This window comes from Anomaloglossus baeobatrachus, chromosome 1, assembly GCF_048569485.1.
Source record: "Anomaloglossus baeobatrachus isolate aAnoBae1 chromosome 1, aAnoBae1.hap1, whole genome shotgun sequence".
Taxonomy (NCBI): Eukaryota; Metazoa; Chordata; class Amphibia; order Anura; family Aromobatidae; genus Anomaloglossus; species Anomaloglossus baeobatrachus.
The window spans coordinates 455,020,352-455,089,455 of record NC_134353.1 but is presented as its reverse complement, the minus strand read 5'-3'; positions in this window follow the sequence as shown (position 1 = coordinate 455,089,455).

The window sequence follows — 69,104 nt, the reverse complement described above, 5'->3', positions numbered from 1 at the left end:
ATAGACTTAAAACAGAAGTTAGGGTCAGACCAGGAATTAGAAATAGGGTTAGTCCAGCAGTTAAAGTTAGGTTATCCCAGAATTTAAAGTTTAGGTTTGGGTTAGGCCAGAGATGAAGATTAGGGATAAGTCCTGTGTTAAGGCTAGGGTTAGGGTTAGACCATGGGTTAGGAATAGAGGAGAAACAGGAGTTAGTTTAAAACTAGAGACTAGAAATAGGGTTAATGCAGCAGTTTAACCTATGTTAAGTCAGAATTGAAGGTTTGGGTAAGCCAGAGGTGAGGATTAAGGTTGGGTCCTGGGTTAAGGCTAGGGTTAGGGTTAGACCATGGGTTATTAATAGAGTTAAAACTGGAGTTACAGTCAGACCACTAGCTAGAAATAGGGTTAGCCCAGCAGTTAAAGTTAGGTTATCCCAGAATTTAAGGTTAAGGTTTGGGTTAGGCCAGAGGTGAGGATTAGGGTTGAGCCCTGGGTTAAGGTAAGGGTTAGACCATGGGTTAGGAATAGAGCAAAAACAGGAGTTAGTTTAAAACTAGGGGCTAGAAATAGGGTTAATGCAGCAGTTTAACCTACGTTAAGCCAGAATATAAGGTTAAGATTAACCCAGAGGTGAAGATTAGGGTTGGGTCCTGGGTTAAGGCTACGGCTAGGATTACACCATGGGTTAGGAATAGAGTTAAAGCAGGAGTTAGGGTCAGACCAGGAGTTAGAAATAGGGTTAGTCCAGCAGTTAAAGTTAGGTTATCCCAGTATTTAGGGTTTAGGTTAAGTCAGAGGTATGGATTAGGGTTGGGTTCTAAGTTAAGCCTAAGGTTAGGGTTAGACTATGGGTTAGGAATAGAGTAAAAACAGGAGTTAGTTTAAAACTAGGGGCTATAATTAGGGTTAGTCCAGCAGTTTAACCTAGGTTAAGCCAGAATTGAAGGTTTAGGATAAGCCAGAGGTGAGGATTAGGTTTGGGACCTGGGTTAAGGCTAGGGTTAGGGTTACACTATGGGTTAGGAATAGAGTTAAAGCAGGAGTTAGGGTCAGACCAGGAGCTAGAAATAGGGTTAGTCCAGCAGTTAAAGTTAGGTTATCCCAGAATTTAAGGTTTAGGTTTGGGTTAGGCCAGAGGTGAGGATTGGGGTTGAGTCCTGGGTTAAGGTTAGAGTTAGGGTTAGACCATGGGTTCGGAATAGACTTAAAACAGAAGTTAGGGTCAGACCAGGAATTAGAAATAGGGTTAGTCCAGCAGTTAAAGTTAGGTTATCCCAGAATTTAAAGTTTAGGTTTGGGTTAGGCCAGAGATGAAGATTAGGGATAAGTCCTGTGTTAAGGCTAGGGTTAGGGTTAGACCATGGGTTAGGAATAGAGGAGAAACAGGAGTTAGTTTAAAACTAGAGACTAGAAATAGGGTTAATGCAGCAGTTTAACCTATGTTAAGTCAGAATTGAAGGTTTGGGTAAGCCAGAGGTGAGGATTAAGGTTGGGTCCTGGGTTAAGGCTAGGGTTAGGGTTAGACCATGGGTTATTAATAGAGTTAAAACTGGAGTTACAGTCAGACCACTAGCTAGAAATAGGGTTAGCCCAGCAGTTAAAGTTAGGTTATCCCAGAATTTAAGGTTAAGGTTTGGGTTAGGCCAGAGGTGAGGATTAGGGTTGAGCCCTGGGTTAAGGTAAGGGTTAGACCATGGGTTAGGAATAGAGCAAAAACAGGAGTTAGTTTAAAACTAGGGGCTAGAAATAGGGTTAATGCAGCAGTTTAACCTACGTTAAGCCAGAATATAAGGTTAAGATTAACCCAGAGGTGAAGATTAGGGTTGGGTCCTGGGTTAAGGCTACGGCTAGGATTACACCATGGGTTAGGAATAGAGTTAAAGCAGGAGTTAGGGTCAGACCAGGAGTTAGAAATAGGGTTAGTCCAGCAGTTAAAGTTAGGTTATCCCAGTATTTAGGGTTTAGGTTAAGTCAGAGGTATGGATTAGGGTTGGGTTCTAAGTTAAGCCTAAGGTTAGGGTTAGACTATGGGTTAGGAATAGAGTTAAAACAGGAGTTAGGGTCAGACCAGGAGCTAGAAATAGGGTTAGCCCAACAGTTAAAGTTAGGTTATCCCAGTATTTAAGGTTTAGGGTAGGTCAGAGGTGAGCATTAGGGTTGGGTCCTGGGTTAAGACTAGAGTTAGCGTTAGACCATGGGTTAGGAATAGAGTTAAAACAGGAGTTAGGTTCAGACCAGATGCTAGAAATAGGGTTAGTCCAGCAGTTAAAGTTAAGTTATCCAGACTTTAAGGTTTAGGTTTGGGTTTGGCCAGAGGTGAGGATTAGGGTTGAGTCCTGGGTTAAGGTTAGGGTTAAGGTTAGACCATGGGTTAGGAATAGAGTTAAAACAGGAGTTAGGGTCAGACCAGGAGCTAGAAATACGGTTAGTTCAGCAGTTAAAGTTAGGCTATCTAAGTATTTAAGGTTTAGGTTAAGTCAGAGGTGAGGATAAGGGTTGGGTCGTGGGTTAAGGCTAGGGTTAGGGTTAGACCGCTGGTTAGGAATAGAGGTAAAATAGCAGTTGGGGTCAGACCGGGAGCTAGAAATAGGGTTAGTCCAGTCGTTAAACTTAAGTTAAGCCAGAATTTAAGGTTTAGTTTAAGGCAGTGGGGAGGATTAGGGTTGGGTCTTGGGTTAAGGCTAGGGTTATCGTTAGAACATGAGTTAGTAATAGAGTTAAAACAGAAGTTAGGGTCAGACCACGAGCTAGAAATAAGGTTAGTCCAGCAGTTAAAGTTAGGTTATCCCAGAATTTAAGGTTTAAGTTTGGGTTAGGCCAGAGGTGAGGATTAGGGTTGAGTGCTGGGTTAAGGTTAGGGATAGGGTTAGACCATGGGTTAGGAATTGAGTAAAAACAGGAGTTAGTTTAAAACTAGGGGCTATAATTAGGGTTAGTCCAGCAGTTTACCTAGGTTAAGCCAGAATTAAAGGTTTAGGATAAGCCAGAGGTGAGGATTAGGTTTGGGTCCTGGGTTAAGGCTAGGGTTAGGGTTAGACCATGGGTTAGTAATAGAGTTAAAACAGGAAATAGGGTCAGACTAGGAGCTAGAAATAGGCTTTGTCCAGCAGTTAAAGTTAGGTTATCCCAGAATTTAAGGTTAAGGTTTGGGTTAGGCCAGAGGTGAGGATTAGGGATGAGTCCTGGTTTAAGGCTAGTTTTAGGGTTAGACCATGGGTTAGGAATAGAGTAAAAACAGGAGTTAGTTTAAAACTAGGGGCTAGAAATAGGGTTATTCCAGCAGTTTAACATAGTTTAAGCCAGAATTTAAGGTTTAGTTTAAGACAGAGGTGAGGATTAAGGTTGGGTCCCTGGTTAAGGCTAGGGTTAGGATTACACCATGGGTTAGGAATAGAGTTAAAGCAGGAGTTAGGGTCAGACCAGGAGCTAGAAATTCGGTTAATCCAGCAGTTAAAGTTAGGTTAAGCCAGAATTTAAGGTTTAGTTTAAGCCGTAGGTGAGGATTAGGGTTGGGTCATGGGTTAAGGCTAGGGTTAGGGTTAGACCATGGGTTAGTAATAGAGTTAAAACAGGAGTTAGGGTCAGACCACGAGTTTGAAATAGGGTTAGTCAAGCAGTTAAAGTTAGGTTATCCCAGAATTTAAGGTTTAGGTTTGGGTTAGGCCAGAGGTGAGGATTAGGGTTGAGTCCTGGGTTAAGGTTAGGGTTAGACCATGGGTTAGGAATAGAGTTAAAAAAGGAGTTAGGGTCAGACCAGGAGCTAAAAATAGGGTAAGTCCAGCAGTTAAAGTCAGGTTATCCCAGAATTTAAGGTTTAGGTTTGGGTTAGGCCAGAGGTGAGGATTAGGGATGAGTCTGGGTTTAAGGCTAGGGTTAAGGTTAGACCATTAGTTAGGAATAGAGTAAAAACAGGAGTTAGTTTAAAACTAGAGGCTAGAAATAAGGTTTTTCTAGCAGTTTAACATAGTTTAAGCCAGAATTTAAGGTTTAGATTAAGCAAGAGGTGAGGATTAGAGTTGGGTTTTGGGTTAAGGCTAGGGTTAGGGTTAGACCATGGGTTAGGATTAGAGTTAAAACAGGAGTTACGGTCAGACCAGGAGCTAGAAATAGGGTTAGTCCAGCAGTTAAAGTTAGGTTATCCCAGAGTTTAAGGTTTAGGTTTAGGTTAGGCCAGAGGTGAGGATTTGGGATGAGTCCTGTGTTAAGGCTAGGGTTAGGGTTAGATCATGGGTTAGGAATAGAGGAAAAACAGGAGTTAGTTTAAAACTAGGGGATAGAAATAGGGTTAGTCCAACAGTTTAACCTATGTTAAGCCAGAATTGAAGGTTTAGGTTAAGCCAGAGGTGAGGATTAGGGTTGGGTCCTGGGTTAAGGCTAGGGTTAGGGTTACACTATTGGTTAGGAATAGTGTTAAAGCAGGAGTTAGGGTCAGACCAGGAGCTAGAAATAGGATTAGTCCAGCAGTTAAAGTTAGGTTATCCCAGAATTTAAAGTATAAGTTTGGGTTAGGCCAGAGGTGAAGATTAGTGATAAGTCCTGTGTTAAGGCTAGACCATGGGTTAGGAATAGAGGAGAAACAGGAGTTAGTTTAAAACTAGGGGCTAGAAATAGGGTTAGTCTAGCAGTTTAACCAATGTTAAGCCAGAATTGAAGGTTTGGGTTAAGCCAGAGGTAAGGATTAGGGTTGGGTCCTGGGTTAAGGCTAGGGTTAGGGTTAGATTATGGGTTAATAATAGAGTTAAAACAGGAGTTAGGGTCAGACCACAAGCTGGAAATAGGGTTAGTCCAGCAGTTAAAGTTAGGTTATCCCAGAATTTAAGGTTTAGGTTTGGGATAGGCAAAAGTGAGGATTAGGGTTGAGTCCTGGGTTAAGGTTAGGGTTAGACCATGGGTTAGGAATAGAGTTAAAACAGGAGTTAGGGTCAGACCAGGAGCTAAAAATAGGGTAAGTCCAGCAGTTAAAGTCAGGTTATCCCAGAATTTAAGGTTTAGGTTTGGGTTCGGCCAGAGGTGAGGATTAGGGATGAGTCTGGGTTTAAGGCTAGGGTTAAGGTTAGACCATTAGTTAGGAATAGAGTAAAAACAGGAGTTAGTTTAAAACTAGAGGCTAGAAATAGGGTTTTTCTACCAGTTTAACATAGTTTAAGCCAGAATTTAAGGTTTAGATTAAGCAAGAGGTGAGGATTAGAGTTGGGTCCTGGGTTAAGGCTAGGGTTAGGTTTAGACCACGGGTTAGGATTAGAGTTAAAACAGGAGTTAGGGTCAGACCAGGAGCTAGAAATAGGGTTAGTCAAGCAGTAAAAGTTAGGTTATCCCAGTATTTAAGGTTTAAGTTAAGTCAGAGGTGAGGATTAGGGTTGGGTCCTGGGTTAAGGCTAGGGTTAGGGTTAGACCATGGGTTAGGAATAGAGTAAAAAAAGGAGTTAGTTTAAAACTAGGGGCTAGAATTAGGGTTAGTCCAGCAGTTTAACCTAGGTTAAGCCAGAATTTAATGTTTAGGTTAAGCCAGAGGTGAGGATTAGGGTTGGGACCTGGGTTACGGCTAGGGTTAGGGTTACACTATGGGTTAGGAATAGAGTTAAAGCAGGAGTTAGGGTCAGACCAGGAGCTAGAAATAGGGTTAGTCCAGCAGTTAAAGTTAGGTTATCCCAGAATTTAAATTATAGGTTTGGTTTAGGCCAGAGGTGAAGATTAGGGATAAGTCCTGTGTTAAGGCTAGGGTTAGGGTTAGACCAAGGGTTAGGAATAGAGGAGAAACAGGAGTTAGTTTAAAACTAGGGGCTAGAAATAGGGTTAGTCCAGCAGTTTAACCTAGGTTAAGCCAGAATTTAATGTTTAGGTTAAGACTGAGGTGAGGATTAGGGTTGGGTCCTGGGTTAAGGCTAGGGTTAGGGTTACACTATGGGTTAGGAATAGAGTTAAAGCCGGAGTTAGGGTCAGACCAGGAGCTAGAAATAGGGTTAGTCTAGTAGTTAAAGATAGGTTATCCCAGAGTTTAAGGTTTAGGTTTAGGTTAGGCAAGAGGTGAGGATTTGGGATGAGTCCTGTGTTAAGGCTAGGGTTAGGGTTAGACCATGGGTTAGGAATAGAGGAAAAACAGGGGTTAGTTTAAAACTAGGGGCTAGAAATAGGGTTAGTCCAACAGTTTAACCTATGTTAAGCCAGAATTGAAGGTTTAGGTTAAGCCAGAGATGAGGATTAGGTTTGGGTCCTGGGTTAAGGCTAGGGTTAGGGTTACACTATGGGTTAGGAATAGTGTTAAAGCAGGAGTTAGGGTCAGACCAGGAGCTAGAAATAGGGTTAGTCCAGCAGTTAAAGTTAGGTTATCCCAGAATTTAAATTATAGGTTTGGTTTAGGCCAGAGGTGAAGATTAGGAATAAGTCCTGTGTTAAGGCTAGGGTTAGGGTTAGACCAAGGGTTAGGAATAGAGGAGAAACAGGAGTTAGTTTAAAACTAGGGGCTAGAAATAGGGTTAGTCCAGCAGTTTAACCTAGGTTAAGCCAGAATTTAATGTTTAGGTTAAGACTGAGGTGAGGATTAGGGTTGGGTCCTGGGTTAAGGTTAGGGTTAGACCATGGGTTAGGAATAGAATTAAAACAGGAGTTAGGGTCAGACCAGGAGCTAAAAATAGGGTAAGTCCAGCAGTTAAAGTCAGGTTATCCCAGAATTTAAGGTTTAGGTTTGGGTTCGGCCAGAGGTGAGGATTAGGGATGAGGCTGGGTTTAAGGCTAGGGTTAAGGTTAGACCATTAGTTAGGAATAGAGTAAAAACAGGAGTTAGTTTAAAACTAGAGGCTAAAAATAGGGTTTTTCTAGCAGTTTAACATTGTTTAAGCCAGAATTTAAGGTTTAGATTAAGCAAGAGGTGAGGATTAGAGTTGGGTCCTGGGTTAAGGCTAGGGTTAGGGTTAGACCATGGGTTAGAATTAGAGTTAAAACAGGAGTTAGGGTCAGACCAGGAGCTAGAAATAGGGTTAGTCAAGCAGTAAAAGTTAGGTTATCCCAGTATTTAAGGTTTAGGTTAAGTCAGAGGTGAGGATTAGGGTTGGGTCCTGGGTTAAGGCTAGGGTTAGGGTTAGACCATGGGTTAGGAATAGAGTAAAAAAAGGAGTTAGTTTAAAACTAGGGGCTAGAATTAGGGTTAGTCCAGCAGTTTAACCTAGGTTAAGCCAGAATTTAATGTTTAGGTTAAGCCAGAGGTGAGGATTAGGGTTGGGTCCTGGGTTAAGGCTAGGGTTAGGGTTACACTATGGGTTAGGAATAGAGTTAAAGCAGGAGTTACGGTCAGACCAGGAGCTAGAAATAGGGTTAGTCCAGCAGTTAAAGTTAGGTTATCCCAGAATTTAAGGTTTAGGTTTGGGTTAGGCCAGAGGTGAGGATTTGGGATGAGTCCTGTGTTAAGGCTAGGGCTAGGGTTAGACCATGGGTTAAGAATAGAGGAAAAACAGGAGTTAGTTTAAAACTAGGGGCTAGAAATAGGGTTAGTCCAACAGTTTAACCTATGTTAAGCCAGAATTGAAGGTTTGGGTAAGCCAGAGGTGAGGATTAGGGTTGGGTCCTGGGTTAAGGCTAGGGTTAGGGTTAGACCATGGGTTAGGAATAGAGTAAAAACAGGAGTTAGTTTAAAACTAGGGGCTAGAAATAGGGTTAGTCCAGCAGTTAAAGTTAGGTTATCCCAGAATTTAAGGTTTAGGTTTGGGTTAGGCCAGAGGTGAGGATTTGGGATGAGTCCTGTGTTAAGGCTAGGGTTAGGGTTAGACCATGGGTTAGGAATAGAGGAAAAACAGGAGTTAGTTTAAAACTAGGGGCTAGAAAGAGGGTTAGTCCAACAGTTAACCTATGTTAAGCCAGAATTGAAGGTTTAGGTTAAGCCAGAGGTGAGGATTAGGGTTGGGTCCTGGGTTAAGGCTATGGTTAGGGTTAGATTATGGGTTAATAATAGAGTTAAAACAGGAGTTAGGGTCAGACCACAAGCTGGAGATAGGGTTAGTCCAGCAGTTAAAGTTAGGTTATCCCAGAATTTAAGGTTTAGGTTTGGGATAGGCAAAAGTGAGGATTAGGGTTGAGTCCTGAGTTAAGGTTAGGGTTAGACCATGGGTTTGGATTAGAGTTAAAACAGGAGTTAAGGTCAGACCAGGAGCTAGAAATAGGGTTAGTCAAGCAGTAAAAGTTAGGTTATCCCAGTATTTAAGGTTTAGGTTCAGTCAGAGGTGAGGATTAGGGTTGGGTCCTGGGTTAAGGCTAGGGTTAGGGTTAGACCATGAGTTAGGAATAGAGTAAAAAAAGGAGTTAGTTTAAAACTAGTTGCTAGAAATAGGGTTAGTACAGCAGTTTAACCTAGGTTAAGCCAGAAGTTAATGTTTAGGTTAAGCCAGAGGTGAGGATTAGGGTTGAGTCCTGGGTTAAGGTTACGGGTAGACCATGGGTTAGGAATAGAGTTAAAACAGGAGTTAGGGTCAGACCAGGACCTAAAATAGGGTACGTCCAGCAGTTAAAGTCAGGTTATCCCAGAATTTATGGTTTAGGTTTGGGTTCGGCCAGAGGTGAGGATTAGGGATAAGTCTGGGTTTAAGGCTAGGGTTAAGGTTAGACCATTAGTTAGGAATAGAGTAAAAACAGGAGTTAGTTTAAAACTAGAGGCTAGAAATAGGGTTTTTCTAGCAGTTTAACATAGTTTAAGCCAGAATTTAAGGTTTAGATTAAGCAAGAGGTGAGGATTAGAGTTGGGTCCTGGGTTAAGGCTAGGGTTAGGGTTAGACCATGGGTTAGTATTAGAGTTAAAACTGGAGGTAGGGTCAGACCAGGAACTAGAAAAAGGGTTAGTCAAGCAGTAAAAGTTAGGTTATCCCAGTATATAAGGTTTAGGTTAAGTCAGAGGTGAGGATTAGGCTTGGGTCCTGGGTTAAGGCTAGGTATAGGGTTAGACCATGGGTTAGGAATATAGTAAAAAAAGGAGTTAGTTTAAAACTAGGGGCTAGAAATAGGGTTAGTCCAGCAGTTTAACCTAGGTTAAGCCAGAATTTAATGTTTAGGTTAAGCCAGAGGTGAGGATTAGGGTTGGGTCCTGGGTTAAGGCTAGGGTTAGGGTTACACTATGGGTTAGGAATAGAGTTAAAGCAGGAGTTAGAGTCAGACCAGGAGCTAGAAATAGGGTTAGTCCAGCAGTTAAAGTTAGGTTATCCCTGAATTTAAGGTTTAGGTTTGGGTTAGGCCAGAGGTGAGGATTTGGGATGAGTCCTGTGTTAAGGCTAGGGTTAGGGTTAGACCATGGGTTAGGAATAGAGGAAAAACAGGAGTTAGTTTAAAACTAGGGGCTAGAAATAGGGTTAGTTCAACAGTTTAACCTATGTTAAGCCAGAATTGAAGGTTTAGGTTAAGCCAGAGGTGAGGATTAGGGTTGGGTCCTGGGTTAAGGCTAGGGTTAGGGTTACACTATGGGTTAGGAATAGTGTTAAAGCAGGAGTTAGGGTGGTCAGACCAGGAGGCTAGAAATAGGGTTAGTCCAGCAGTTAAAGTTAGGTTATCCCAGAATTTAAAGTATAGGTTTGGGTTAGGCCAGAGGTGAAGATTAGGGAAAAGTCCTGTGTTAAGGCTAGGGTTAGGGTTAGACCATGGGTTAGGAATAGAGGAGAAACAGGAGTTAGTTTAAAACTAGGGGCCAGAAATAGGGTTAGTCCAGCAGTTTAACCTATGTTAAGCCAGAATTGAAGGTTTGGGTTAAGCCAGAGGTGAGGATTAGGGTTGGGTCCTGGGTTAAGGCTAGGGTTAGGGTTAGATTATGGGTTAATAATAGAGTTAAAACAGGAGTTAGGGTCACACCACAAGCTGGAAATAGGGTTAGTCCAGCAGTTAAAGTTAGGTTATCCCAGAATTTAAGGTTTAGGTTTGGGATAGACAAAAGTGAGGATTAGGGTTGAGTCCTGGGTTAAGGTTAGGGTTAGACGATGGGTTAGGAATAGAGTTAAAACAGAAGTTAGGGTCAGACCAGGAGCTAAAAATAGGGTTAGTCCAGCAGTTAAAGTTAAGTTATCCCTGAATTTAAGGTTTAGGTTTGGGTTAGGCCAGAGGTGAGGATTTGGGATGAGTCCTGTGTTAAGGCTAGGGTTAGGGTTAGACCATGGGTTAGGAATAGAGGAAAAACAGGAGTTAGTTTAAAACTAGGGGCTAGAAATAGGGTTAGTTCAACAGTTTAACCTATGTTAAGCCAGAATTGAAGGTTTAGGTTAAGCCAGAGGTGAGGATTAGGGTTGGGTCCTGGGTTAAGGCTAGGGTTAGGGTTACACTATGGGTTAGGAATAGTGTTAAAGCAGGAGTTAGGGTCAGACCAGGAGGCTAGAAATAGGGTTAGTCCAGCAGTTAAAGTTAGGTTATCCCAGAATTTAAAGTATAGGTTTGGGTTAGGCCAGAGGTGAAGATTAGGGAAAAGTCCTGTGTTAAGGCTAGGGTTTGGGTTAGACCATGGGTTAGGAATAGAGGAGAAACAGGAGTTAGTTTAAAACTAGGGGCCAGAAATAGGGTTAGTCCAGCAGTTTAACCTATGTTAAGCCAGAATTGAAGGTTTGGGTTAAGCCAGAGGTGAGGATTAGGGTTGGGTCCTGGGTTAAGGCTAGGGTTAGGGTTAGATTATGGGTTAATAATAGAGTTAAAACAGGAGTTAGGGTCAGACCACAAGCTGGAAATAGGGTTAGTCCAGCAGTTAAAGTTAGGTTATCCCAGAATTTAAGGTTTAGGTTTGGGATAGACAAAAGTGAGGATTAGGGTTGAGTCCTGGGTTAAGGTTAGGGTTAGACGATGGGTTAGGAATAGAGTTAAAACAGAAGTTAGGGTCAGACCAGGAGCTAAAAATAGCGTACGTCCAGCAGTTAAAGTCAGGTTATCCCAGAATTTAAGGTTTAGGTTTGGATTGGGCCAGAGGTGAGGATTAGGGATGAGTCTGGGTTTAAGGCTAGGGTTAAGGTTAGACCATTAGTTAGGAATAGAGTAAAAACAGGAGTTAGTTTAAAACTAAAGGCTAGAAACAGGGTTTTTCTAGCAGTTTAACATAGTTTAAGGCAGAATTTAAGGTTTAGATTAAGCAAGAGGTGAGGATTAGAGTTGGGTATTAAGTTAAGGCTAGGGTTAGGGTTAGACCATGGGTTAGGATTAGAGTTAAACCAGGAGTTAGGGTCATACCAGGAGCTAGAAATAGGGTTAGTCAAGCAGTAAAAGTTAGGTTATCCCAGTATTTAAGGTTTAGGTTAAGTCAGAGGTGAGGATTAGGGTTGGGTCCTGGGTTAAGGCTAGGGTTAGGGTTAGACCATGGGTTTGGTTAGAGTAAAAACAGGAGTCAGTTTAAAACTAGGGGCTAGAAATAGGGTTAGTCCAACAGTTTAACCTATGTTAAGCCAGATTTGAAGGTTTAGGTTAAGCCAGAGGTGAGGATTAGGGTTGGGTCCTGGGTTAAGGCTAGGGTTAGGGATACACAATGGGTTAAAAATAGTGTTAAAGCAGGAGTTAGGGTCAGACCAGGAGCTAGAAATAGGGTTAGTCCAGCAGTTAAAGTTAGGTTATCCCAGAATTTAAAGTATAGGTTTGGGTTAGGCCAGAGGTGAAGATTAGGGATAAGTCCTGTGTTAAGGCTAGGGTTAGGGTTAGACCATGGGTTAGGAATAGAGGATAAACAGGAGTTAGTTTAAAACTAGGGGCTAGAAATAGGGTTAGTCCAGCAGTTTAACCTATGTTAAGCCAGAATTGAAGGTTTGGGTTAAGCCAGAGGTGAGGATTAGGGTTGGGTCCTGGGTTAAGGCTGGGGTTAGGGTTAGATTATGGGTTAGTAATAGAGTTAAAACAGGAGTTAGGGTCAGACCACAAGCTGGAAATAGGGTTAGTCCAGCAGTTAAAGTTAGGTTATCCCAGAATTTAAGGTTTAGGTTTGGGATAGGCAAACGTGAGGATTAGGGTTGAGTCCTGGGTTAAGGTTAGGGTTAGACCATGGGTTAGGAATAGAATTAAAACAGGAGTTAGGGTCAGACCAGGAGCTAAAAATAGGGTAAGTCCAGCAGTTAAAGTCAGGTTATCCCAGAATTTAAGGTTTAGGTTTGGGTTCGGCCAGAGGTGAGGATTAGGGATGAGGCTGGGTTTAAGGCTAGGGTTAAGGTTAGACCATTAGTTAGGAATAGAGTAAAAACAGGAGTTAGTTTAAAACTAGAGGCTATAAATAGGGTTTTTCTAGCAGTTTAACATTGTTTAAGCCAGAATTTAAGGTTTAGATTAAGCAAGAGGTGAGGATTAGAGTTGGGTCCTGGGTTAAGGCTAGGGTTAGGGTTATACCATGGGTTAGAATTAGAGTTAAAACAGGAGATAGGGTCAGACCAGGAGCTAGAAATAGGGTTAGTCCAGCAGTTAAAGTTAGGTTATCCCTGAATTTAAGGTTTAGGTTTGGGTTAGGCCAGAGGTGAGGATTTGGGATGAGTCCTGTGTTAAGGCTAGGGCTAGGGTTAGACCATGGGTTAGGAATAGAGGAAAAACAGGAGTTAGTTTAAAACTAGGGGCTAGAAATAGGGTTAGTCCAACAGTTTAACCTATGTTAAGCCAGAATTGAAGGTTTGGGTAAGCCAGAGGTGAGGATTAGGGTTGGGTCCTGGGTTAAGGCTAGGGTTAGGGTTAGACCATGGGTTAGGAATAGAGTAAAAACAGGAGTTAGTTTAAAACTAGGGGCTAGAAATAGGGTTAGTCCAGCAGTTAAAGTTAGGTTATCCCAGAATTTAAGGTTTAGGTTTGGGTTAGGCCAGAGGTGAGGATTTGGGATGAGTCCTGTGTTAAGGCTAGGGTTAGGGTTAGACCATGGGTTAGGAATAGAGGAAAAACAGGAGTTAGTTTAAAACTAGGGGCTAGAAAGAGGGTTAGTCCAACAGTTAACCTATGTTAAGCCAGAATTGAAGGTTTAGGTTAAGCCAGAGGTGAGGATTAGGGTTGGGTCCTGGGTTAAGGCTATGGTTAGGGTTAGATTATGGGTTAATAATAGAGTTAAAACAGGAGTTAGGGTCAGACCACAAGCTGGAAATAGGGTTAGTCCAGCAGTTAAAGTTAGGTTATCAAAGAATTTAAGGTTTAGGTTTGGGATAGGCAAAAGTGAGGATTAGGGTTGAGTCCTGGGTTAAGGTTAGGGTTAGATCATGGGTTAGGATTAGAGTTAAAACAGGAGTTAGGGTCAGACCAGGAGCTAGAAATAGGGTTAGTCAAGCAGTAAAAGTTAGGTTATCCCAGTATTTAAGGTTTAGGTTCAGTCAGAGGTGAGGATTAGGGTTGGGTCCTGGGTTAAGGCTAGGGTTAGGGTTAGACCATGGGTTAGGAATAGAGTAAAAAAAGGAGTTAGTTTAAAACTAGTTGCTAGAAATAGGGTTAGTACAGCAGTTTAACCTAGGTTAAGCCAGAAGTTAATGTTTAGGTTAAGCCAGAGGTGAGGATTAGGGTTGAGTCCTGGGTTAAGGTTAGGGGTAGACCATGGGTTAGGAATAGAGTTAAAACAGGAGTTAGGGTCAGACCAGGACCTAAACTAGAGTACGTCCAGCAGTTAAATTCAGATTATCCCAGAATTTAAGGTTTAGGTTTGGGTTCGGCCAGAGGTGAGGATTAGGGATGAGTCTGGGTTTAAGGCTAGGGTTAAGGTTAGACCATTAGTTAGGAATAGAGTAAAAACAGGAGTTAGTTTAAAACTAGAGGCTAGAAATAGGGTTTTTCTAGCAGTTTAACATAGTTTAAGCCAGAATTTAAGGTTTAGATTAAGCAAGAGGTGAGGATTAGAGTTGGGTCCTGGGTTAAGGCTAGGGTTAGGGTTAGACCATGGGTTAGGATTAGAGTTAAAACTGGAGGTAGGGTCAGACCAGGAACTAGAAAAAGGGTTAGTCAAGCAGTAAAATTTAGGTTATCCCAGTATATAAGGTTTAGGTTAAGTCAGAGGTGAGGATTAGGCTTGGGTCCTGGGTTAAGGCTAAGTATAGGGTTAGACCATGGGTTAGGAATAGAGTAAAAAAAGGAGTTAGTTTAAAATTAGGGGCTAGAATTAGGGTTAGTCCAGCAGTTTAACCTAGGTTAAGCCAGAATTTAATGTTTAGGTTAAGCCAGAGGTGAGGATTAGGGTTGGGTCCTGGGTTAAGGCTAGGGTTAGGGTTAGACCATGAGTTAGGAATAGAGTAAAAAAAAGGAGTTAGTTTAAAACTAGTTGCTAGAAATAGGGTTAGTACAGCAGTTTAACCTAGGTTAAGCCAGAAGTTAATGTTTAGGTTAAGCCAGAGGTGAGGATTAGGGTTGAGTCCTGGGTTAAGGTTAGGGGTAGACCATGGGTTAGGAATAGAGTTAAAACAGGAGTTAGGGTCAGACCAGGACCTAAAATAGGGTACGTCCAGCAGTTAAAGTCAGGTTATCCCAGAATTTAAGGTTTAGGTTTGGGTTCGGCCAGAGGTGAGGATTAGGGATGAGTCTGGGTTTAAGGCTAGGGTTAAGGTTAGACCATTAGTTAGGAATATAGTAAAAAAAGGAGTTAGTTTAAAACTAGGGGCTAGAAATAGGGTTAGTCCAGCAGTTTAACCTAGGTTAAGCCAGAATTTAATGTTTAGGTTAAGCCAGAGGTGAGGATTAGGGTTGGGTCCTGGGTTAAGGCTAGGGTTAGGGTTACACTATGGGTTAGGAATAGAGTTAAAGCAGGAGTTAGAGTCAGACCAGGAGCTAGAAATAGGGTTAGTCCAGCAGTTAAAGTTAGGTTATCCCTGAATTTAAGGTTTAGGTTTGGGTTAGGCCAGAGGTGAGGATTTGGGATGAGTCCTGTGTTAAGGCTAGGGTTAGGGTTAGACCATGGGTTAGGAATAGAGGAAAAACAGGAGTTAGTTTAAAACTAGGGGCTAGAAATAGGGTTAGTTCAACAGTTTAACCTATGTTAAGCCAGAATTGAAGGTTTAGGTTAAGCCAGAGGTGAGGATTAGGGTTGGGTCCTGGGTTAAGGCTAGGGTTAGGGTTACACTATGGGTTAGGAATAGTGTTAAAGCAGGAGTTAGGGTCAGACCAGGAGGCTAGAAATAGGGTTAGTCCAGCAGTTAAAGTTAGGTTATCCCAGAATTTAAAGTATAGGTTTGGGTTAGGCCAGAGGTGAAGATTAGGGAAAAGTCCTGTGTTAAGGCTAGGGTTATGGTTAGACCATGGGTTAGGAATAGAGGAGAAACAGGAGTTAGTTTAAAACTAGGGGCCAGAAATAGGGTTAGTCCAGCAGTTTAACCTATGTTAAGCCAGAATTGAAGGTTTGGGTTAAGCCAGAGGTGAGGATTAGAGTTGGGTCCTGGGTTAAGGCTAGGGTTAGGGTTAGATTATGGGTTAATAATAGAGTTAAAACAGGAGTTAGGGTCAGACCACAAGCTGGAAATAGGGTTAGTCCAGCAGTTAAAGTTAGGTTATCCCAGAATTTAAGGTTTAGGTTTGGGATAGACAAAAGTGAGGATTAGGGTTGAGTCCTGGGTTAAGGTTAGGGTTAGACGATGGGTTAGGAATAGAGTTAAAACAGAAGTTAGGGTCAGACCAGGAGCTAAAAATAGGGTTAGTCCAGCAGTTAAAGTTAGGTTTTTCCTGAATTTAAGGTTTAGGTTTGGGTTAGGCCAGAGGTGAGGATTTGGGATGAGTCCTGTGTTAAGGCTAGGGTTAGGGTTAGACCATGGGTTAGGAATAGAGGAAAAACAGGAGTTAGTTTAAAACTAGGGGCTAGAAATAGGGTTAGTTCAACAGTTTAACCTATGTTAAGCCAGAATTGAAGGTTTAGGTTAAGCCAGAGGTGAGGATTAGGGTTGGGTCCTGGGTTAAGGCTAGGGTTAGGGTTACACTATGGGTTAGGAATAGTGTTAAAGCAGGAGTTAGGGTCAGACCAGGAGGCTAGAAATAGGGTTAGTCCAGCAGTTAAAGTTAGGTTATCCCAGAATTTAAAGTATAGGTTTGGGTTAGGCCAGAGGTGAAGATTAGGGAAAAGTCCTGTGTTAAGGCTAGGGTTAGGGTTAGACCATGGGTTAGGAATAGAGGAGAAACAGGAGTTAGTTTAAAACTAGGTGCCAGAAATAGGGTTAGTCCAGCAGTTTAACCTATGTTAAGCCAGAATTGAAGGTTTGGGTTAAGCCAGAGGTGAGGATTAGGGTTGGGTCCTGGGTTAAGGCTAGGGTTAGGGTTAGATTATGGGTTAATAATAGAGTTAAAACAGGAGTTAGGGTCAGACCACAAGCTGGAAATAGGGTTAGTCCAGCAGTTAAAGTTAGGTTATCCCAGAATTTAAGGTTTAGGTTTGGGATAGACAAAAGTGAGGATTAGGGTTGAGTCCTGGGTTAAGGTTAGGGTTAGACGATGGGTTAGGAATAGAGTTAAAACAGAAGTTAGGGTCAGACCAGGAGCTAGAAATAGGGTTAGTCCAGCAGTTAAAGTTAGGTTATCCCTGAATTTAAGGTTTAGGTTTGGGTTAGGCCAGAGGTGAGGATTTGGGATGAGTCCTGTGTTAAGGCTAGGGCTAGGGTTAGACCATGGGTTAGGAATAGAGGAAAAACAGGAGTTAGTTTAAAACTAGGGGCTAGAAATAGGGTTAGTCCAACAGTTTAACCTATGTTAAGCCAGAATTGAAGGTTTGGGTAAGCCAGAGGTGAGGATTAGGGTTGGGTCCTGGGTTAAGGCTAGGGTTAGGGTTAGACCATGGGTTAGGAATAGAGTAAAAACAGGAGTTAGTTTAAAACTAGGGGCTAGAAATAGGGTTAGTCCAGCAGTTAAAGTTAGGTTATCCCAGAATTTAAGGTTTAGGTTTGGGTTAGGCCAGAGGTGAGGATTTGGGATGAGTCGTGTGTTAAGGCTAGGGTTAGGGTTAGACCATGGGTTAGAAATAGAGGAAAAACAGGAGTTAGTTTAAAACTAGGGGCTAGAAAGAGGGTTAGTCAAACAGTTAACCTATGTTAAGCCAGAATTGAAGGTTTAGGTTAAGCCAGAGGTGAGGATTAGGGTTGGGTCCTGGGTTAAGGCTATGGTTAGGGTTAGATTATGGGTTAATAATAGAGTTAAAACAGGAGTTAGGGTCAGACCACAAGCTGGAAATAGGGTTAGTCCAGCAGTTAAAGTTAGGTTATCAAAGAATTTAAGGTTTAGGTTTGGGATAGGCAAAAGTGAGGATTAGGGTTGAGTCCTGGGTTAAGGTTAGGGTTAGATCATGGGTTAGGATTAGAGTTAAAACAGGAGTTAGGGTCAGACCAGGAGCTAGAAATAGGGTTAGTCAAGCAGTAAAAGTTAGGTTATCCCAGTATTTAAGGTTTAGGTTCAGTCAGAGGTGAGGTTTAGGGTTGGGTCCTGGGTTAATGCTAGGGTTAGGGTTAGACCATGGGTTAGGAATAGAGTAAAAAAAGGAGTTAGTTTAAAACTAGTTGCTAGAAATAGGGTTAGTACAGCAGTTTAACCTAGGTTAAGCCAGAAGTTAATGTTTAGGTTAAGCCAGAGGTGAGGATTAGGGTTGAGTCCTGGGTTAAGGTTAGGGGTAGACCATGGGTTAGGAATAGAGTTAAAACAGGAGTTAGGGTCAGACCAGGACCTAAAATAGAGTACGTCCAGCAGTTAAATTCAGGTTATCCCAGAATTTAAGGTTTAGGTTTGGGTTCGGCCAGAGGTGAGGATTAGGGATGAGTCTGGGTTTAAGGCTAGGGTTAAGGTTAGACCATTAGTTAGGAATAGAGTAAAAACAGGAGTTAGTTTAAAACTAGAGGCTAGAAATAGGGTTTTTCTAGCAGTTTAACATAGTTTAAGCCAGAATTTAAGGTTTAGATTAAGCAAGAGGTGAGGATTAGAGTTGGGTCCTGGGTTAAGGCTAGGGTTAGGGTTAGACCATGGGTTAGGATTAGAGTTAAAACTGGAGGTAGGGTCAGACCAGGAACTAGAAAAAGGGTTAGTCAAGCAGTAAAAGTTAGGTTATCCCAGTATATAAGGTTTAGGTTAAGTCAGAGGTGAGGATTAGGCTTGGGTCCTGGGTTAAGGCTAAGTATAGAGTTAGACCATGGGTTAGGAATAGAGTAAAAAAAGGAGTTAGTTTAAAACTAGGGGCTAGAAATAGGGTTAGTCCAGCAGTTTAACCTAGGTTAAGCCAGAATTTAATGTTTAGGTTAAGCCAGAGGTGAGGATTAGGGTTGGGTCCTGGGTTAAGGCTAGGGTTAGGGTTACACTATGGGTTAGGAATAGAGTTAAAGCAGGAGTTAGAGTCAGACCAGGAGCTAGAAATAGGGTTAGTCCAGCAGTTAAAGTTAGGTTATCCATGAATTTAAGGTTTAGGTTTGGGTTAGGCCAGAGGTGAGGATTTGGGATGAGTCCTGTGTTAAGGCTAGGATTAGGGTTAGACCATGGGTTAGGAATAGAGGAAAAACAGGAGTTAGTTTAAGACTAGGGGCTAGAAATAGGGTTAGTTCAACAGTTTAACCTTAGTTAAGCCAGAATTGAAGGTTTAGGTTAAGCCAGAGGTGAGGATTAGGGTTGGGTCCTGGGTTAAGGCTAGGGTTACGGTTACACTATGGGTTAGGAATAGTGTTAAATCAGGAGTTAGGGTCAGACCAGGAGGCTAGAAATAGGGTTAGTCCAGCAGTTAAAGTTAGGTTATCCCAGAATTTAAAGTATAGGTTTGGGTTAGGCCAGAGGTGAAGATTAGGGAAAAGTCCTGTGTTAAGGCTAGGGTTAGGGTTAGACCATGGGTTAGGAAAAGAGGAGAAACAGGAGTTAGTTTAAAACTAGGGGCCAGAAATAGGGTTAGTCCAGCAGTTTAACCTATGTTAAGCCAGAATTGAAGGTTTGGGTTAAGCCAGAGGTGAGGATTAGGGTTGGGTCCTGGGTTAAGGCTAGGGTTAGGGTTAGATTATGGGTTAATAATAGAGTTAAAACAGGAGTTAGGGTCAGACCACAAGCTGGAAATAGGGTTAGTCCAGCAGTTAAAGTTAGGTTATCCCAGAATTTAAGGTTTAGGTTTGGGATAGGCAAAAGTGAGGATTAGGGTTGAGTCCTGGGTTAAGGTTAGGGTTAGACGATGGGTTAGGAATAGAGTTAAAACAGAAGTTAGGGTCAGACCAGGAGCTAAAAATAGCATACGTCCAGCAGTTAAAGTCAGGTTATCCCAGAATTTAAGGTTTAGGTTTGGGTTGGGCCAGAGGTGAGGATTAGGGATGAGTCTGGGTTTAAGGCTAGGGTTAAGGTTAGACCATTAGTTAGGAATAGAGTAAAAACAGGAGTTAGTTTAAAACTAAAGGCTAGAAATAGGGTTTTTCTAGCAGTTTAACATAGTTTAAGGCAGAATTTAAGGTTTAGATTAAGCAAGAGGTGAGGATTAGAGTTGGGTCCTAAGTTAAGGCTAGGGTTAGGGTTAGACCATGGGTTAGGATTAGAGTTAAACCAGGAGTTAGGGTCATACCAGGAGCTAGAAATAGGGTTAGTCAAGCAGTAAAAGTTAGGTTATCCCAGTATTTAAGGTTTAGGTTAAGTTAGAGGTGAGGATTAGGGTTGGGTCCTGGGTTAAGGCTAGGGTTAGGGTTAGACCATGGGTTTGGTTAGTGTAAAAACAGGAGTCAGTTTAAAACTAGGGGCTAGAAATAGGGTTAGTCCAACAGTTTAACCTATGTTAAGCCAGAATTGAAGGTTTAGGTTAAGCCAGAGGTGAGGATTAGGGTTGGGTCCTGGGTTAAGGCTAGGGTTACGGTTACACTATGGGTTAGGAATAGTGTTAAATCAGGAGTTAGGGTCAGACCAGGAGGCTAGAAATAGGGTTAGTCCAGCAGTTAAAGTTAGGTTATCCCAGAATTTAAAGTATAGGTTTGGGTTAGGCCAGAGGTGAAGATTAGGGAAAAGTCCTGTGTTAAGGCTAGGGTTAGGGTTAGACCATGGGTTAGGAAAAGAGGAGAAACAGGAGTTAGTTTAAAACTAGGGGCCAGAAATAGGGTTAGTCCAGCAGTTTAACCTATGTTAAGCCAGAATTGAAGGTTTGGGTTAAGCCAGAGGTGAGGATTAGGGTTGGGTCCTGGGTTAAGGCTAGGGTTAGGGTTAGATTATGGGTTAATAATAGAGTTAAAACAGGAGTTAGGGTCAGACCACAAGCTGGAAATAGGGTTAGTCCAGCAGTTAAAGTTAGGTTATCCCAGAATTTAAGGTTTAGGTTTGGGATAGGCAAAAGTGAGGATTAGGGTTGAGTCCTGGGTTAAGGTTAGGGTTAGACGATGGGTTAGGAATAGAGTTAAAACAGAAGTTAGGGTCAGACCAGGAGCTAAAAATAGCATACGTCCAGCAGTTAAAGTCAGGTTATCCCAGAATTTAAGGTTTAGGTTTGGGTTGGGCCAGAGGTGAGGATTAGGGATGAGTCTGGGTTTAAGGCTAGGGTTAAGGTTAGACCATTAGTTAGGAATAGAGTAAAAACAGGAGTTAGTTTAAAACTAAAGGCTAGAAATAGGGTTTTTCTAGCAGTTTAACATAGTTTAAGGCAGAATTTAAGGTTTAGATTAAGCAAGAGGTGAGGATTAGAGTTGGGTCCTAAGTTAAGGCTAGGGTTAGGGTTAGACCATGGGTTAGGATTAGAGTTAAACCAGGAGTTAGGGTCATACCAGGAGCTAGAAATAGGGTTAGTCAAGCAGTAAAAGTTAGGTTATCCCAGTATTTAAGGTTTAGGTTAAGTTAGAGGTGAGGATTAGGGTTGGGTCCTGGGTTAAGGCTAGGGTTAGGGTTAGACCATGGGTTTGGTTAGTGTAAAAACAGGAGTCAGTTTAAAACTAGGGGCTAGAAATAGGGTTAGTCCAACAGTTTAACCTATGTTAAGCCAGAATTGAAGGTTTAGGTTAAGCCAGAGGTGAGGATTAGGGTTGGGTCCTGGGTTAAGGCTAGGGTTACGGTTACACTATGGGTTAGGAATAGTGTTAAATCAGGAGTTAGGGTCAGACCAGGAGGCTAGAAATAGGGTTAGTCCAGCAGTTAAAGTTAGGTTATCCCAGAATTTAAAGTATAGGTTTGGGTTAGGCCAGAGGTGAAGATTAGGGAAAAGTCCTGTGTTAAGGCTAGGGTTAGGGTTAGACCATGGGTTAGGAAAAGAGGAGAAACAGGAGTTAGTTTAAAACTAGGGGCCAGAAATAGGGTTAGTCCAGCAGTTTAACCTATGTTAAGCCAGAATTGAAGGTTTGGGTTAAGCCAGAGGTGAGGATTAGGGTTGGGTCCTGGGTTAAGGCTAGGGTTAGGGTTAGATTATGGGTTAATAATAGAGTTAAAACAGGAGTTAGGGTCAGACCACAAGCTGGAAATAGGGTTAGTCCAGCAGTTAAAGTTAGGTTATCCCAGAATTTAAGGTTTAGGTTTGGGATAGGCAAAAGTGAGGATTAGGGTTGAGTCCTGGGTTAAGGTTAGGGTTAGACGATGGGTTAGGAATAGAGTTAAAACAGAAGTTAGGGTCAGACCAGGAGCTAAAAATAGCATACGTCCAGCAGTTAAAGTCAGGTTATCCCAGAATTTAAGGTTTAGGTTTGGGTTGGGCCAGAGGTGAGGATTAGGGATGAGTCTGGGTTTAAGGCTAGGGTTAAGGTTAGACCATTAGTTAGGAATAGAGTAAAAACAGGAGTTAGTTTAAAACTAAAGGCTAGAAATAGGGTTTTTCTAGCAGTTTAACATAGTTTAAGGCAGAATTTAAGGTTTAGATTAAGCAAGAGGTGAGGATTAGAGTTGGGTCCTAAGTTAAGGCTAGGGTTAGGGTTAGACCATGGGTTAGGATTAGAGTTAAACCAGGAGTTAGGGTCATACCAGGAGCTAGAAATAGGGTTAGTCAAGCAGTAAAAGTTAGGTTATCCCAGTATTTAAGGTTTAGGTTAAGTTAGAGGTGAGGATTAGGGTTGGGTCCTGGGTTAAGGCTAGGGTTAGGGTTAGACCATGGGTTTGGTTAGTGTAAAAACAGGAGTCAGTTTAAAACTAGGGGCTAGAAATAGGGTTAGTCCAACAGTTTAACCTATGTTAAGCCAGAATTGAAGGTTTAGGTTAAGCCAGAGGTGAGGATTAGGGTTGGGTCCTGGGTTAAGGCTAGGGTTACGGTTACACTATGGGTTAGGAATAGTGTTAAATCAGGAGTTAGGGTCAGACCAGGAGGCTAGAAATAGGGTTAGTCCAGCAGTTAAAGTTAGGTTATCCCAGAATTTAAAGTATAGGTTTGGGTTAGGCCAGAGGTGAAGATTAGGGAAAAGTCCTGTGTTAAGGCTAGGGTTAGGGTTAGACCATGGGTTAGGAAAAGAGGAGAAACAGGAGTTAGTTTAAAACTAGGGGCCAGAAATAGGGTTAGTCCAGCAGTTTAACCTATGTTAAGCCAGAATTGAAGGTTTGGGTTAAGCCAGAGGTGAGGATTAGGGTTGGGTCCTGGGTTAAGGCTAGGGTTAGGGTTAGATTATGGGTTAATAATAGAGTTAAAACAGGAGTTAGGGTCAGACCACAAGCTGGAAATAGGGTTAGTCCAGCAGTTAAAGTTAGGTTATCCCAGAATTTAAGGTTTAGGTTTGGGATAGGCAAAAGTGAGGATTAGGGTTGAGTCCTGGGTTAAGGTTAGGGTTAGACGATGGGTTAGGAATAGAGTTAAAACAGAAGTTAGGGTCAGACCAGGAGCTAAAAATAGCATACGTCCAGCAGTTAAAGTCAGGTTATCCCAGAATTTAAGGTTTAGGTTTGGGTTGGGCCAGAGGTGAGGATTAGGGATGAGTCTGGGTTTAAGGCTAGGGTTAAGGTTAGACCATTAGTTAGGAATAGAGTAAAAACAGGAGTTAGTTTAAAACTAAAGGCTAGAAATAGGGTTTTTCTAGCAGTTTAACATAGTTTAAGGCAGAATTTAAGGTTTAGATTAAGCAAGAGGTGAGGATTAGAGTTGGGTCCTAAGTTAAGGCTAGGGTTAGGGTTAGACCATGGGTTAGGATTAGAGTTAAACCAGGAGTTAGGGTCATACCAGGAGCTAGAAATAGGGTTAGTCAAGCAGTAAAAGTTAGGTTATCCCAGTATTTAAGGTTTAGGTTAAGTTAGAGGTGAGGATTAGGGTTGGGTCCTGGGTTAAGGCTAGGGTTAGGGTTAGACCATGGGTTTGGTTAGTGTAAAAACAGGAGTCAGTTTAAAACTAGGGGCTAGAAATAGGGTTAGTCCAACAGTTTAACCTATGTTAAGCCAGAATTGAAGGTTTAGGTTAAGCCAGAGGTGAGGATTAGGGTTGGGTCCTGGGTTAAGGCTAGGGTTACGGTTACACTATGGGTTAGGAATAGTGTTAAATCAGGAGTTAGGGTCAGACCAGGAGGCTAGAAATAGGGTTAGTCCAGCAGTTAAAGTTAGGTTATCCCAGAATTTAAAGTATAGGTTTGGGTTAGGCCAGAGGTGAAGATTAGGGAAAAGTCCTGTGTTAAGGCTAGGGTTAGGGTTAGACCATGGGTTAGGAAAAGAGGAGAAACAGGAGTTAGTTTAAAACTAGGGGCCAGAAATAGGGTTAGTCCAGCAGTTTAACCTATGTTAAGCCAGAATTGAAGGTTTGGGTTAAGCCAGAGGTGAGGATTAGGGTTGGGTCCTGGGTTAAGGCTAGGGTTAGGGTTAGATTATGGGTTAATAATAGAGTTAAAACAGGAGTTAGGGTCAGACCACAAGCTGGAAATAGGGTTAGTCCAGCAGTTAAAGTTAGGTTATCCCAGAATTTAAGGTTTAGGTTTGGGATAGGCAAAAGTGAGGATTAGGGTTGAGTCCTGGGTTAAGGTTAGGGTTAGACGATGGGTTAGGAATAGAGTTAAAACAGAAGTTAGGGTCAGACCAGGAGCTAAAAATAGCATACGTCCAGCAGTTAAAGTCAGGTTATCCCAGAATTTAAGGTTTAGGTTTGGGTTGGGCCAGAGGTGAGGATTAGGGATGAGTCTGGGTTTAAGGCTAGGGTTAAGGTTAGACCATTAGTTAGGAATAGAGTAAAAACAGGAGTTAGTTTAAAACTAAAGGCTAGAAATAGGGTTTTTCTAGCAGTTTAACATAGTTTAAGGCAGAATTTAAGGTTTAGATTAAGCAAGAGGTGAGGATTAGAGTTGGGTCCTAAGTTAAGGCTAGGGTTAGGGTTAGACCATGGGTTAGGATTAGAGTTAAACCAGGAGTTAGGGTCATACCAGGAGCTAGAAATAGGGTTAGTCAAGCAGTAAAAGTTAGGTTATCCCAGTATTTAAGGTTTAGGTTAAGTTAGAGGTGAGGATTAGGGTTGGGTCCTGGGTTAAGGCTAGGGTTAGGGTTAGACCATGGGTTTGGTTAGTGTAAAAACAGGAGTCAGTTTAAAACTAGGGGCTAGAAATAGGGTTAGTCCAACAGTTTAACCTATGTTAAGCCAGAATTGAAGGTTTAGGTTAAGCCAGAGGTGAGGATTAGGGTTGGGTCCTGGGTTAAGGCTAGGGTTAGGGTTAGATTATGGGTTAATAATAGAGTTAAAACCGGAGTTAGGGTCAGACCACAAGCTGGAAATAGGGTTAGTCCAGCAGTTAAAGTTAGGTTATCCCAGAATTTAAGGTTTAGGTTTGGATAGGCAAAAGTGAGGATTAGGGTTGAGTCCTGAGTTAAGGTTAGGGTTAGACCATGGGTTAGGAACAGAGTTAAAACAGGGGTTAGGGTCAGACCAGGAGCTAAAAATAGGGTAAGTCCAGCAGTTAAAGTCAGGTTATCCCAGAATTTAAGGTTTAGGTTTGGGTTAGGCCAAAGGTGAGGATTAGGGATTAGTCTGGGTTTAAAGCTAGGGTTAAGGTTAGACCATTAGTTAGGAATAGAGTAAAAAAAGGAGTTAGTTTAAAACTAGGGGCTAGAAATAGGGTTAGTCCAGCAGTTTAACCTAGGTTAAGAGAGAATTTAATGTTTAGGTTAAGCCAGAGGTGAGGATTAGGGTTGGGTCCTGGGTAAAGGCTAGGGTTAGGGTTACACTATGGGTTAGGAATAGAGTTAAACCAGGAGTTAGGGTCAGACCACAAGCTGGACATAGGGTTTTTCCAGCAGTTAAAGTTAGGTTATCCCAGAATTTAAGGTTTAGGTTTGGGTTAGGCCAGAGGTGAGGATTTGGGATGAGTCCTGTGATAAGGCTAGGGTTAGGGTTAGACCATGGGTTAGGAATAGAGGAAAAACAGGAGTTAGTTTAAAACTAGGGGCTAGAAATAGGGTTAGTCCAACAGTTTAACCTATGTTAAGCCAGAATTGAAGGTTTGGGTTAAGCCAGAGGTGAGGATTAGCGTTGGGTCCTGGGTTAAGGCTAGGGTTAGGGTTAGACCATGGGTTTGGATTAGAGTAAAAACAGGAGTCAGTTTAAAACTAGGGGCTAGAAATAGGGTTAGTCCAACAGTTTAACCTATGTTAGGCCAGAATTGAAGGTTTAGGTAAAGCCAGAGGTGAGGATTAGGGTTGGGTCCCGGGTTAAGTCTAGGGTTAGGGTTACCCTATGGGTTAGGAATAGTGTTAAAGCAGGAGTTAGGGTCAGACCAGGAGCTAGAAATAGGGTTAGTCCAGCAGTTAAATTTAGGTTATCCCAGAATTTAAAGTTTAGGTTTGGGTTAGGGCAGAGGTGAAGATTAGGGATAAGTCCTGTGTTAAGGCTAGGGTTAGGGTTAGACCATGGGTTAGGAATAGAGGAGAAACAGGAGTTAGTTTAAAATTAGGGGCTAGAAATAGGGTTAGCCCAGCAGTTTAACCTATGTTAAGCCAGAATTGAAGGTTTGCGTTAAGCCAGAGGTGAGGATTAGGGTTGGGTCCATGGTTAAGGCTAAGGTTAGGGTTAGACCATGGGTTAATAATAGAGTTAAAACAGGAGTTAGGGTCAGACCACAAGCTGGAAATAGGGTTAGTCCAGCAGTTAAAGTTAGGTTATCCCAGAATTTAAGGTTTAGGTTTGGGATAGGCAAAAGTGAGGATTAGGGTTGAGTCCTGGGTTAAGGTTAGGGTTAGACCATGGGTTAGGAATAGAGTTAAAACAGGAGTTAGGGTCAGACCAGGAGCTAAAAATAGGGTAAGTCCAGCAGTTAAAGTCAGGTTATCCCAGAATTTAAGGTTTAGGTTTGGGTTAGGCCAGAGGTGAGGATTAGGGATGAGTCTGGGATTAAGGCTAGGGTTAAGGTTAGACCATTAGTTAGGAATAGAGTAAAAACAGGAGTTAGTTTAAAACTAGAGGCTAGAAATAGGGTTTTTCTAGCAGTTTAACATAGTTTAAGCCAGAATTTAAGGTTTAGATTAAGCAAGAGGTGAGGATTAGAGTTGGGTCCTGGGTTAAGGCTAGGGTTAGGGTTAGACCATGGGTTAGGATTAGAGTTAAAACAGGAGTTAGGGTCAGACCAGGAGCTAGAAATAGGGTTAGTCAAGCAGTAAAAGTTAGGTTATCCCAGCATTTAAGGTTTAGGTTAAGTCAGAGGTGAGGATTAGGGTTGGGTCCTGGGTTAAGGCTAGGGTTAGGGTTAGGCCATGGGTTAGGAATAGAGTAAAAAAAGGAGTTAGTTTAAAACTAGGGGCTAAAAATAGGGTTAGTCCAGCAGTTTAACCTAGGTTAAGCCAGAATTTAATGTTTAGGTTAAGACTGAGGTGAGGATTAGGGTTGGGTACTGGATTAAGGCTAGGGTTAGGGTTACACTATGGGTTAGGAATAGAGTTAAAGCAGGAGTTAGGGTCAGACCAGGAGCTAGAAATAGGGTTTGTCCAGCAGTTAAAGTTAGGTTATCCCAGTATTTAAGGTTTAGGTTAAGTCAGAGGTGTGGATTAGGGTTGGGTCCTAACTTAAGGCTAGGGTTAGGGTTAGACTATGGGTTAGGAATAGAGTTAAAACAGGAGTTAGGGTCAGACCAGGAGCTAGAAATAGGGTTAGTTATACAGTTAAAGTTAGGTTATCCCAGTATTTAAGGTTTAGGGTAGGTCAGAGGTGAGCATTAGGGTTGGGTCCTGGGTTAAGACTAGAGTTAGCGTTAGACCATGGGTTAGGAATAAAGTTAAAACAGGAGTTAGGTTCAGACCAGATGCTAGAAATAGGGTTAGTCCAGCAGTTAAAGTTAGGTTATTCAGAATTTAATGTTTAGGTTTGGGTTAGGCCAGAGGTGAGGATTAGGGTTGAGTCCTGGGTTAAGGTTAGGGTTAGGGTTAGACCATGGGTTAGGAATAGAGTTATAACAGGAGTTAGGTTCAGACCAGGAGCTAGAAATAGGGTTATTTTTGCAGTTAAAATTAGGTTATCCCAGAATTTAAGGTTTAGGTTTGGGTTTGGCCAGAGGTGAGGATTTGGATTGAGTCCTTCGTTAAGGTTAGGTTTAGGGTTAGACCATGGCTTAGAAATAGAGGAAAAACAGGAGTTAGTTTAAAACTAGGGGCTAGAAATAAGGTTAGTCCAACAGTTTAACCTATGTTAAGCCAGAATTGAAAGTTTGGGTTAAGCCAGAGGTGAGGATTAGGGTTGGGTCCTGGGTTAAGGTTAGGGTTAGGGTTAGACCATGGGTTAGGAATAGACTTAAAACATAAGTTAGGGTCAGACTAGGAGCTAGAAATAGGATTGGTCCAGCAGATAAAGTTAAGTTATACCAGTATTAAAGGTTTAGGTTAAGTCAGAGGTGAGGATTAGGGTTAGGTCCTGGGTTACGGCTAGCGTTAGGGTTATACCATGGGTTAGGAATAGAGTTAAAACTGGAGTTAGGGTCAGACTAGGAGCTAGAAAGAGGGTTATTCCAGCAGTTAAAGTTAGGTTATCCCAGTATTTAAGGTTTAGGTTAAGTCAGAGGTGAGGATTAGGGTTGAGTCCTGGATTAAGATTTGAGTTAACGTTAGACCATGGGTTAGGAATAGAGTTAAAACAGGAGATAGGGTAAGACCACAAGCTAGAAATAGGGTTAGTCCAGCAGTTAAAGTTAGGTTATCCCAGAATTTAAGGTTTAGGTTTGGGTTAGGCCAGAGGGGAGGATTAGGGTTGAGTCCTAGATTAAGGTTAGGGTTAGACCACGGGTTAGGAATAGACTTAAAACAGGAGTTAGGGTCAGACCAGGAGCTAGAAATTGGGTTAGTCCTGTAGGTAAAGTTAGGTTATTCCAGTATTTAAGGTTTAGGTTAAGTTAGAGGTGAGGATTAGGGTTGGGTCCTGGGTTAAGGCTAGGGTTACACTATGGGTTAGGAATAGTGTTAAAGCAGGAGTTAGGGTCAGACTAGGAGCTAGAAATAGGGTTAGTCCAGCAGTTAAAGTTGGGTTATCCCAGAATTTAAAGTTTAGGTTTGGAATAGGCCAGAGGTGAAGATTACGGATGAGTCCTGTGTTAAGGTTAGGGTTAGGGTTAGACCATGGGTTAGGAATAGAGGAGAAACAGGAGATAGTTTAAAAATAGGGGCTAGAAATAGGGTTAGTCCAGCAGTTTAACCTAGGTTAAGCCAGAATTGAAGGTTTGGGTTAAGCCAGAGGTGAGGATTAGGGTTGGGTCCTGGGTTAAGGCTAGGGTTAGGGTTAGACCATGGGTTAATAATAGAGTTAAAACAGTAGTTAGGGTCAGACCACAAGCAAGAAATAGGGTTAGTCCAGCAGTTAAAGTTAGGTTATCCCAGAATTTAAGGTTGAGGTTTGGATTAGGCCGGAGGTGAGGATTAGGGTTGAGTCCTGGGTTAAGGTTAGGGTCAGGGTTAGACCATGGGTTAGGAACAGAGTTAAAACAGGAGTTAGGGTCAGAATAGGAGCTAGAAATAGGGTTAATCCAGCAGTTAAAGTTAGGTTAAGGAAGAATTTAAGGTTTAGGTTAAGCCATAGGTGAGGATTAGGGTTGGGTCATAGGTTAAGGCAAGGGTTAGGGTTAGACCATGGGTTAGTAATAGAGTAAAAACAGGAGTTACTGTCAGAACACGAGCTAGAAATAGGGTTAGGCCAGCAGTTCAAGTTAGATTATCCCAGAATTTGGGTTGGGTCCTGGGTTAAGACTAGAGTTAGCGTTAGACCATGGGTTAGGAATAAAGTTAAAACAGGAGTTAGGTTCAGACCAGATGCCAGAAATAGGGTTAGTCCGGCAGTTAAAAATAGGTGTTTCAGAATTTAATTTTTAGGTTTGGGTTAGGCCAGAGGTGAGGTTTAGTGTTGAGCCCTGGGTTAAGGTTAGGGTTAGACCATGGGTTAGTAATAGAGATAAAACAGGAGTTAGGGTCAGACAGGGAGCTAGAAATAGGGTTAGTCCAGCAGGTAAAGTTAGGTTATCCCATTATTTAAGGGTTAGGTTAAGTCAGAGGTGAGGATTAGGGTTCGGTCCTGGGTTAAAGCTAGGGTTAGACCATGGGTTGGGAATAGTGTTAAAACAGGAGTTAGGGTCAGACCAGGAGCTAGAAATAGGGTTAGTCCAGCAGTTAAAGTTAGGTTATCCCAAGATTTAAGGTTTAGGTTTGGGTTAGGCCAGATGTGAGGATTAGGGATGAGTCCTGTGTTAAGGCTAGGGTTAGGGTTAGACCATGGGTTAGGAATAGAGATAAAACAAGAGTTAGTTTAAAACTAGGGGCTAGAAATAGGGTTATTACAGTAGTTTAACATAGTTTAAGCCAGAACTTAAGGTTTAGTTTAAGACAGAGGTGAGGATTAGGGTTGGGTCCCTGGTTAAGGCTAAGTTTAGGATTACACCATGGGTTAGGAATAGAGTTATAGCAGGAGTTAGGGTCAGACCAGGAGCTAGAAATAGGGTTAGTCCAGCAGTTAAAGTTAGGTTATCCCAGTATTTAAGGTTTAGGTTAAGTCAGAGGTGAGGAATAGGGTTGAGTCCTAGATTAAGATTTGAGTTAACGTTAGACCATGGGTTAGGAATACAGTTAAAACAGGAGATAGGGTAAGACCACAAGCTAGAAATAGGGTTAGTCCAGCAGTTAAAGTTAGGTTATCCCAGAATTTAAGGTTTAGGTTTGGGTTAGGCCAGAGGGGAGGATTAGGGTTGAGTCCTAGATTAAGGTTAGGGTTAGACCACGGGTTAGGAATAGACTTAAAACAGGAGTTAGGGTCAGACCAGGAGCTAGAAATTGGGTTAGTCCTGTAGGTAAAGTTAGGTTATTCCAGTATTTAAGGTTTAGGTTAAGTTAGAGGTGAGGATTAGGGTTGGGTCCTTGGTTAAGGCTAGGGTTAGGGTTAGACCATAGGTTAGGTATAGAGTAAAAACAGGAGTTAGTTCAAAACTAGTGGCTAGAAATAGGGTTAGTCCAGCAGTTTAACCTAGGTTAATTCAGAATTTAATGTTTAGGTTAAGCCAGAGGTGAGAATAAGGGTTGGGTCCTGGGTTAAGGCTAGGGTTAGGGTTATACCATGGGTTAGGAATAGAGTTAAAACAGGAGTTAGATTCAGACCAGAGGCTAGAAATAGGGTTAGTCCAGCAGTTAAAGTTAGGTTATCCCAGAATTTAAGGTTTTGGTTTGGGTTAGGCCAGAGGTGAGGATTAGGGTTGAGTCCTGGATTAAGGTTAGGGTTAGGGTTAGACCAAGGGTTATGATCAGAGTTAAAACTGGAGTTAGGTTCAGACCAGGAGCTAGAATTAGGGTTAGTCCTGCAGTTAAAGTTAGGTTATCCCAGTATTTAAGAATTAGGTTAAGTCAGAGGTGAGGATTAGGGTTGGGTCCTGGGTTAAGGCATGGGTTAGGGTTAGACCATGGGTTAGGAATAGAGTAAAAACAGTAGTTAGTTTAAAACTAGGTGATAGAAATTGGGTTAGTCCAGCAGTTTAACCTAGGTTAAGCCAGAATTTAAGGTAAAGATTAAGCAAGAGATGAGGAATAGAGTTGGGTCCTGAGTTAAGGCTATAGTTAGGGTTAGACCATGGGTTAGTATTAGAGTTAAAACAGGAGTTAGGGTCAGACCAGGAGAAAGAAATAGGGTTAGTCCAGCAGATAAAGTTAGGCTATCCCAGTATTTAAGGTTTAGGTTAAGTCAGAGGTGAGGATTGGGGTTGGGTCTTGGGTTAAGGCTGGGGGTTAAGGTTACACCAAGGGTTAGGAATAGAGTTAAAGCAGAAGTTAGGGTCAGACCAGGGGCTAGACATAGGGTTAGTCCAGCAGTTTAACCTAGGTTAAGCCAGAATATAAGGTTTAGACTAACCCAGAGGCGAGGATTAGGGTTGGGTCCTGGGTTAAGGCTAGGGTTAGGGTTAGACCATGGGTTAGGAATAGAGTAAAATAAGGAGTTAGGGTCAGACCAGGAGCTAGAAATAGGGTTTGTCCAGCAGTTAAAGTTAGGTTATCCCAGAATTTAAGGTTTAGGTTTGGGTTAGGCCAGAGGTGAGGAATTGGGATGAGTCCTGTGTTAAGGCTAGGGTTAGGGTTAGACCATGGGTTAGGAATAGAGGAAAAACAGGAGTTAGTTTAAAACTAATGGCTAGAAATAGGGTTAGTCCAACAGTTTAACCTATGTTAAGCCAGAATTGAAGGTTTGGGTTAAGACAGAGGTGAGGATTAGGGTTGGGTCCTGTATAAAGGCTAGGGTTAGGGTTACACTATGGGTTAGGAATACAGTTAAAGCAGGAGTTAGAGTCAGACCACAAGCTGGAAATAGGGTTAGTAAAGCAGTTAAAGTTATGTTATCCCAGAATTTAAGGTTAAGGTTTGGGTTAGGCCAGAGGTGAGGATTAGGGTTGAGCCCTGGGTTAAGGTTAGGGTTAGACCATGGGTTAGGAATAGAGTAAACACAGGGGTTAGTTTAAAACTAGGGGCTAGAAATAGGGTTAATGCAGCAGCTTACGTTAAGCCAGAATATAAGGTTTAGATTAACCCAGAGGTGAGGATTAGGGTTGGGTCCTGGGTTAAGGCTACGGTTAGGATTACACCATGTGTTAGAAATAGAGTTAAAGCAGGAGTTAAGGTCAAACCAGGAGTTAGAAATAGGGTTTCTTCAGCAGTTAAAGTTAGGTTATCCTAGTATTTAAGGTTTAGGTTAAGTCAGAGGTGTGGATTAGGGTTGGGTCCTAACTTAAGGCTAGGGTTAGGGTTAGACCATGGGTTAGGAATAGAGTTAAAACAGGAGTTAGGGTCAGACCAGGAGCTGGAAAAAGGGTTAGTCATACAGTTAAAGTTAGGTTATCCCAGTATTTAAGGTTTAGGGTAGGTCAGTGGTGAGCATTAGGGTTGGGTCCTGGGTTAAGACTAGAGTTAGCGTTAGACCATGGGTTAGGAATAAAGTTAAAACAGGAGTTAGGTTCAGACCAGATGCTAGAAATAGGGTTAGACCAGCAGTTAAAGTTAGGTTATTCAGAATTTAATGTTTAGGTTTGGGTTAGGCCAGAGGTGAGGATTAGGGTTGAGTCCTGGGTTAAGGTTAGGGTTAGGGTTAGACCATGGGTTAGGAATAGAGTTAAAACAGGAGTTAGGTTCAGACCAGGAGCTAGAAATAGGGTTATTTCAGCAGTTAAAATTAGGTTATCCCAGAATTTAAGGTTTAGGTTTGGGTTTGGCCAGAGGTGAGGATTAGGGTTGAGTCCTTCATTAAGGTTAGGTTTAGGGTTAGACCATGGCTTAGAAATAGAGGAAAAACAGGAGTTAGTTTAATACTAGGGGCTAGAAATAAGGTTAGTCCAACAGTTTAACCTATGTTAAGCCAGAATTAAAAGTTTGGGTTAAGCCAGAGGTGAGGATTAGGGTTGGGTCCTGGGTTAAGATTAGGGTTAGGGTTAGACCATGGGTTAGGAATAGACTTAAAACATAAGTTAGGGTCAGACCAGGAGCTAGAAATAGGATTACTCCAGCAGATAAAGTTAGGTTATACCAGTATTAAAGGTTTAGGTTAAGTCAGAGGTGAAGATTAGGGTTAGGTCCTGGGTTAAGGCTAGCGTTAGGGTTATACCATGGGTTAGGAATAGAGTTAAAACAGGAGATAGTTTAAAACTAGGGGCTAGAAATAGGGTTAGTCCAGCAGTTTAACCTAGGTTAAGCCAGAATTTAATGTTTAGGTTAAGCCAGAGGTGAGGATTAGGGTTGGGTCCTGAGTTAAGGCTAGGGTTTGGGGTTACACTATGGGTTAGGAATAGTGTTAAAGCAGGAGTTAGGTTCAGACCAGATGCTAGAAATAGGGTTAGTCCGGCAGTTAAAGTTAGGTTATTCAGAATTTAATGTTTAGGTTTGGGTTAGGCCAGAGGTGAGGATTAGGGTTGAGTCCTGGGTTAAGGTTAGGGTTAGGGTTAGACCATGGGTTAGGAATAGAGTTAAAACAGGAGTTAGGGTCAGACCAGGAGCTAGAAATAGGGTTAGTCATACAGTTAAAGTTAGGTTATCCCAGTATTTAAGGAGGAGAAACAGGAGATAGTTTAAAACTAGGGGCTAGAAATATGGTTATTCCACCAGTTTAACCTATGTTAAGCCAGAATTGAAGGTTTGGGTTAAGCCAGAGGTGAGGATTAGGGTTGGGTCCTGGGTTAAGGTTAGGGTTAGGGTTAGACCATGGGTTAATAATAGAGTTAAAACAGTAGTTAGGGTCAGACCACAAGCTAGAAATAAGGTTAGTCCAGCAGTTAAAGTTAGGTTAAGGAAGACTTTAAGGTTTAGGTTAAGCCATAGGTGAGGATTAGGGTTGGGTCATAGGTTAAGGCAAGGGTTAGGGTTAGACCAAGGGTTAGTAATAGAGTAAAAACAGGAGTTACTGTCAGACCACGAGCTAGAAATAGGGTTAGGCCAGCAGTTAAAGTTAGATTATCCCAGAATTTAAGGTTTAGGTATGGGTTAGGCCAGAGGTGAGGTTTAGTGTTGAGCCCTGGGTTAAGGTTAGGGTTAGACCATGGGTTAGTAATAGAGTTAAAACAGGAGTTAGGGTCAGACAGGGAGCTAGAAATAGGGTTAGTCCAGCAGGTAAAGTTACGTTATCCCATTATTTAAGGGTTAGGTTAAGTCAGAGGTGAGGATTAGGGTTCGGTCCTGGGTTAAGGCTAGGGTTAGACCATGGGTTGGGAATAGTGTTAAAACAGGAGTTAGGGTCAGACCAGGAGCTAGAAATAGGGTTAGTCCAGCAGTTAAAGTTAGGTTATCCCAGGATTTAAGGTTTAGGTTTGGGTTAGGCCAGATGTGAGGATTAGGGATGAGTCCTGTGTTAAGGCTAGGGTTAGGGTTAGACCATGAGTTAGGAATAGAGGAAAAACAGTAGTTAGTTTAAAACTAGGGGCTAGAAATAGGGTTAGTCCAGCAGTTTAACCTATGTTAAGCCAGAATTGAAGGTTTGTGTTAAGCCAGAGGTGAGGATTAGGGTTGGGTCCTGGGTTAGGGTCAGACCAGGAGCTAGAAATTGGGTTAGTCCTGCAGTTAAAGTTAAGTTATCCCAGTATTTAAGGTTTAGGTTAAGTTAGAGGTGAGGATTAGGGTTGGGTCCTGGGTTAAGGCTAGGGTTAGGGTTAGACCATAGGTTAGGTATAGAGTAAAAACAGGAGTTAGTTTAAAACTAGTGGCTAGAAATAGGGTTAGTCCAGCAGTTTTACCTAGGTTAATCCAGAATTAAATGTTTAGGTTAAGCCAGAGGTGAGAATAAGGGTTGGGTCCTGGGTTAAGGCTAGGGTTTAGGGTTACACCATGGGTTAGGAATAGAGTTAAAGCAGGAGTTAGGGTCAGACCAGGAGCTAGAAATAGGGTTAGTCCAGCAGTTAAAGTTAGGTTATCCCAGAATTTAAGGTTCAGGTTTGGGTTAGGCCAGAGGTGAGGATTCTGGATGAGTCCTGTGTTAAGGCTAGGGTTAGGGTTAGACCATGGGTTAGGAATAGAGGAAAAACAGTAGTTAGCTTAAAACTAGGGGCTAGAAACAGGGTTAGTCCAGCAGTTTAACCTATGTTAAGCCAGAATTGAAGGTTTGTGTTAAGCCAGAGGTGAGGATTAGGGTTGGGTCCTGGGTTAAGGATAGGGTTAGGGTTATACCATGGGTTAGGAATAGAGTTAAAACAGGAGTTAGGTTCAGACCAGAGGCTAGAAATAAATTTAGTCCAGCAGTTAAAGTTAGGTTATCCCAGAATTTAAGGTTTTGGTTTGGGTTAGGCCAGAGGTGAGGATTAGGGTTGAGTCCTGGATTAAGGTTAGGGTTAGGGTTGGACCATGGGTTAGGAATAGAGTTAAAACAGGAGTTAGGGTCAGACCAGAGGCTAGAAATAGGGTTAGTCCTGCAGTTAAAGTTAGGTTATCCCAGTATTTAAGGTTTTGGTTTGGGTTAGGCCAGAGGTGAGGATTAGGGTTGAGTCCTGGGTTAAGGCATGGGTTAGGGTTAGACCATGGGTTAGGAATAGAGTAAAAACAGTAGTTAGTTTAAAACTAGGTGATAGAAATTGGGTTAGCCCAGCAGTTTAACCTAGGTTAAACCAGAATTTAAGGTATAGATTAAGCAAGAGATGAGGAATAGAGTTGGGTCCTGAGTTAAGGCTATAGTTAGGGTTAGACCATGGGTTAGGATTAGAGTTAAAACAGGAGTTAGGGTCAGACCAGGAGAAAGAAATAGGGTTAGTCCAGCAGATAAAGTTAGGCTATCCCAGTACTTAAGGTTTAGGTTAAGTTAGAGGTGAGGATTAGGGTTGGGTCCTGGGTTAAGGCTGGGGGTTAAGGTTACACCAAGGGTTAGGAATAGAGTTAAAGCAGAAGTTAGGGTCAGACCAGGGGCTAGAAATAGGGTTAGTCCAGCAGTTTAACCTAGGTTAACCAGAATATAAGGTTTAGACTAACCCAGAGGTGAGGATTAGGGTTGGGTCCTGGGTTAAGGCTAGGGTTAGGGTTAGACCACGTGTTAGGAATAGAGTTAAAACAGGAGTTAGGGTGAGACCAGGAGCTAGAAATAGGGTTAGTCCAGCAGTTAAGGTTAGGTTATCCCAGTATTTAAGGTTTAAGTTAAGTCAGAGGTGGGGATTAGAGTTGGGCCCTGGGTGTTGTGATCTGGAACCATGGAAGACCACCACAAATCATTGGCAAAAAAGGTGACAAGAGCATTGGCAACTAATCTGGCCGCCATTTCCTTACTAACCAACACAACCAGAATTAGCCGAGGGGTGAACTAACATCCTGTGCACCGCGAACCCAGCCGGAGAACTAGCTATCCTAAAGGTAGGAAAGATGAATAACTCTCTGCCTCAGAAAATAGACAAGAATAGCTAGTCCCCCGAATTCAAAGACTGCGGTGATATAGGAAAAACACAATACACAGGTAGATGACAGGATTAGCAAAAGGTGAGGCCCCCGCTGACTAAAATAGGAAAGTACAGGAAAGGAACTGATGGTAGCCAGAGAAAAACCCTACAAAATACCAACTTCCTGATAGTACAAAAAGGCCCTCAGATCGCTTGATCTGAACTCCGTCCTATACCAGGTGCCCTTGTCATACCAATGAACAGAAAACAAGAATTATAACAAATTCAACAAGCCATAAACACATGGACCCAAAGGAGCTAAACTCCACACAGAACTGCAGGGAGTTCCTCAACAATCCCCTGAGCGGGAAAATCCCTGGAAGGAAATAAACTGAAACCAACCACAACAAATGACAAACCCAGATAAACAAAAGAACCAGACAATAAATAAAGAACAAGCACTTATCTGGGGAAGATGTGGTGTAGAGCAGGAATAAGCAGGCTGAAAATACAAAGTACAACTGACATCCGGCAACAGCCTGCAATCAGACCATGACTTAAATAAGCAGAGAATTAGGAAAGGAAACACCCACTGCACAACCCACCTGGTCTCTGTCCAAACCCTTCCTGGCCACCAGAGGGAGCCTCCCAGCAGCCAAGACATAACTAACATTCACAACACCTGGGTTAAGGCTAGGGTTAGGGTTAGACTATGGGTTTGGAATAGAGTAAAAACAGGAGTTAGTTTAAAACTAGTGGATAGAAATAGGGTTAGTCCAGCAGTTTAACCTAGGTTAAGCCAGAATTTAATGTTTAGGTTAAGCCAGAGGTGAGAATTAGGGTTGGGTCCTTGGTTAAGGCTAGGGTTAGGGTTACACTATGGGTTAGGAATAGAGTTAAAGCAGGAGTTATGGTCAGACCAGGAGCTAAAAATAGGGTTTGTCCAGCAGTTAAAGTTAGGTTATCCCAGAATTTAAGGTTTAGGTTTGGGTTGGGCCAGAGGTGAGGATTAGGGTTGAGTCCTGGATTAAGGTTAGGGTTAGGGTTAGACCATGGCTTAGGAATAGAGTTAAAACAGGAGTTAGGGTCAGACCAGGAGCTAGAAATAGGGTTAGTCCTGCACTTAAAGTTAGGTTATCCCAGTATTTAAGGTTTAGGTTTGGGTTAGGCCAGAGGTGAGGATTAGGGATGAGTCCTGTGTTAAGGCTAGGGTTAGACCATGGGTTAGGAATAGAGATAAAACAAGAGTTAGTTTAAATCTAGGGGCTAGAAATAGGGTTATTTCAGTAGTTTAACATAGTTTAAGCCAGAACTTAAGGTTTAGTTTAAGACAGAGGTGAGGATTAGGGTTGGGTCCCTGGTTAAGGCTAGGGTTAGGATTACACCATGGATTAGGAATAGAGTTAAAGCAGGAGTTAGGGTCAGACCAGGAGCTAGAAATAGGGTTAGTCCAGCAGTTAAAGTTAGGTTATCCCAGTATTTAAGGTTTAGGTTAAGTCAGAGGTGAGGATTAGGGTTGGGTCCTGGATTAAGACTTGAGTTAGCGTTAGACCATGGGTTAGGAATAGAGTTAAAACAGGAGTTAGGGTAAGACCACGAGCTAGATATAGGGTTAGTCCAGCAGTTAAACTTAGGTTATCCCTGAATTTAAGGTTTATGTTTGGGTTAGGCCAGAGGGGAGGATTAGGGTTGAGTCCTAGATTAAGGTTAGGGTTAGACCACGGGTTAGGAATAGAGTTAAAACAGGAGTTAGGGTCAGACCAGGAGCTAGAAATAGGGTTAGTCCTGCAGTTAAAGTTAGGTTATCCCAGTATTTAAGGTTTAGGTTAAGTTAGAGGTGAGGATTAGGTTTGGGTCCTGGGTTAAGGCTAGGGTTAGGGTTAGACCATGGGTTAGGTATAGAGTAAAAACAGGAGTTAGTTTAAAACTAGTGGCTAGAAATAGGGTTAGTCCAGCAGTTTAACCTAGGTTAAGCCAAAATTTAATGTTTAGGTTAAGCCAGAGGTGAGAATTAGGGTTGGGTCCTGGGTTAAGGCTAGGGTTAGGGTCACACCATGGGTTAGGAATAGAGTTAAAGCAGGAGTTAGGGTCAGACCAGGAGCTAGAAATAGAGTTAGTCCAGCAGTTAAAGTTAGGTTATCCCAGAATTTAAGGTTTAGGTTTGGGTTAGGCCAGAGGTGAGGATTAGGGATGAGTCCTGTGTTAAGGCTAGGGTTAGGGTTAGACAATGGGTTAGGAATAGAGGAAAAACAAGAGTTAGTTTAAAACTGGGGGCTAGAAATAGGGTTAGTCCAGCAGTTTAACCTATGTTAAGCCAGAATTGAAAGTTTGTGTAAAGCCAGAGTTGAGGATTAGGGTTGGGTCATGGGTTAAGGCTAGGGTTAGGGTTAGACCATGGGTTAAGAATAGAGGTAAAACAGGAGTTAGGTTCAGACCAGAGGATAGAAATAGGGTTAGTCCAGCAGTTAAATTTAGGTTATCCCAGAATTTAAGGTTTTGGTTTGGGTTAGGCCAGAGGTGAGGATTAGGGTTGAGTCCTGGATTAAGGTTAGGGTTAGACCAAGGGTTAGGAATAGAGTTAAAACAGGAGTTAGGGTCAGACCAGGAGCTAGAAATAGGGTTAGTCCTGCAGTTAAAGTTAGGTTATCCCAGTATTTAAGAATTAGGTTAAGTCAGAGGTGATTATTAGGGTTGGGTCCTGGGTTAAGGCATGGGTTAGGGTTAGACCATGGGTTAGGAATAGAGTAAAAACAGTAGTTAGTTTAAAACTAGGTGATAGAAATTGGGTTAGTCCAGCAGTTTACCCTAGGTTAAGCCAGAATTTAAGGTATAGATTAAGCAAGAGATGAGGAATAGAGTTGGGTCCTGAGTTAAGGCTATAGTTAGGGTTAGACCATTGGTTAGGATTAGAGTTAAAACAGGAGTTAGGGTCAGACCAGGAGAAAGAAATAGGGTTAGTCCAGCAGATAAAGTTAGGCTATCCCAGTATTTAAGGTTCAGGTTAAGTCAGAGGCGAGGATTAGGGTTGGGTCCTGGGTTAAGGCTGGGGGTTAAGGTTACACCAAGGGTTAGGAATAGAGTTAAAGCAGAAGTTAGGGTCAGACCAGGGGCTAGAAATAGGGTTAGTCCAGCAGTTAAGGTTAGGTTATCCCAGTATTTAAGGTTTAAGTTAAGTCAGAGGTGGGGATTAGAGTTGGGTCCTGGGTTAAGGCTAGGGTTAGGGTTAGACTATGGGTTAGCAATAGAGTAAAAACAGGAGGTAGTTTAAAACTAGGGGCTAGAAATAGTGTTAGTCCAGCAGTTTAACTTATGTTAAGCCAGAATTGAAGGTTTGGGTTAAGCCAGAGGTGAGGATTAGGGTTGGGTCCTGGGTTAAGGCTAGGGTTAGGGTTATACCATGGGTTAGGAATAGAGGAAAAGCAGGAGTTAGTTTAAAACTAGGGGCTAGAAATAGGGTTAATCCAGCAGTTTAACCTATGTTAAGCCAGAATTGAAGGTTTGGGTTAAGCCAGAGGTGAGGATTAGGGTTGAGTCCTGGATTAAGGTTAGCGTTAGGGTTAGATCATGGGGTAGGAATAGAGTTATAACAGGAGTTAGGGTCAGACCGGGAGCTAGAAATAGGGTTATTCCTGCACTTAACTTTAGGTTATCCCAGTATTTAATTAGGCTAAGTCAGAGGTGAGGATTAGGGTTGTTTCCTGGGTTAAGGCATGGGTTAGAGTTAGACCATGGGTAAGGAATAGAGTAAAAACAGGAGTTATTTTAAAACTAGTGGATAGAAATAGGGTTAGTCCAGCAGTTTAACCTAGGTTAAGCCAGAATTTAATGTTTAGGTTAAGCCAGAGGTGAGAATTAGTGTTGGGTCCTGGGTTAAGGCTAGGGTTAGGGTTACTCTATGGGTTAGGAATAGAGTTAAAGCAGGAGCTAGGGTCAGACAAGGAGCTAGAAATTGGGTTTGTCCAGCAGTTAAAGTTAGGTTATCACAGTATTTAAGGTTTATTAGGGTTGGGTCCTGGGTTAAGGCTAGGGTTAGGGTTAGATCTTGGGTTAGGAATAGAGTTAAAACAGGAGTTAGGTTCAGACAAGAGGCTAGAAATACGGTTAGTCCAGCAGTTAAAGTTAGGTTATCCCAGAATTTAAGGTTTTGGTTTGGGTTAGGCCAGAGGTGAGGATTAGGGTTGAGTCCTGGATTAAGGTTAGGGTTAGGGTTAGACCATGGGTTAGGAATAGAGTTAAAACAGGCGTTAGGGTCAGACCAGGAGCTAGAAACAGGGTTAGTCCAGCAGTTAAAGTTAGGTTAAGCAAGAATTTAAGATTTAGGTTAAGCCAAAGGTAAGGAAAAGGGTTGGGTCATGGGTTAAGGCTATCACAGTATTTAAGGTTTAGGTTAAGTCAGAGATGAGGATTAGGGTTGGGATCTGCGTTAAGGCTAGGGTTAGGGTTAGATTATGGGTTAGGAATAGAGGAAAAACAGGAGTTAGTTTAAAACTAGGGGCTAGAAATAGGGTTAGTCCAGCAGTTTAACCTTTGTTAAGCTGGAATTGAAGGTTTGGGTGAAGCCAGAGGTGAGGATTAGGGTTGGGTCCTGGGTTAAGGCTAGGGTTACGGTTAGACCATGGGTTAGGAATAGAGTTAAAACAGGAGTTAGGGTCAGACCAGGAGCTAGAAAAATCGTTAGTCCAGCAGTTAAAGTTAGGTTAAGCAAGAATTTAAGATTTAGGTTAAGCCAAAGGTAAGGAAAAGGGTTGGGTCATGGGTTAAGGCTAGGGTTAGGGTTATACCATGGGTTAGTAATAGAGTAAAAAAAGGAGTTAGAGTCAGACCACTAGCTAGAAATAGGGTTAGTCCAGCAGTTAAAGTTAGATTATCCCAGAATTTAAGGTTTAGGTTTGGGCTAGGCCAGAGGTGAGGTTTATGGTTGAGTCCTGGATTAAGGTTAGGGTTAGACCAAGGGTTAGGAATAGAGTTAAAACAGGAGTTAGGGTGAGACCAGGAGCTAGAAATAGGGTTTGTCCAGCAGTTAAAGTTAGGTTATCCCAGTATTTAAGGTTTAGGTTAAGTCAGAGGTGTGGATTAGGGTTGGGTCCTGAGTTAAGGCTAGGGTTAGGGATAGACCATGGGTTAGGAATAGAAGAAAAACAGGAGTTAGTTTAAAACTAGAGGCTAGAAATAGGGTTAGTCCAGCAGTTTAACCTATGTTAAGCTGGAATTGAATGTTTGGGTGAAGCCAGAGGTGAAGATTAGGGTTGGGTCCTGGGTTAAGGCTAGGGTTAGGGTTAGACCATGGGTTAGGAATAGAGTTAAAACAGGAGTTAGGTTCAGACCAGATGCTAGAAATAGGGTTAGTCCAGCAGTTAAAGTTAGGTTATCCCAGTATTTAAGGTTTAGGTTAAGTCAGAGGTGTGGATTAGGGTTGGGTCCTGGGTTAAGGCTAGGGTTAGGGTTAGACCATGGGTTAGGAATTGAGGAAAAACAGGAGTTAGTTTAAAACTAGGGGCTAGAAATAGGGTTAGTCTAGCAGTTTAACCTATGTTAAGCTGGAATTGAAGGTTTGGGTGAAGCCAGAGGTGATGATTAGGGTTGGGTCCTGGGTTAAGGCTAGGGTTAGGGTTAGACCATGGGTTAGGAATAGAGTTAAAACAGGAGTTAGGGTGAGACCAGGAGCTAGAAATAGGGTTTGTCCAGCAGTTAAAGTTAGGTTATCCCAGTATTTAAGGTTTAGGTTAAGTCAGAGGTGTGGATTAGGGTTGGGTCCTGGGTTAAGGCTAGGGTTAGGGTTATACCATGGGTTAGGAATAGAGGAAAAACAGGAGTTAGTTTAAAACTAGGGGCTAGAAATAGGGTTAGTCCTGCAGTTTAATCTATGTTAAGCTGGAATTGAAGGTTTGGGTGAAGCCAGAGGTGAGGATTAGGGTTGGGTCCTGGGTTAAGGCTAGGGTTAGGGTTAGACCATGGGTTAGGAATAGAGTTAAAACAGGAGTTAGGTTCAGACCAGATGCTAGAAATAGGGTTAGTCCAGCAGTTAAAGTTAGGTTATCCCAGTATTTAAGGTTTAGGTTAAGTCAGAGGTGTGGATTAGGGTTGGGTCCTGGGTTAAGGCTAGGGTTAGACCATGGGTTAGGAATAGAGGAAAAAAAGGAGTTAGTTTAAAACTAGGGGCTAGAAAAAGAGTTAGTCCAGCAGTTTAACCTATGTTAAGCTGGAATTGAAGGTTTGGGTGAAGCCAGAGGTGAGGATTAGGGTTGGGTCCTGGGTTAAGGCTAGGGTTAGGGTTAGACCATGGGTTAGGAATAGAGTTAAAACAGGAGTTAGGGTCAGACCGGGAGCTAGAAATGGGGTTAGTCCTGCACTTAAAGTTAGGTTATCCCAGTATTTAATTAGGTTAAGTCAGAGGTGAGGATTAGGGTTGTGTCCTGGGTTAAGGCATGGATTAGAGTTAGACCATGGGTTAGGAATAGAGTAAAAACAGGAGTTAGTTTAAAACTAGTGGATAGAAATAGGGTTAATCCAGCAGTTTAACCTAGGTTAAGCCAGAATTTAATATTTAGATTAAGCCAGAGTTCAGAATTAGGGTTGGGTCCTGGGTTAAGGCTAGGGTTAGGGTTAGACCATGGGTTAGGAATAGAGTTAAAACAGGAGTTAGGGTCAGACCAGGAGCTAGAAAAATCGTTTGTCCAGCAGTTAAAGTTAGGTTAGGCAAGAATTTAAGATTTAGGTTAAGCCATAGGTAAGGATTAGGGTTGGGTCATGGGTTAAGGCTAGGGTTAGGGTTATACCATGGGTTAGTAATAGAGTAAAAACAGGAGTTAGATTCAGACCACTAGCTAGAAATAGGGTTAGTCCAGCAGTTAAAGTTAGATTATCCTAGAATTTAAGGTTTAGGTTTGGGTTAGGCCAGAGGTGAGGTTTAGAGGTGAGTCCTGGGTTAAGGTTAGGGTTAGGGTTAGACCATGGGTTAGGAATAGAGTTAAAACAGGAGTTAGTTTAAAACTTGGAACTAGAAATAGGGTTAGTCCACACCTTAACCTAGGTTAAGCTAGAATATAAGGTTTAGATTAACCCAGAGGTGAGGATTAGGGTTGGGTCCTGGGTGAAGGCTAGGGTTAGGGTTAGACCATGGGTTAGGAATTGAGGAAAAACAGGAGTTAGTTTAAAACTAGGGGCTAGAAATAGGGTTAGTCTAGCAGTTTAACCTATGTTAAGCTGGAATTGAAGGTTTGGGTGAAGCCAGAGGTGAGGATTAGGGTTGGGTCCTGGGTTAAGGCTAGGGTTAGGGTTAGACCATGGGTTAGGAATAGAGTTAAAACAGGAGTTAGGGTGAGACCAGGAGCTAGAAATAGGGTTTGTCCAGCAGTTAAAGTTAGGTTATCCCAGTATTTAAGGTTTAGGTTAAGTCAGAGGTGTGGATTAGGGTTGGGTCCTGGGTTAAGGCTAGGGTTAGGGTTATACCATGGGTTAGGAATAGAGGAAAAACAGGAGTTAGTTTAAAACTAGGGGCTAGAAATAGGGTTAGTCCTGCAGTTTAATCTATGTTAAGCTGGAATTGAAGGTTTGGGTGAAGCCAGAGGTGAGGATTAGGGTTGGGTCCTGGGTTAAGGCTAGGGTTAGGGTTAGACCATGGGTTAGGAATAGAGTTAAAACAGGAGTTAGGTTCAGACCAGATGCTAGAAATAGGGTTAGTCCAGCAGTTAAAGTTAGGTTATCCCAGTATTTAAGGTTTAGGTTAAGTCAGAGGTGTGGATTAGGGTTGGGTCCTGGGTTAAGGCTAGGGTTAGACCATGGGTTAGGAATAGAGGCAAAAAAGGAGTTAGTTTAAAACTAGGGGCTAGAAAAAGTGTTAGTCCAGCAGTTTAACCTATGTTAAGCTGGAATTGAAGGTTTGGGTGAAGCCAGAGGTGAGGATTAGGGTTGGGTCCTGGGTTAAGGCTAGGGTTAGGGTTAGACCATGGGTTAGGAATAGAGTTAAAACAGGAGTTAGGTTCAGACCAGATGCTAGAAATAGGGTTAGTCCAGCAGTTAAAGTTAGGTTATCCCATTATTAAAGGTTTAGGTTAAGTCAGAGGTGTGGATTAGGGTTGGGTCCTGGGTTAAAAGGCTAGGGTTAGGGTTAGACATTGGGTTAGGAATAGAGGAAAAGCAGGATTTAGTTTAAAACTAGGGGCTAGAAATAGGGTTAGTCCAGCAGTTTAACCTATGTTAAGCTGGAATTGAAGGTTTGGGTGAAGCCAGAGGTGAGGATTAGGGTTGGGTCCTGGGTTAAGGCTAGGGTTAGGGTTAGACCATGGGTTAGGAATAGAGTTAAAACAGGAGTTAGGTTCAGACCAGATGCTAGACATAGGGTTCGTCCAGCAGTTAAAGTTAAGTTATCCCAGTATTTAAGGTTTAGGTTAAGTCAGAGGTGTGGATTAGGGTTGGGTCCTGGGTTAAAAGGCTAGGGTTAGGGTTAGACATTGGGTTAGGAATAGAGGAAAAACAGGATTTAGTTTAAAACTAGGGGCTAGAAATAGGGTTAGTCCAGCAGTTTAACCTATGTTAAGCTGGAATTGAAGGTTTAGGTTAAGTCAGAGGTGTGGATTAGGGTTGGGTCCTGGGTTAAGGCTAGGGTTAGGGTTAGACCATGGGTTAGGAATTGAGGAAAAACAGGAGTTAGTTTAAAACTAGGGGCTAGAAATAGGGTTAGTCAAGCAGTTTAACCTATGTTAAGCTGGAATTGAAGGTTTGTGTGAAGCCAGAGGTGAGGATTAGGGTTGGGTCCTGGGTTAAGGCTAGGGTTAGGGTTAGACCATGGGTTAGGAATAGAGTTAAAACAGGAGTTAGGGTCAGACCGGGAGCTAGAAATAGGGTTAGTCCTGCACCTAAAGTTAGGTTATCCCAGTATTTATATAGGTTAAGTCAGAGGTGAGGATTAGGGTTGTGTCCTGGGTTAAGGCATGGGTTAGAGTTAGACCATGGGTTAGGAATAGAGTAAAAACCGGAGTTAGTTTAAAACTAGTGGATAGAAATAGGGTTAGTCCAGCAGTTTAACCTAGGTTAAGCCAGAATTTAATGTTTAGGTTAAGCCAGAGTTGAGAATTAGGGTTGGGTCCTGGGTTAAGGCTAGGGTTAGGGTTACTCTATGGGTTAGGAATAGAGTTAAAGCAGGAGCTAGGGTCAGACCAGGAGCTAGAAATAGGGTTAGTCCAGCAGTTAAAGTTAGGTTATCACAGTATTTAAGGTTTAGGTTAAGTCAGAGATGAGGAATAGGGTTGGGATCTGGGTAAAGGCTAGGGTTAGGGTTAGATTATGGGTTAGGAATAGAGGAAAAACAGGAGTTAGTTTAAAACTAGGGGCTAGAAATAGGGTTAGTCCAGCAGTTTAACCTATGTTAAGCTGGAATTGAAGGTTTGGGTGAAGCCAGAGGTGAGGATTAGGGTTGGGTCCTGGGTTAAGGCTAGGGTTAGGGTTAGACCATGGGTTAGGAATAGAGTTAAAACAGGAGTTAGGTTCAGACCAGATGCTAGACATAGGGTTCGTCCAGCAGTTAAAGTTAAGTTATCCCAGTATTTAAGGTTTAGGTTAAGTCAGAGGTGTGGATTAGGGTTGGGTCCTGGGTTAAGGCTAGGGTTAGGGTTAGACCATGGGTTAGGAATTGAGGAAAAACAGGAGTTAGTTTAAAACTAGGGGCTAGAAATAGGGTTAGTCAAGCAGTTTAACCTATGTTAAGCTGGAATTGAAGGTTTGTGTGAAGCCAGAGGTGAGGATTAGGGTTGGGTCCTGGGTTAAGGCTAGGGTTAGGGTTAGACCATGGGTTAGGAATAGAGTTAAAACAGGAGTTAGGGTCAGACCGGGAGCTAGAAATAGGGTTAGTCCTGCACTTAAAGTTAGGTTATCCCAGTATTTATATAGGTTAAGTCAGAGGTGAGGATTAGGGTTGTGTCCTGGGTTAAGGCATGGGTTAGAGTTAGACCATGGGTTAGGAATAGAGTAAAAACAGGAGTTAGTTTAAAACTAGTGGATAGAAATAGGGTTAGTCCAGCAGTTTAACCTAGGTTAAGCCAGAATTTAATGTTTAGGTTAAGCCAGAGTTGAGAATTAGGGTTGGGTCCTGGGTTAAGGCTAGGGTTAGGGTTACTCTATGGGTTAGGAATAGAGTTAAAGCAGGAGCTAGGGTCAGACCAGGAGCTAGAAATAGGGTTAGTCCAGCAGTTAAAGTTAGGTTATCACAGTATTTAAGGTTTAGGTTAAGTCAGAGATGAGGAATAGGGTTGGGATCTGGGTAAAGGCTAGGGTTAGGGTTAGATTATGGGTTAGGAATAGAGGAAAAACAGGAGTTTGTTTAAAACTAGGGGCTAGAAATAGGGTTAGTCCAGCAGTTTAACCTATGTTAAGCTGGAATTGAAGGTTTGGGTGAAGCCAGAGGTGAGGATTAGGGTTGGGTCCTGGGTTAAGGCTAGGGTTAGGGTTAGACCATGGGTTAGGAATAAAGTTAAAACAGGAGTTAGGGTCAGAGCAGGAGCTAGAAAAATCGTTAGTCCAGCAGTTAAAGTTAGGTTAAGCAAGAATTTAAGATTTAGGTTAAGCCATAGGTAAGGATTAGGGTTGGGTCATGGGTTAAGGCTAGGGTTAGGGTTATACCATGGGTTAGTAATAGAGTAAAAACAGGAGTTAGAGTCAGACCACTAGCTAGAAATAGGGTTAGTCCAGCAGTTAAAGTTAGATTATCCCAGAATTTAAGGTTTAGGTTTGGGCTAGGCCAGAGGTGAGGTTTATGGTTGAGTCCTGGATTAAGGTTAGGGTTAGACCAAGGGTTAGGAATAGAGTTAAAACAGGAGTTAGGGTCAGACCAGGTGCTAGAAATTGGGTTAGTCCTGCAATTAAAGTTAGGTTATCCCAGTATTTAAGATTTAGGTTTGGGTTAGGCCAGAGGTGAGGTTTAGAGGTGAGTCCTGGGTTAAGGTTAGGGTTAGGGTTAGACCATGGGTTAGGAATAGAGTAAAAACAGGAGTTAGGGTCAGAAGACGAGCTAGAAATAGGGTTAGTCAAGCAGTTAAAGTTAGATTATCCCAGAATTTAAGGTTTAGGTTTGGGTTAGGCCAGAGGTGAGGTTTAGAGGTGAGTCCTGGGTTAAGGTTAGGGTTAGGGTTAGACCATGGGTTAGGAATAGAGTAAAAACAGGAGTTAGTTTAAAACTTGGAACTAGAAATAGGGTAAGTCCGCACCTTAACCTAGGTTAAGCTAGAATATAAGGTTTAGATTAACCCAGAGGTGAGGATTAGGGTTGGGTCCTGAGTTAAGGCTAGGGTTAGGGTTAGACCACGTGTTAGGAATAGAGTTAAAACAGGAGTTAGGGTGAGACCAGGAGCTAGAAATAGGGTTTGTCCAGCAGTTAAAGTTAGTTTATCCCAGTATTTAAGGTTTAGGTTAAGTCAGAGGTGTGGATTAGGGTTGGGTCCTGGGTGAAGGCTAGGGTTAGGGTTAGACCATGGGTTAGGAATAAAGGAAAAACAGGAGTTAGTTTAAAACTAGAGGCTAGAAATAGGGTTAGTCCAGCAGTTTAACCTATGTTAAGCTGGAATTGAAGGTTTAGGTGAAGCCAGAGGTGAGGATTAGGGTTGGGTCCTGGGTTAAGGCTAGGGTTAGGGTTAGACCATGGGTTAGGAATAGAGTTAAAACAGGAGTTAGGGTGAGACCAGGAGCTAGAAATAGGGTTTGTCCAGCAGTTAAAGATAGGTTATCCCAGTATTTAAGGTTTAGGTTAAGTCAGAGGTGTGGATTAGGGTTGGGTTCTGGGTTAAGGCTAGGGTTAGGGATAGACCATGGGTTAGGAATAGAGGAAAAACAGGAGTTAGTTTAAAACTAGGGGCTAGAAATAGGGTTAGTCCAGCAGTTTAACCTATGTTAAGCTGGAATTGAATGTTTGGGTGAAGCCAGAGGTGAGGATTAGGGTTGGGTCCTGTTTTAAGGCTAGGGTTAGGGTTAGACCCTGGGTTTTTAATAGAGTTAAAACAGGAGTTAGGTTCAGACCAGATGCTAGAAATAGCGTTAGTCCAGCAGTTAAAGTTAGGTTATCCCAGTATTTAAGGTTTAGGTTAAGTCAGGGGTGTGGATTAGGGTTGGGTCCTGGGTTAAGGCTAGGGTTAGGGTTAGACCATGGCTTAGGAAAAGAGGAGAAACAGGAGTTAGTTTAAAACTAGGGGCTAGAAATAGGGTTAGTCCAGCAGTTTAACCTATGTTAAGCTGGAATTAAAGGTTTGGGTGAAGCCAGAGGTGAGGATTAGGGTTGGGTCCTGGGTTAAGGCTAGGGTTAGGGTTAGACCATGGGTTAGGAATAGAGTTAAAACAGGAGTTAGGGTCAGACCGGGAGCTAGAAATAGGGTTAGTCCTGCACCTAAAGTTAGGTTATCCCAGTATTTAAGTAGGTTAAGTCAGAGGTGAGGATTAGGGTTGTGTCCTGGGTTAAGGCATGGGTTAGAGTTAGACCATGGGTTAGGAATAGAGTAAAAACAGGAGTTAGTTTAAAACTAGTGGATAGAAATAGGGTTAGTCCAGCTGTTTAACCTAGGTTAAGCCAGAATTTAATGTTTAGGTTAAGCCAGAGTTGAGAATTATGGTTGTTTCCTGGGTTAAGGCTAGGGTTAGGGTTACTCTATGGGTTAGGAATAGAGTTAAAGCAGGAGCTAGGGTCAGACCAGGAGCTAGAAATAGGGTTAGTCCAGCAGTTAAAGTTAGGTTATCACAGTATTTAAGGTTTAGGTTAAGTCAGAGATGAGGATTAGGGTTGGGATCTGGGTTAAGGCTAGGGTTAGGGTTAGATTATGGGTTAGGAATAGAGGAAAAACAGGAGTTAGTTTAAAACTAGGGGCTAGAAATAGGGTTAGTCCAGCAGTTTAACCTATGTTAAGCTGGAATTGAAGGTTTGGGTGAAGCCAGAGGTAAGGATTAGGGTTGGGTCCTGGGTTAAGGCTAGGGTTAGGGTTAGACCATGGGTTAGGAATAGAGTTAAAACAGGAGTTAGGGTCAGACCAGGAGCTAGAAAAATCGTTAGTCCAGCAGTTAAAGTTAGGTTAAGCAAGAATTTAAGATTTAGGTTAAGCCATAGGTAAGGATTAGGGTTGGGTCATGGGTTAAGGCTAGGGTTAGGGTTATACCATGGGTTAGTAATAGAGTAAAAACAGGAGTTAGAGTCAGACCACTAGCTAGAAATAGGGTTAGTCCAGCAGTTAAAGTTAGATTATCCCAGAATTTAAGGTTTAGGTTTGGGTTAGGCCAGAGGTGAGGTTTAGAGGTGAGTCCTTGGTTAAGGTTAGGGTTAGGGTTAGACCATGGGTTAGGAATAGAGTTAAAACAGGAGTTAGTTTAAAACTTGGAACTAGAAATAGGGTTAGTCCGCACCTTAACCTAGGTTAAGCTTGAATATAAGGTTTAGATTAACTCAGAGGTGAGGATTAGGGTTGGGTCCTGAGTTAAGGCTAGGGTTAGGGTTAGACCACGTGTTAGGAATAGAGGAAAAACAGGAGTTAGGGTGAGACCAGGAGCTAGAAATAGGGTTAGTCCAGCAGTTAATGTTAGGTTATCCCAGTATTTAAGGTTTAAGTTAAGTCAGAGGTGGGGATTAGAGTTGGGTCCTGGGTGTTGTGATCCGGAACCATGGAAGACCACCACAAATCATTGGCAAAAAAGGTGACAAGAGCATTGGCAACTAATCTGGCCGCCATCCCCTTACTAACCAACACAACCAGAATTAGCCGAGGGGTGAACTAACATCCTTTGCACCGCGAACCCAGCCGGAGAACTAGCTATCCTAAAGGTAGGAAAGATGAATAACTCTCTGCCTCAGAAAATAGACAAGAATAGCTAGTCCCCCAAATTCAAAGACTGCGGTGATATAGGAAAAACACAATACACAGGTAGATGACAGGATTAGCAAAAGGTGAGGCCCCCGCTGACTAAAATAGGAAAGTACAGGAAAGGAACTGATGGTAGCCAGAGAAAAACCCTACAAAATACCAACTTCCTGATAGTACAAAATGGCCCTCAGATCGCTTGATCTGAACTCCGTCCTATACCAGGTGCCCTTGTCATACCAATGAACAGAAAACAAGAATTATAACAAATTCAACAAGCCATAAACACATGGACCCAAAGGAGCTAAACTCCACACAGAACTGCAGGGAGTTCCTCAACAATCCCCTGAGCGGGAAAATCCCTGGAAGGAAATAAACTGAAACCAACAACAACAAATGATAAACCCAGATAAACAAAAGAACCAGACAATAAATAAAGAGCAAGCACTTATCTGGGGAAGATGTGGTGTAGAGCAGGATTAAGCAGGCTGAAAATACAAAGTACAACTGACATCCGGCAACAGCCTGCAATCAGACCATGACTTAAATAAGCAGAGAATTAGGAAAGGAAACACCCACTGCACAACCCACCTGGTCTCTGTCCAAACCCTTCCTGGCCACCAGAGGGAGCCTCCCAGCAGCCAAGACATAACTAACATTCACAACACCTGGGTTAAGGCTAGGGTTAGGGTTAGACTATGGGTTTGGAATAGAGTAAAAACAGGAGTTAGTTTAAAACTAGGGGCTAGAAATAGGGTTAGTCCAGCAGTTTAACCTATGTTAAGCTGGAATTGAAGGTTTGGGTGAAGCCAGAGGTGAGGATTAGGGTTGGGTCCTGGGTTAAGGCTAGGGTTAGGGTTAGACCATGGGTTAGGAATAGAGTTAAAACAGGAGTTAGGGTGAGACCAGGAGCTAGATATAGGGTTTGTCCAGCAGTTAAAGTTTGGTTATCCCAGTATTTAAGGTTTAGGTTAAGTCAGAGGTGTGGATTATTGTTGGGTCCTGGGTTAAGGCTAGGGTTAGGGATAGACCATGGGTTAGGAATAGAGGAAAAACAGGAGTTAGTTTAAAACTAGGGGCTAGAAATAGGGTTAGTCCAGCAGTTTAACCTATGTTAAGCTGGAATTGAATGTTTGGGTGAAGCAAGAGGTGAGGATTAGGGTTGGGTCCTGGGTTAAGGCTAGGGTTAGGGTTAGACCATGGGTTAGGAATAGAGTTAAAACAGGAGTTAGGTTCAGACCAGATGCTAGAAATAGGGTTAGTCCAGCAGTCAAAGTTAGGTTATCCCAGTATTTAAGGTTTAGGTTAAGTCAGAGGTGTGGATTAGGGTTGGGTCCTGGGTTAAGGCTAGGGTTAGGGTTAGACCATGGGTTAGGAATAGAGGAAAAACAGGAGTTAGTTTAAAACTAGGGGCTAGAAATAAGGTTATTCCAGCAGTTTAACCTATGTTAAGCTGGAATTGAAGGTTTGGGTGAAGCCAGAGGTGAGGATTAGGGTTGGCTCCTGGGTTAAGGCTAGGGTTAGGGTTAGACCATGGGTTAGGAATAGAGTTAAAACAGGAGTTAGGTTCAGACCAGATGCTAGAAATAGGGTTAGTCCAGCAGTTAAAGTTAGGTTATCCCAGTATTTAAGGTTTAGGTTAAGTCAGAGGTGTGGATTAGGGTTGGGTCCTGGGTTAAGGCTAGGGTTAGGGTTAGACCATGGGTTAGGAATTGAGGAAAAACAGGAGTTAGTTTAAAACTAGGGGCTAGAAATAGGGTTAGTCCAGCAGTTTAACCTATGTTAAGCTGGAATTGAAGGTTTGGGTGAAGCCAGAGGTGAGGATTAGGGTTGGGTCCTGGGTTAAGGCTAGGGTTAGGGTTAGACCATGGGTTAGGAATAGAGTTAAAACAGGAGTTAGGTTCAGACCAGATGCTAGAAATAGGGTTAGTCCAGCAGTTAAAGTTAGGTTATCCCAGTATTTAAGGTTTAGGTTAAGTCAGAGGTGTGGATTAGGGTTGGGTCCTGGGTTAAGGCTAGGGTTAGGGTTAGACCATGGGTTAGGAATTGAGGAAAAACAGGAGTTAGTTTAAAACTAGGGGCTAGAAATAGGGTTAGTCCAGCAGTTTAACCTATGTTAAGCTGGAATTGAAGGTTTGGGTGAAGCCAGAGGTGAGGATTAGGGTTGGGTCCTGGGTTAAGGCTAGGGTTAGGGTTAGACCATGGGTTAGGAATAGAGTTAAAACAGGAGTTAGGGTGAGACCAGGAGCTAGATATAGGGTTTGTCCAGCAGTTAAAGTTAGGTTATCCCAGTATTTAAGGTTTAGGTTAAGTCAGAGGTGTGGATTATTTTTGGGTCCTGGGTTAAGGCTAGGGTTAGGGATAGACCATGGGTTAGGAATAGAGGAAAAACAGGAGTTAGTTTAAAACTAGGGGCTAGAAATAGGGTTAGTCCAGCAGTTTAACCTATGTTAAGCTGGAATTGAATGTTTGGGTGAAGCAAGAGGTGAGGATTAGGGTTGGGTCCTGGGTTAAGGCTAGGGTTAGGGTTAGACCATGGGTTAGGAATAGAGTTAAAACAGGAGTTAGGTTCAGACCAGATGCTAGAAATAGAGTTAGTCCAGCAGTTAAAGTTAGGTTATCCCAGTATTTAAGGTTTAGGTTAAGTCAGAGGTGTGGATTAGGGTTGGGTCCTGGGTTAAGGCTAGGGTTAGGGTTAGACCATTGGTTAGGAATAGAGGAAAAACAGGAGTTAGTTTAAAACTAGGGGCTAGAAATAGGGTTATTCCAGCAGTTTAACCTATGTTAAGCTGGAATTGAAGGTTTGGGTGAAGCCAGAGGTGAGGATTAGGGTTGGGTCCTGGGTTAAGGCTAGGGTTAGGGTTAGACCATGGGTTGGGAATAGAGTTAAAACAGGAGTTACGTTCAGACCAGATGCTAGAAATAGGGTTAGTCCAGCAGTTAATGTTAGGTTATCCCAGTATTTAAGGTTTAGGTTAAGTCAGAGGTGTGGATTAGGGTTGGGTACTGGGTTAAGGCTAGGGTTAGGGTTAGACCATGGGTTAGGAATTGAGGAAAAACAGGAGTTAGTTTAAAACTAGGGGCTAGAAATAGGGTTAGTCCAGCAGTTTAACCTATGTTAAGCTGGAATTGAAGGTTTGGGTGAAGCCAGAGGTGAGGATTAGGGTTGGGTCCTGGGTTAAGGCTAGGGTTAGGGTTAGACCATGGGTTAGGAATAGAGTTAAAACAGGAGTTAGGGTGAGACCAGGAGCTAGAAATAGGGTTTGTCCAGCAGTTAAAGTTAGGTTATCCCAGTATTTAAGGTTTAGGTTAAGTCAGAGGTGAGGATTAGGGTTGGGTCCTGGGTTAAGGCTAGGGTTAGGGTTAGACCATGGGTTAGGAATAGAGGAAAAACAGGAGTTAGTTTAAAACTAGGGGCTAGAAATAGGGTTAGTCCTGCAGTTTAACCTATGTTAAGCTGGAATTGAAGGTTTGGGTGAATCCAGAGGTGAGGATTAGGGTTGGGTCCTGGGTTAAGGCTAGGGTTAGGGTTAGACCATGGGTTAGGAATAGAGTTAAAACAGGAGTTAGATTCAGACCAGATGCTAGAAATAGGGTTAGTCCAGCAGTTAAAGTTAGGTTATCCTAGTACTTAAGGTTTAGGTTAAGTCAGAGGTGTGGATTAGGGTTGGGTCCTGGGTTAAGGCTAGGGTTAGGGTTAGACCGTGGGTTAGGAATTGAGGAAAAACAGGAGTTAGTTTAAAACTAGGGGCTAGAAATAGGGTTAGTCCAGCAGTTTAACCTATGTTAAGCTGGAATTGAAGGTTTGGGTGAAGCCAGAGGTGAGGATTAGGGTTGGGTCCTGGGTTAAGGCTAGGGTTAGGGTTAGACAATGGGTTAGGAATAGAGTTAAAACAGGAGTTAGGGTCAGACCGGGAGCTAGAAATAGGGTTAGTCCTGCACTTAAAGTTAGGTTATCCCAGTATTTAATTAGGTTAAGTCAGAGGTGAGGATTAGGGTTGTGTCCTGGGTTAAGGCATGGGTTAGAGTTAGACCATGGGTTAGGAATAGAGTAAAAACAGGAGTTAGTTTAAAACTAGTATATAGAAATAGGGTTAGTCCAGCTGTTTAACCTAGGTTAAGCCAGAATTTAATGTTTAGGTTAAGCCAGAGTTGAGAATTATGGTTGTTTCCTGGGTTAAGGCTAGGGTTAGGGTTACTCTATGGGTTAGGAATAGAGTTAAAGCAGGAGCTAGGGTCAGACCAGGAGCTAGAAATAGGGTTAGTCCAGCAGTTAAAGTTAGGTTATCACAGTATTTAAGGTTTAGGTTAAGTCAGAGATGAGGATTAGGGTTGGGATCTGGGTTAAGGCTAGGGTTAGGGTTAGATTATGGGTTAGGAATAGAGGAAAAACAGGAGTTAGTTTAAAACTAGGGGCTAGAAATAGGGTTAGTCCTGCAGTTTAACCTATGTTAAGCTGGAATTGAAGGTTTGGGTGAATCCAGAGGTGAGGATTAGGGTTGGGTCCTGGGTTAAGGCTAGGGTTAGGGTTAGACCATGGGTTAGGAATAGAGTTAAAACAGGAGTTAGATTCAGACCAGATGCTAGAAATAGGGTTAGTCCAGCAGTTAAAGTTAGGTTATCCTAGTACTTAAGGTTTAGGTTAAGTCAGAGGTGTGGATTAGGGTTGGGTCCTGGGTTAAGGCTAGGGTTAGGGTTAGACCGTGGGTTAGGAATTGAGGAAAAACAGGAGTTAGTTTAAAACTAGGGGCTAGAAATAGGGTTAGTCCAGCAGTTTAACCTATGTTAAGCTGGAATTGAAGGTTTGGGTGAAGCCAGAGGTGAGGATTAGGGTTGGGTCCTGGGTTAAGGCTAGGGTTAGGGTTAGACAATGGGTTAGGAATAGAGTTAAAACAGGAGTTAGGGTCAGACCGGGAGCTAGAAATAGGGTTAGTCCTGCACTTAAAGTTAGGTTATCCCAGTATTTAATTAGGTTAAGTCAGAGGTGAGGATTAGGGTTGTGTCCTGGGTTAAGGCATGGGTTAGAGTTAGACCATGGGTTAGGAATAGAGTAAAAACAGGAGTTAGTTTAAAACTAGTATATAGAAATAGGGTTAGTCCAGCTGTTTAACCTAGGTTAAGCCAGAATTTAATGTTTAGGTTAAGCCAGAGTTGAGAATTATGGTTGTTTCCTGGGTTAAGGCTAGGGTTAGGGTTACTCTATGGGTTAGGAATAGAGTTAAAGCAGGAGCTAGGGTCAGACCAGGAGCTAGAAATAGGGTTAGTCCAGCAGTTAAAGTTAGGTTATCACAGTATTTAAGGTTTAGGTTAAGTCAGAGATGAGGATTAGGGTTGGGATCTGGGTTAAGGCTAGGGTTAGGGTTAGATTATGGGTTAGGAATAGAGGAAAAACAGGAGTTAGTTTAAAACTTGGGGCTAGAAATAGGGTAAGTCCAGCAGTTTAACCTATGTTAAGCTGGAATTGAAGGTTTGGGTGAAGCCAGAGGTAAGGATTAGGGTTGGGTCCTGGGTTAAGGCTAGGGTTAGGGTTAGACCATGGGTTAGGAATAGAGTTAAAACAGGAGTTAGGGTCAGACCAGGAGCTAGAAAAATCGTTAGTCCAGCAGTTAAAGTTAGGTTAAGCAAGAATTTAAGATTTAGGTTAAGCCATAGGTAAGGATTAGGGTTGGGTCATGGGTTAAGGCTAGGGTTAAGGTTATACCATGGGTTAGTAATAGAGTAAAAACAGGAGTTAGAGTCAGACCACTAGCTAGAAATAGGGTTAGTCCAGCAGTTAAAGTTAGATTATCCCAGAATTTAAGGTTTAGGTTTGGGTTAGGCCAGAGGTGAGGTTTAGAGTAAAAACAGGAGTTAGTTTAAAACTTGGAACTAGAAATAGGGTTAGTCCGCACCTTAACCTAGGTTAAGCTTGAATATAAGGTTTAGATTAACTCAGAGGTGAGGATTAGGGTTGGGTCCTGAGTTAAGGCTAGGGTTAGGGTTAGACCACGTGTTAGGAATAGAGGAAAAACAGGAGTTAGGGTGAGACCAGGAGCTAGAAATAGGGTTAGTCCAGCAGTTAAGGTTAGGTTATCCCAGTATTTAAGGTTTAAGTTAAGTCAGAGGTGGGGATTAGAGTTGGGTCCTGGGTGTTGTGATCCGGAACCATGGAAGACCACCACAAATCATTGGCAAAAAAGGTGACAAGAGCATTGGCAACTAATCTGGCCGCCATCCCCTTACTAACCAACACAACCAGAATTAGCCGAGGGGTGAACTAACATCCTGTGCACCGCGAACCCAGCCGGAGAACTAGCTATCCTAAAGGTAGGAAAGATGAATAACTCTCTGCCTCAGAAAATAGACAAGAATAGCTAGTTCCCCAAATTCAAAGACTGCGGTGATATAGGAAAAACACAATACACAGGTAGATGACAGGATTAGAAAAAAGGTGAGGCCCCCGCTGACTAAAATAGGAAAGTACAGGAAAGGAACTGATGGTAGCCAGAGAAAAACCCTACAAAATACCAACTTCCTGATAGTACAAAAAGGCCCTCAGATCGCTTGATCCTAACTCCGTCCTATACCAGGTGCCCTTGTCATACCAATGAACAGAAAACAAGAATTATAACAAATTCAACAAGCCATAAACACATGGACCCAAAGGAGCTAAACTCCACACAGAACTGCAGGGAGTTCCTCAACAATCCCCTGAGCGGGAAAATCCCTGGAAGGAAATAAACTGAAACCAACAACAACAAATGACAAACCCAGATAAACAAAAGAACCAGACAATAAATAAAGAGCAAGCACTTATCTGGGGAAGATGTGGTGTAGAGCAGGATTAAGCAGGCTGAAAATACAAAGTACAACTGACATCCGGCAACAGCCTGCAATCAGACCATGACTTAAATAAGCAGAGAATTAGGAAAGGAAACACCCACTGCACAACCCACCTGGTCTCTGTCCAAACCCTTCCTGGACACCAGAGGGAGCCTCCCAGCAGCCAAGACATAACTAACATTCACAACACCTGGGTTAAGGCTAGGGTTAGGGTTAGACTATGGGTTTGGAATAGAGTAAAAACAGGAGTTAGTTTAAAACTAGTGGATAGAAATAGGGTTAGTCCAGCAGTTTAACCTAGGTTAAGCCAGAATTTAATGTTTAGGTTAAGCCAGAGGTGAGAATTAGGGTTGGGTCCTTGGTTAAGGCTAGGGTTAGGGTTACACTATGGGTTAGGAATAGAGTTAAAGCAGGAGTTAGGGTCAGACCAGGAGCTAAAAATAGGGTTTGTCCAGCAGTTAAAGTTAGGTTATCCCAGAATTTAAGGTTTAGGTTAAGTCAGAAGTGTGGATTAGGGTTGGGTCCTGGGTTAAGGCTAGGGTTAGGGTTAGACCATGGGTTAGGAATAGAGGAAAAACAGGAGTTAGTTTAAAACTAGGGGCTAGAAATAGGGTTAGTCCAGCAGTTTAACCTATGTTAAGCTGGAATTGAAGGTTTAGGTGAAGCCAGAGGTGAGGATTAGGGTTGGGTCCTGGGTTAAGGCTAGGGTTAGGGTTAGACCATGGGTTAGGAATAGAGTTAAAACAGGAGTTAGGGTGAGACCAGGAGCTAGAAATAGGGTTTGTCCAGCAGTTAAAGTTAGGTTATCCCAGTATTTAAGGTTTAGGTTAAGTCAGAGGTGTGGATTAGGGTTGGGTCCTGGGTTAAGGCTAGGGTTAGGGTTAGACCATGGGTTAGGAATAGAGGAAAAACAGGAGTTAGTTTAAAACTAGGGGCTAGAAATAGGGTTAGTCCAGCAGTTTAACCTATGTTAAGCTGGAATTGAAGGTTTGGGTGAAGCCAGAGGTGAGGATTAGGGTTGGGTCCTGGGTTAAGGCTAGGGTTAGACCATGGGTTAGGAATAGAGTTAAAACAGGAGTTACGTTCAGACCAGATGCTAGAAATAGGGTTAGTCCAGCAGTTAATGTTAGGTTATCCCAGTATTTAAGGTTTAGGTTAAGTCAGAGGTGTGGATTAGGATTGGGTCCTGGGTTAAGGCTAGGGTTAGGGTTAGACCATGGGTTAGGAATTGAGGAAAAACAGGAGTTAGTTTAAAACTAGCTGCTAGAAATACGGTTAGTCCAGCAGTTTAACCTATGTTAAGTTGGAATTGAAGGTTTGGGTGAAGCCAGAGGTGAGGATTAGGGTTGGGTCCTGGGTTAAGGCTGGGGTTAGGGTTAGACCATGGGTTAGGAATAAAGTTAAAACAGGAGTTAGGGTCAGACCAGGAGCTAGAAAAATCGTTAGTCCAGCAGTTAAAGTTAGGTTAAGCAAGAATTTAAGATTTAGGTTAAGCCATAGGTAAGGATTAGGGTTGGGTCATGGGTTAAGGCTAGGGTTAGGGTTATACCATGGGTTAGTAATAGAGTAAAAACAGGAGTTAGAGTCAGACCACTAGCTAGAAATAGGGTTAGTCCAGCAGTTAAAGTTAGATTATCCCAGAATTTAAGGTTTAGGTTTGGGCTAGGCCAGAGGTGAGGTTTATGGTTGAGTCCTGGATTAAGGTTAGGGTTAGACCAAGGGTTAGGAATAGAGTTAAAACAGGAGTTAGGGTCAGACCAGGTGCTAGAAATTGGGTTAGTCCTGCAATTAAAGTTAGGTTATCCCAGTATTTAAGATTTAGGTTAAGTCAGAGGTGAGGATTAGGGTTGGGTCCTGGGTTAAGGCTAGGGTTAGGGTTAGACCATAAGTTAGGAATAGAGTAAAAACAGGAGTTAGGGTCAGACCACGTGCTAGAAATAGGGTTAGTCCAGCAGTTAAAGTTAGATTATCCTAGAATTTAAGGTTTAGGTTTGGGTTAGGCCAGAGGTGAGGTTTAGAGGTGAGTCCTGGGTTAAGGTTAGGGTTAGGGTTAGACCATGGGTTATGAATAGAGTAAAAACAGGAGTTAGTTTAAAACTTGGAACTAGAAATAGGGTTAGTCCGCACCTTAACCTAGGTTAAGCTAGAATATATGGTTTAGATTAACCCAGAGGTGAGGATTAGGGTTGGGTCCTGAGTTAAGGCTAGGGTTAGGGTTAGACCACGTGTTAGGAATAGAATTAAAACAGGAGTTAGGGTGAGACCAGGAGCTAGAAATAGGGTTTGTCCAGCAGTTCAAGTTAGTTTATCCCAGTATTTAAGTTTTAGGTTAAGTCAGAGGTGTGGATTAAGGTTGGGTCCTGGGTTAAGGCTAGGGTTAGGGTTAGACCATGGGTTAGGAATAAAGGAAAAACAGGAGTTAGTTTAAAACTAGAGGCTAGAAATAGGGTTAGTCCAGCAGTTTAACCTATGTTAAGCTGGAATTGAAGGTTTAGGTGAAGCCAGAGGTGAGGATTAGGGTTGGGTCCTGGGTTAAGGCTAGGGTTAGGGTTAGACCATGGGTTAGGAATAGAATTAAAACAGGAGTTAGGGTGAGACCAGGAGCGAGAAATAGGGTTTGTCCAGCAGTTAAAGTTAGGTTATCCCAGTATTTAAGGTTTAGGTTAAGTCAGAGGTGTGGATTAGGGTTGGGTTCTGGGTTAAGGCTAGGGTTAGGGATAGACCATGGGTTAGGAATAGAGGAAAAACAGGAGTTAGTTTAAAACTAGGGGCTAGAAATAGGGTCAGTCCAGCAGTTTAACCTATGTTAAGCTGGAATTGAATGTTTGGGTGAAGCCAGAGGTGAGGAATAGGGTTGGGTCCTGGATTAAGGCTAGGGTTAGGGTTAGACCATGGGTTAGGAATAGAGTTAAAACAGGAGTTAGGTTCAGACCAGATGCTAGAAATAGGGTTAGTCCAGCAGTTAAAGTTAGGTTATCCCAGTATTTAAGGTTTAGGTTAAGTCAGAGGTGTGGATTAGGGTTGGGTCCTGGGTTAAGGCTAGGGTTAGGGTTAGACCATGGGTTAGGAATAGAGGAAAAACAGGAGTTAGTTTAAAACTAGGGGCTAGAAATAGGGTTAGTCCAGCAGTTTAACCTATGTTAAACTGGAATTGAAGGTTTGGGTGAAGCCAGAGGTGAGGATTAGGGTTGGGTCCTGGGTTAAGGCTAGGGTTAGGGTTAGACCATGGGTTAGGAATAGAGTTAAAACAGGAGTTAGGTTCAGACCAGATGCTAGAAATAGGGTTAGTCCAGCAGTTAAAGTTAGGTTATCCCAGTATTTAAGGTTTAGGTTAAGTCAGAGGTGTGGATTAGGGTTGGGTCCTGGGTTAAGGCTAGGGTTAGGGTTAGACCATGGGTTAGGAATAGAGGAAAAACAGGAGTTAGTTTAAAACTAGGGGCTAGAAATAGGGTTAGTCCAGCAGTTTAGCCTATGTTAAGCTGGAATTGAAGGTTTGGGTGAAGCCAGAGGTGAGGATTAGGGTTGGGTCCTGGGTTAAGGCTAGAGTTAGGGTTAGACCATGGGTTAGGAATAGCGTTAAAACAGGAGTTAGGGTGAGACCAGGAGCTAGAAATAGGGTTTGTCCAGCAGTTAAAGTTAGGTTATCCCAGTATTTAAGGTTTAGGTTAAATCAGAGGTGTGGATTAGGGTTGGGTCCTGGGTTAAGGCTAGGGTTAGGGTTAGACCATGGGTTAGGAATAGAGGAAAAACAGGAGTTAGTTTAAAACTAGGGGCTAGAAATAGGGTTAGTCCTACAGTTTAACCTATGTTAAGCTGGAATTGAAGGTTTGGGTGAAGCCAGAGGTGAAGATTAGGGTTGGGTCCTGGGTTAAGGCTAGGGTTAGGGTTAGACCATGGGTTAGGAATAGAGTTAAAACAGGAGTTAGGTTCAGACCAGATGCTGGAAATAGGGTTAGTCCAGCAGTTAAAGTTAGGTTATCCCAGTATTTAAGGTTTAGGTTAAGTCAGAGGTGTGGATTAGGGTTGGGTCCTGGGTTAAGGCTAGGGTTAGGGTTAGACCATGGGTTAGGAATAGAGGAAAAACAGGAGTTAGTTTAAAACTAGGGGCTAGAAATAGGGTTAGTCCAGCAGTTTAACCTATGTTAAGCTGGAATTGAAGGTTTGGGTGAAGCCAGAGGTGAGGATTAGGGTTGGGTCGTGGGTTAAGGCTAGGGTTAGGGTTAGACCATGGGTTAGGAATAGAGTTAAAACAGGAGTTAGGTTCAGACCAGATGCTAGAAATAGGGTTAGTCCAGCAGTTAAAGTTAGGTTATCCCCGTATTTAAGGTTAGGTTAAGTCAGAGGTGAGGATTAGGGTTGGGTCCTGGGTTAAGGCTAGGGTTAGACCATGGGTTAGGAATAGAGTAAAAACAGGAGTTAGTTTAAAACTAGGGGCTAGAAATAGGGTTAGGCCAGCAGTTTAACCTAGGTTAAGCCAGAATTTATTGTTTAGGTTAAGCCAGAGGCTAGGATTAGGGTTGAGTCCTGGGTTAAGGCTAGGGTTGGGGTTACACTATGGGTTAGAAATAGAGTTAAAGCAGGAGTTAGGGTCAGACCAGGAGCTAGAAATAGGGTTAGTCTAGCAGTTAAAGTTAGGTTATCCCAGAATTTAAAGTTTAGGTTTGGGTTAGGCCAAAGGTGAGGATTAGGGATGAGTCCTGTGTTAAGGCTATAGTTAGAGTTTGACCATGAGTTAGGAATAGAAGAAACACAGGAGTTAGTTTAAAACTAGGGGCTAGAAACAGGGTTAGTTCAGCAGTTTAAAATATGTTAAGCCAGAATTGAAGGTTTGGGTTAAGCTAGAGGTGAGGATTACGGTTGGGTCCTGGGTTAAGGCTAGGGTTTGGGTTAGACCATGGGTTATGAATAGAGTAAAAACAGGAGTTAGTTTAAAACTAGGGGCTAGAAATATTGTTCGTCCAGCAGTTTAACCTAGGTTAAGCCAGAATTGAAGGTTAGGGTTAAACCAGAAGTGAGGATTAGGGTTGGGTCCTGGGTTAAGGCTAGGGTTAGGGTTAGACCATGGGTTAGGAATAGAGTTAAAACAGGAGTTAGGGTCAGACCAGGAGCTAGAAATAGGGTTAGTCCAACAGTTAAAGTTAGGTTATACCAGAATTTAAAGTTTAGGTTTGGGTTAGGCCAGAGGTGAGGATTAGGGTTGAATCCTGGGTTAAGGTTAGGGTTAGGGTTAGACCATGGGTTAGAAATAGAGTAAAAACAGGTGTTAGTTTAAAACTACACACTAGAAATAGGGTTAGTCTGCAGTTTAACCTAGGTTAAGCCATAATATAAGGTTTAGATTAACCCAGAAGTGAGGATTGGGGTTGGGTCCTGGGTTAAGACTGGGGTTAGGGTTGGACCACGTGTTAGGAATAGAGATAAAACAGGAGTTAGGGTAAGACCAGGAGCTAGAAATAGGGTTTGTCCAGCAGTTAAAGTTAGGTTATCCCAGTATTTAAGGTTTAGATTAAGTCAGAGGTGTGGATTAGGGTTGGGTCCTGGGTTAAGGCTACGGTTAGGGTTAGACCATGGGTTAGGAATAGAGGAAAAACAGGAGTTAGTTTAAAACTAGGGGCTAGAAATAGGGTTAGTCCAGCAGTTTAACCTATGTTAAGCTGGAATTGAAGGTTTGGGTGAAGCCAGAGGTGAGGATTAGGGTTGGGTCCTGGGTTAAGGCTAGGGTTAGGGTTAGACCATGGGTTAGGAATAGAGTTAAAACAGGAGTTAGGTTCAGACCAGATGCTATAAATAGGGTTAGTCCAGCAGTTAAAGTTAGGTTATCCCAGTATTTAAGGTTTAGGTTAAGTCAGAGGTGTGGATTAGGGTTGGGTCCTGGGTTAAGGCTAGGGTTAGGGTTAGACCATGGGTTAGGAATAGAGTAAAAACAAGAGTTAATTTAAAACGTGGGACTAGAAATAGGGTTAGTCCGCAGCTTAACCTAGGTTAAGCCAGAATATAAGGTTTAGATTAACCCAGAGGTGAGGATTAGGGTTGGGTCCTGAGTTAAGGCTAGGGTTAGGGTTAGACCACGTGTTAGGAATAGAGCTAAAACAGGAGTTAGGGTGAGACCAGGAGCTAGAAATAGGGTTTGTCCAGCAGTTAAAGTTAGGTTATCCCAGTATTTAAGGTTTAGGTTAAGTCAGAGGTGTGGATTAGGGTTGGGTCCTGGGTTAAGGCTACGGTTAGGGTTAGACCATGGGTTAGGAATAGAGGAATAACAGGAGTTAGTTTAAAACTAGGGGCTAGAAATAGGGTTAGTCCAGCAGTTTAACCTATGTTAAGCTAGAATTGAAGGTTTGGGTGAAGCCAGAGGTGAGGATTAGGGTTGGGTCCTGGGTTAAGGCTAGGGTTAGGGTTAGACCATGGGTTAGGAATAGAGTTAAAACAGGAGTTAGGTTCAGACCAGATGCTATAAATAGCGTTAGTCCAGCAGTTAAAGTTAGGTTATCCCAGTATTTAAGGTTTAGGTTAAGTCAGAGGTGTGGATTAGGGTTGGGTCCTGGGTTAAGGCTAGGGTTAGGGTTAGACCATGGGTTAGGAATACAGGAAAAAAAGGAGTTAGTTTAAAACTAGGGGCTAGAAATATGGTTAGTCCAGCAGTTTAACCTATGTTAAGCTGGAATTGAAGGTTTGGGTGAAGCCAGAGGTGAGTATTAGGGTTGGGTCCTGGGTTAAGGCTATGGTTAGGGTTAGACCAAGGGTTAGGAATAGAGTTAAAACAGGAGTTATGGTCAGACCAGGAGCTAGAAATAGGCTTAGTCCTGCATTTAAAGTTAGGTTATCCCCGTATTTAAGGTTTAGGTTAAGTCAGAGGTGAGGATTAGGGTTGGGTCCTGGGTTAAGGCTAGGGATAGGGTTAGACCATGGGTTAGGAATAGAGTAAAAACAGGAGTTAGGGTCAGACCACGAGCTAGAAATAGGGTTAGTCCAGCAGTTAAAGTTAGATTATCCTAGAATTTAAGGTTTAGGTTTGGGTTAGGCCAGAGGTGAGGTTTAGAGGTGAGTCCTGGGTTAAGGTTAGGGTTAGGGTTAGACCATGGGTTATGAATAGAGTAAAAACAGGAGTTAGTTTAAAACTTGGAACTAGAAATAGGGTTAGTCCGCACCTTAACCTAGGTTAAGCTAGAATATAAGGTTTAGATTAACCCAGAGGTGAGGATTAGGGTTGGGTCCTGAGTTAAGGCTAGGGTTAGGGTTAGACCACGTGTTAGGAATAGAATTAAAACAGGACTTAGGGTGAGACCAGGAGCTAGAAATAAGGTTTGTCCAGCAGTTAAAGTTAGTTTATCCCAGTATTTAAGGTTTAGGTTAAGTCAGAGGTGTGGATTAGGGTTGGGTTCTGGGTTAAGGCTAGGGTTAGGGATAGACCATGGGTTAGGAATAGAGGAAAAACAGGAGTTAGTTTAAAACTAGGGGCTAGAAATAGGGTTAGTCCAGCAGTTTAACCTATGTTAAGCTGGAATTGAATGTTTGGGTGAAGCCAGAGGTGAGGAATAGGGTTGGGTCCTGGATTAAGGCTAGGGTTAGGGTTAGACCATGGGTTAGGAATAGAGTTAAAACAGGAGTTAGGTTCAGACCAGATGCTAGAAATAGGGTTAGTCCAGCAGTTAAAGTTAGGTTATCCCAGTATTTAAGGTTTAGGTTAAGTCAGAGGTGTGGATTAGGGTTGGGTCCTGGGTTAAGGCTAGGGTTAGGGTTAGACCATGGGTTAGGAATAGAGGAAAAACAGGAGTTAGTTTAAAACTAGGGGCTAGAAATAGGGTTAGTCCAGCAGTTTAACCTATGTTAAGCTGGAATTGAAGGTTTGGGTGAAGCCAGAGGTGAGGATTAGGGTTGAGTCCTGGGTTAAGGCTAGGGTTGGAGTTACACTATGGGTTAGAAATAGAGTTAAAGCAGGAGTTAGGGTCAGACCAGGAGCTAGAAATAGGGTTAGTCTAGCAGTTAAAGTTAGGTTATCCCAGAATTTAAAGTTTAGGTTTGGGTTAGGCCAAAGGTGAGGATTAGGGATGAGTCCTGTGTTAAGGCTATAGTTAGGGTTTGACCATAAGTTAGGAATAGAAGAAACACAGGAGTTAGTTTAAAACTAGGGGCTAGAAACAGGGTTAGTTCAGCAGTTTAAAATATGTTAAGCCAGAATTGAAGGTTTGGGTTAAGCTAGAGGTGAGGATTAGGGTTGGGTCCTGGGTTAAGGCTAGGGTTTGGGTTAGACCATGGGTTATGAATAGAGTAAAAACAGGAGTTAGTTTAAAACTAGGGGCTAGAAATACTGTTCGTCCAGCAGTTTAACCTAGGTTAAGCCAGAATTGAAGGTTTGGGTTAAGCCAGAAGTGAGGATTAGGGTTGGGTCCTGGGTTAAGGCTAGGGTTAGGGTTAGACCATGGGTTAGGAATAGAGTTAAAACAGGAGTTAGGGTCAGACCAGGAGCTAGAAATAGGGTTAGTCCAACAGTTAAAGTTAGGTTATCCCAGAATTTAAAGTTTAGGTTTGGGTTAGGCCAGAGGTGAGGATTAGGGTTGAATCCTGGGTTAAGGTTAGGGTTAGGGTTAGACCATGGGTTAGAAATAGAGTAAAAACAGGTGTTAGTTTAAAACTACAGACTAGAAATAGGGTTAGTCTGCAGTTTAACCTAGGTTAAGCCAGAATATAAGGTTTAGATTAACCCAGAGGTGAGGATTAGGGTTGGGTCCTGAGTTAAGGCTAGGGTTAGGGTTAGACCATGGGTTAGGAATAGAATTAAAACAGGAGTTAGGGTGAGACCAGGAGCGAGAAATAGGGTTTGTCCAGCAGTTAAAGTTAGGTTATCCCAGTATTTAAGGTTTAGGTTAAGTCAGAGGTGTGGATTAGGGTTGGTTCCTGGGTTAAGGCTAGGGTTAGGGTTAAACCATGGGTTAGGAATAGAGTAAAAACAAGAGTTAATTTAAAACGTGGGACTAGAAATAGGGTTAGTCCGCAGCTTAACCTAGGTTAAGCCAGAATATAAGGTTTAGATTAACCCAGAGGTGAGGATTAGGGTTGGGTCCTGAGTTAAGGCTAGGGTTAGGGTTAGACCACGTGTTAGGAATAGAGCTAAAACAGGAGTTAGGGTGAGACCAGGAGCTAGAAATAGGGTTTGTCCAGCAGTTAAAGTTAGGTTATCCCAATATTTAAGGTTTAGGTTAAGTCAGAGGTGTGGATTAGGGTTGGGTCCTGGGTTAAGGCTACGGTTAGGGTTAGACCATGGGTTAGGAATAGAGGAAAAACAGGAGTTAGTTTAAAACTAGGGGCTAGAAATAGGGTTAGTCCATCAGTTTAACCTATGTTAAGCTGGAATTGAAGGTTTGGGTGAAGCCAGAGGTGAGGATTAGGGTTGGGTCCTGGGTTAAGGCTAGGGTTAGGATTAGACCATGGGTTAGGAATAGAGTTAAAACAGGAGTTAGGTTCAGACCAGATGCTATAAATAGGGTTAGTCCAGCAGTTAAAGTTAGGTTATCCCAGTATTTAAGGTTTAGGTTAAGTCAGAGGTGTGGATTAGGGTTGGGTCCTGGGTTAAGGCTAGGGTTAGGGTTAGACCATGGGTTAGGAATACAGGAAAAAAAGGAGTTAGTTTAAAACTAGGGGCTAGAAATAGGGTTAGTCCAGCAGTTTAACCTATGTTAAGCTGGAATTGAAGGTTTGAGTGAAGCCAGAGGTGAGTATTAGGGTTGGGTCCTGGGTTAAGGCTAGGGTTAGGGTTAGACCAAGGGTTAGGAATAGAGTTAAAACAGGAGTTATGGTCAGACCAGGAGCTAGAAATAGGCTTAGTCCTGCATTTAAAGTTAGGTTATCCCCGTATTTAAGGTTTAGGTTAAGTCAGAGGTGAGGATTAGGGTTGGGTCCTGGGTTAAGGCTAGGGATAGGGTAAGACCATGGGTTAGGAATAGAGTTAAAACAGTAGTTATGGTCAGACCAGGAGCTAGAAATAGGCTTAGTCCTGCATTTAAAGTTAGGTTATCCCCGTATTTAAGGTTTAGGTTAAGTCAGAGGTGTGGATTAAGGTTGGGTCCTCGGTTAAGGCTAGGGTTAGGGTTAGACCATGGGTTAGGAATAGAGGAAAAAAAGGAGTTAGTTTAAAACTAGGGGCTAGAAATAGGGTTAGTCCAGCAGTTTTACCTATGTTAAGCTGGAATTGAAGGTTTGGGTGAAGCCAGAGGTGAGGATTAGGGTTGGGTCCTGGGTTAAAGCTAGGGTTAGGGTTAGACCATGGGTTAGGAATAGAGTTAAAACAGCAGTTAGGGTCAGACCAGGAGCTAGAAATAGGGTTAGTCCAGCAGTTAAAGTTAGGTTATCCCAGAATTTAAAGCTTAGGTTTGGGTTAGGCCAGAGGTGAGGATTAGGGTTGAATCCTGGGTTAAGGTTAGGGTTAGGGTTAGACCATGGGTTAGAAATAGAGTAAAAACAGGTGTTAGTTTAAAACTAGGGACTAGAAATAGGGTTAGTCTGCAGTTTAACCTAATATAAGGTTTAGATTAACCTAGAGGTGAGGATTAGGGTTGGGTCCTGGGTTAAGGCTAGGGTTAGGGTTGGACCACGTGTTAGGAATAGAGTTAAAACAGGAGTTAGGGTGAAACCAGGAGCTAGAAATAGGTTTAGTCCAGCAGTTAAAGTTAGGTTATCCCAGTATTTAAGATTTAGGTTAGGTCAGAGGTGTGGATTAGGGTTGGGTCCTGGGTTAAGGCTAGGTTTAGGGTTAGACTATGGGTTAGGAATAGAGTTAAAACTGGAGTTAGGGTCAGACTAGGAGCTAGAAATAGGGTTAGTCCAGCAGTTAAACTTAGGTTGAGCCAGAATTTAAGGCTTAGGATAAGCCAGAGGTGAGGATTAGGATTTGGTCCTGGGTTAAGGCTAGGGTTAGGGTTAGACCATGGGTTAGAAATAGAGTTAAAACAACAGTTAGGGTCAGACCACGAGCTAGAAATAGGGTTAGTCCAGCAGTTAAAGTTAGGTTATCCCAGGATTTAAGGTTTAGGTTATGGCAAAGGTAAGGATTTGGGTTGGGTCCTAAATTAAGGCTAGGGTTAGGGTTAGACCATGGGTTTGCAATAGAGTTAAAACAGGAGTTAGGATCAGACCACGAGCTAGAAATAGGGTTAGCCCTGCAGTGAAAGTTAGGTTTTTCCAGAATTTAAGGTTTAGGTTTGGGTTAGGCCAGAGGTGAGGATTAAGGTTAAGTCCTGGGTTAATGCTAGGGTTAGGGTAAGACGATGGGTTAGGATTAGAATTAAAACAGGAGTTAGAGTCAGACCAGTATCTTGAAATAGGGTTAATCCAGCTATTAAAGTTAAGTTATCTCAGTATTTCAGGTTTAGGTTAAGCCAGAGGTGAGGATTAGGGTTGGGTCCTGGGTTAAGGCTAGAGTTAGGGTTAGACCATGGGTTAGTAATAGAGTTAAAACAGGAGTTAGGGTCAGACTACAAGCTAGAAATAGGGTTAGTCCTACAGTTAAAGTTAGGTTATCCCAGTATTTAAGATTTAGGTTAGGGCAGAGGTGTGGATTAGGGTTAAGGCTAGGGTTAGGGTTGGACCATGGTTTGGGAATAGAGTAAAAACAGGAGTTAGGGTCAGACCAGGATCTAGAAATATGGTTAGTCCAGCAGTTAAAGTTAGGTTAGCCCAGATTTTAAGGTTTAGGTTTGGGTTGGGCCAGAGGTGAGGAGTAGGGTTAAGTCCTGGGTTAAGGCTAGGGTTAGACGATGGGTTAGGATTAGAATTAAAACAGGAGTTAGGGTCAGACCAGGAGCTAGAAATATGGTTATTCCAGCAGTTAAAGTTAAGACCAATGGTTAGGAAAAGAGTTAAAAGAGGAGTTAGGGTCATACCAGGAGCTAGAAATAGGGATAGTTCTGCAGGTAAAGTTAGGTTATCCCAGTATTTAAATTTTAGGTTAAGTCAGATGTGAGGATCTGGGTTGGGTCCTTGGTTAAGGCTAGGGTTAGGGTTTTGCCATGGCTTAGGAATAGAGTTAAAGCAGGAGTTAGGGTCAGACCAGAGGCTAGAAATAGAGTTAGTCTTGCAGTTAAAGTTAGGTTATCCCAGAATTTAAGGTTTAAGTTTAGGTTAGGCCAGAGGTGAGGATTAGGGTTGGGTCCTAGGTTAAGGCTAGGGTTAGGTTTACACCATGGGTTAGGAATAGAGTTAAAGCAGGAGTTAAGTCAAGGTCAGACCAGAGCTAGAAAGTTAGGTCAGGAGTTAGGCCAGGAGTTAAGATAGGTCAGACCAGGAGCTAGAAATAGGGCTAGTCCAGCGGTTAAACTTAGGTTAAGCCAGAATTTAAGGTTTAGGTTAAGCCAGAGGTGAGGATTTGGGTTGGGTTCTAAATTAAGGCTAGGGTTAAGGTTGGATTATGGGTTAGTAAAAGAGTTAAAACAGGAGTTAA